Raw genomic sequence first — 72089 nt, 5'->3', positions numbered from 1 at the left:
GCGCCTGTAATCCCAGCTACTTGGGAGGCTGAGGCAGGAGAATCACTTGAACCCTGGGAGGCAGAGGTTGCAGTGAACTGAGATGGCGCCGTTGCACTCCAGCCTGGAAAACGAGCAAAACTCTGTCTCAAAACAAACAACAAAACAGCTTACAGCACAGTTCCCAGCCTGTTAGAAAGAGGAGAGGCATTGAGGTACATGTCAGGCTCCATCGTAAATGCATGTGAATGGGAAATGGACCCAGTGACTCAGAGCTCGCCAAAGACCCCAGCCCATAAGCAGTCTTCCGACAAGACTGGCATTGCTATTCTTGCCCCTTCAGGCAAGGGTGTTCTGCAGCTCATTGCTGAGTTCATTACTGGAACAATACAAAGAAGCCAACAGTTAATTATACACTGAAGAAGCTCCTTCACATCAGCCTCTACTCAGCTCTCTTTTTCATGCCCTCTGAAAAGACATAATCATCCATTATAGTCATCACCAGCTTTGTTACTTTGTGTGCCTCTAATTGGCACTTTTCTTTTAGACAGTGAGGTATAGTGGAAAATATGCTCATCGAAGAGACAGCAGCCTGGGGTTGTGATTCTGGGCCTATTAATACTCCATTGTGTAACCCTGAGTGAGTTCCCTTCACCTTTTCGGGTCTTGGCCGTCCAATCAAAAGGAGGGGGTTGGAGCAGATCTAGCTAAGCTTTGCTTCTGCCAGACATTCTGTTACTGTCTCCCCAGATGTGCCCAGTAGCATGCCAGTTATCATGGGAGACATGGAAAAGTAAACATGTGCTCTAGTCCTGGCCCTCAGAAAGTGCTCAACACTGGGGACCAGGTGGAAACAGAGAAGTGTATCATTGTGCAACTCTTCAAGGGCTACAGGAGTTTCCAGCAGGAAAATTTAATTTGCTAGCTGGAACAAGAGGGAAGAGGCCATCCTGGCTCCACTGGAGAGTCTCATGTTGGGAACAGGGGTGGTAATGCTGAAAGGAAGGGAGAAGTCAGACTAACAATAAAGGCAAACAAGTTTGGACTTCATCAGCAATAAGGCACCAGTGTCAACATTTGACTAGTGGAGTTACAGCATGAGATAGACTCCTTAGAAAATGTGTCAGTTAGGAATGCATTTGGCTGCACCAACTTCTGTGGTCTAAACACACCTGGGTAGATTTTTTTCTTGTCTATAACAAGACATCAGTAGGTGGCAGGTACTGGTGTTGGCTTAGCAGTCGGGGTTACTGTGACATTAGAATGCAGACATACTTGTGCCAGGGTTATTTCTGCAATTTCCTTAGCCTTTTACTCATGGTTGCAAGACAGCTGCTATGGTGCCTGCTCACATCTCTATGTAAGCCAAAAAGAGAAAAGATAGAAAAAAAAAAAAAAAAGAGTGACTGCAAGGGGGGGTTTACAGCAGTTAAGTCATTCCTTTTAAATCACAAAAAACTTTCAAAGAAGCCCCCAATCCCAGACCCCCTAAAGCAAAACTAAATTTCTGACTTTGTCTTAAGGGCCATAGCTTGGCTACATGGCTATCTTTGATGCAAAGAGGATTTCCAGCCTCTTACAGAAGTCATTCCCAAGCCTGCTTTCCCTCACAGCCTCCTATTACACATCGTGCATTGATTGAAAAAAAAATTTTTTTTTTTGTGCTAGTTAACTGTGAGCATCTTAAGAAACTTCCCACCTTTGTGTCTGGAGCATTAGACGCAATGCTGGGTTCACAGTGATCCTTCATGCACGACTGTGGGTGTGAATGCAGTGAAGACAGCTCGGATGGGGAACTCCCTGCCTCTATTACTTCTCTTAAATAACCAAACGTCTGAAGTGTTGGCCAGAATGTGTGTTAATATTCTGGCCCTATTCCAGCATATTTCATAGCAGCCATTAAAGAATATATTCTTAGGTTTGCACTTATAAAACTTTATTGGCTTAATCCATTTATTATCATACATTTGCAGTTGAAGTCTTGAAGTGTAGCTTAGCTACATAGCTGCACCTACCCATTGGTACAAGCCACAGCATGCAAGTTGGTGAGCTTCTGGCAACAGTTTTTGTTTGTTTGTTTGTTTGTTGAGATGGAGTCTCGCTCTATCGCCCAGGCTGATACAATCAAGGCGAAACTGTAACTTTCGCCTCCTGGGTTCAAATGATTCTTATGCCTCAGCCTCCAGAGTAGCTGGGACTATAGGCATGCACCAACAAGCTCAGCTAATTTTTGTATTTTCGTAGAGGTGGAGTTTCACCATGCTGGTGAGACTGGTCTCAAACTCCTGACCTTGGGTGATCTGCCCACCTCAGCCTCCTAAAATGCTGGCATTACAGACATGAGCCACTGTGCCTGGTGACTGGTGACAGATTTAATTAATTTACCAGCTCTGAACAACCTCTATCCATGGTAGATAACTGTAGTGGTTTTTGCTCTTTCCTGAATGACTATTAAAAAAAATTTCTTAGTTTGATCAAATAATTTGCCTTGCTTCATCCATAATTCTACTTCATCTCAATTGAGCTTATTTTATTAAAGGGCAGGAAGTCCTCTGAATTTCTATTTCTGGACAGGTTTCTGTGGGAGTCTTTTTAATGTTTTTCCTGCTGCCTTTTCTCCTTTATCTTTACAAGTTCCTGTTCTATAAAACCGGTCATTTTTACTGACCATTACTGCAGGCTGAATTTTTCCCTATAAACCCTAATTTTGTAATCTGGGAGCAATATACATTGCTAATATGATTTTTATTCCCTTCTCTCCTTCTGAGTCTGGAAGAGTAGCCTTTCTTTTGTAGATTTATGGTGAGGTCTTGTACTCAGCACTCTCACAATGCAGATGAGTTTTCTGACTATAATGGACCATTTTACAGCCTTATGGTTTGCCTATTTCTCAATGAATTTAATATTTTCTTCAATTTGTGAGCTAAATGTTAACTCCTGGGTTTTTTTTTATTGATCCAGTACTATTATAAAATGCATGTTTCTTTATGTCTAGAGCCTATGACTGCAATTACTGCGTGTGAAGATTATGTACAGATTCTAATATGCATATTAATCTCATTATGCTATGGAACTGGCCCTTGCAGAGTTGTGCCTCGTGAAGGGACACTGTAACCTCAAATGCTTTCTAAATGGATGGCCCCAAAACAGCAATGTCTCCCCTACACATACCCTCCCCTACTGGTGGCTGTCTTCATGGTAGAAGGGGAAGACAGCAAACATCCTACAGTTGTAGATTTTGGAAGTGGAGCATGAAAAAAATAAAACTGACCCTTGTGAGATTCATTTGTTTACAGAACAGGATTTTGTGGTCCAAACCATGCCTCTGGATGCCCTGGGGGCGGCAGTAAATGGAAGCCTCTGGCTGGAGGGAGAAGCGTAGCTGCCCAGCTACTCACATATTCATATATTCTCTCTCGCTTGAGGCTGAATATATTTCTACCTAGCAAGGAAGCCGTGCTGACACACAGCCCGAGCACAGAATTCTACATTCCTTTGTGTTCAGGGAACAATGATTTAGGTTAGCTGGGATTAACCCACAGTTGAACCTCGGCGAGATGGGTTCCGAGTCTCTCAATGAATTCAGCCGTCACTGACAGCTTCGTGAATGGGATTCGCTGCCTGATGCGTGAGCTGAGTTGTCACAGGCAGGGCGGGGAAGGGCAGGCTGGAAAATCCCCATGCCTGGCTGCCTCCCGATGTGTTCCCCAAGATTGTGCTCTGGGGGTTTCTGTGAAGGGGAGCCCTCCCATTGCCAGCCTGCTCAGATCACACAGGCACGCACAGCCCTGCCTCACGGAAGCATCTGACAATTTTTAAAAAGTCCTTTCTGCAGAGAGCCCAGAGCCTGCATGTTTTAACCCCCAAGTGGTAGCAGGCTTGTTTTGATAGTTGGAGCCAGACATTCATATCTGTATAAAATAATACTGGACGATGAGGAATATGCATGAGATCACGAAAATAAGCAGTAAAGGCAGATTTTGATAGCCTCTCTCTAGAATTGTTAAGCCTTTCTTTTTTTTTCTTTTGAAAAGGGGATAGAAGGAAGAGCTGCACATCTGATATAATCAGTCCTTTTTGGAGAAATGTGTGAATGGGCTACTGTCAGTCCAAACAGGTGTCATTTAGTGTCCATCCATCTTATTTCTCTCACTAACATGCCAGTCTCCCTTGTCTTCCACTCACATCATTCAAGGTGAAAAACACTGAATAGGTTCTTGTTGTTCTTTGTATTTTTTTCATTGTTCTAGGGCTGTGCTGATGCCGACACATCAAGTCTATGATTTGGAGGAAAAAGGAGGTAAGGAGGAGAGAACCAACATGCATTGAGCACCTGTGATGTGCTAGGCTTCATACCCATCATCTTATTTAATCTGCCCACATTTAAGATGTGGTGATGTCATCCCCACTTCCTGACTGAAGACACCACAGTTGAGACAGCTCCAGAAAGGGTCCCCACGTCTTGCAGAGGTTAGAGACAGAGGTTAGAGTCTGCCTCAACACACCCCTGAAAACCCCATGTGGCCTAAAAAGCAAAGCATTTAAAGTAGTATTCATAGTGATCTGTTTCATTTGTATATGCTGATTTACATATGTCAATTGCTATATCTTAGACAATGACATTTTATTTCAGTAGTTTATAAGCCTCATCCTTCAAATACTGAAAAAGAAAAAAAGAAATGCTCAAACAAGCTTTGAAAGTGTATTCATGGTCTTTAGCTTCCTAGATCTTTCTGTGACTTCTAGCTCACTCCATTTCTTAATGTGGCAGGGAGCTTCCACAGTTGGGTGGAAACAGGGTCACCATGGGCCCTATTGATTTCAGGTCACACAAACGTGTCCCTACTTCCTCAGAGGATAGGCTTAAGAACAAAACACTTCCCTGGGTTTACCTAGATGGTGGCATTCAGGGAAGGGGAGAGGGGATGGCAGTAGAATGCCCAGGCTCTTTTGGGACAAAACTACCATGCTAGAGAGGATGGATAAGGTGGCACATGTGCTCGTCTTCAGGTTCCCTCCCCAAACTCATGACTGTCTCAGATGCTTGGGCTCCATCTGCTTCTCTATCTGGTGCATGTGCCCATTCACTCGGGCTTACCCCTACCCACTCTCCAGCACATAAGTAGATTATCTCTAGATCAAATGACATCCTTGACTCTCAGCTGCCATCAGTTGATGCAATCGGTGATTAATTAGGCATCAACAGTCTGGTGAATGACAACAGTGGGTTAACATTTAGAACAGACCTTTCTTCTGTCCTGTTTTGGTCCTTAATTGCCTGTTTTGGTTCATCTTAGCAAGCACCAAGCCGAGGCTGGGCGTGGTGGCTCAGGCCTGTAATCTTAGCACTTTGGGAGGCTGAGGCAGGTAGATCACCTGAGGTCAGGGGTTCAAGACCAGCCTGGCCAACATGGTGAAACCCCGTCTCTACTAAAATACAAAAATTAGCCGGGCATGGTGGCATGTGCCTGTAATCCCAGCTACTTGGGAGGCTGAGGCAGGAGAATCGCTTGAACCTGGGAGGCGGAGGCTGCAGTGAGCTGATATCATGCCACTGCACTCCAGCCTGGGCAACAGAGTGAGACTGTCTCAAAACAAACAAACAAACAAACACCAGTTAAAAAAAAAAAAAAGCACCAAGCCCAGACAAAGCTGTAACACATCTAGCTTCATCCATAGACACGTGTAAGTATTCTCAATGGAGTACAGTGGATGGGCACACCCATAGGACAGCTCTGGGTGCAGCTGAGTTTGACTGCCAGAGAAGTGTGGGGTAAATACTATTAAGATGAGCTTGATGCTGCTTGATGGAGCTGAGTGAGTGGTGCCATATGGCAAGGCTGTCATCACGAATAGCAGCAGCTGGGCTAGGAATAAAAAGGTGTCTCTGTGTGCAGCAGCACAGGGGAGGGGAATTCGAAAGACATCACAAAATCCTCTGGGGAAAAGAAACAGAAATGGAGTCAAAATGTGGCTGACCCTTTTCTTTCTCACCCTTGGCCCTGCTGGGAGCAGAAACAGAGTCCTTGAGGTCAAAACACAGCTGGCTTTGTCTTTCCCTTACGATTGTGGCCACACTGCTCTTCCAAAAACAGGTGTAGACTCCAACACCTGTGGTTTGCATGTCAGCTTTGGTGGGTGACATAGATTGGAGGGCAGGTTGCCATGAGGAGGTCCTCAGGCTGTAATATGGTCGATGAATCGGGAAGGTCTGAACACGCGGCTATGAAGGAAGGCAGGGGAGCAGAGGGGAGGCTGCAATGCAAGAGTTGAAGTGCTGGGTATCTCTGAGTTTCGAAGAACAGGGGCTTGAGGTGGGCTTGTCTCTAAGGGATAGGTCAAAGCTCAGAGAAAATCACACTGTGGGCTCTTCCATGCTCTCGGAATATTGCAACCTAGCTGGCATCTGGATAAAATAAGCCGCCTTCTGCAGGAGGAGTAGCTGAAGCAAAGCTGTCATAAAAAGCCACATGTAGCCAGGGCAAATGTGTGTAGAGGGAGGAGGTGGGGATTTTCCTGCCTGAGAGCCGGCTCCGGGCCCACCTGCATTGCCTTGGCAACGGTGATGGGGGAGGAATTTATAGGCTCATTCCTACGTGAGTACCTTAGGTCTTTTTAAATTCCTGCTGGCTTCTCTAGCCACCCACCGCTTCTGTGAATCACTGCATGGGGCTCTGGGAGATGCTCTGTCACAGTCTGAGGCTTGACACAGCTCAGGGGATGCGGAGAGGTTCCGAGGGACTCGGGGAGCAGCTTTTCAACATTTTGCTTTGGTCTCTGGAATGTCAGTTCAAGGGCCTAGATGGAAAAAGCAACTTTGAAGTGTGATTGCTCAAATCCGTTCATTCACCCAAAATGTGAAGGGCCTTCTAAACAGCTCAGTGAGGTGTAAAGCAATCAGAAGGTCGGAGGTTCTGCTGTGAACTGTTTATCGGTGCCACCTTGGGTGAGCTGCAGGTCAGATTCCTATCCGTAGTCTGGTCTCCTCTTTAAACATGAGTACTGGACGACCTGGCCACAGTGGGCCTATATACTCCAGCATTTTGTGCACCCTGATTGGACTTCTCTTTGATTAACCACAGCTGGCTTAAGAGCGCAGCACCTTTCCTGATTACCGTCGCCAAGAACTTACGAAACCAAGCCAAGCTAGTTGCCTTGTTAGCACCAGCCAACAGGAGTCGAGAGTCAGGGCTCAAAAACCGAATTTGGTGCCAAAAATCTAAATACACCGAACCAAGTGCTCACCTCCCAAATTGCATTAAAAAAAAAAAAACCCAACACCCCCAGTGCTTGTCCTAAATGCAGGTGATGCTTGTGTCATCCCCACTAGAATGAACCCGGAGACAGGCAAAGCTGGGTCTGAATGTTCACTGCTGCATCTCAGGGCCTAGCATGGAGTGTGGCAGACAGGAGGTGCTCTCTGAGGATCTGGGCTCTAGAAAGCTCCGTCATGAGGTTGTCATATGGAGAGGCATGGAGTCTGTTGTCACTGGCCCATTTTAAAGATGGTAACATTCCATGGTTAATAAGAATAGCTCATGTTTATTGACCTCTAAATTGTGTATAGCATCATCATAGGTGCATAATTTTAAAAAAGATTTTTCTTCTATCAAAGTTACACATGCACATAATTTAAAAAATCAGATTGTAAAAACTCCAGTCCCTACTCTCCTCAAAGTTTCTGTTCCCCAGAGGCAGCCATTTTTAACTCTTTCAGTGCATTTTTTTTGGCATTAACCTTCATATCTTTATATAATGTGCTTGTCTTGCTATTAGGATTTCTTGCTCTGTAAAGTGAGGATCTAGTTCCCTTTTACTTCTTTGCCACCAAGACACAGACATACACACACACAACACACTCCTCACAAACTCCACAAACACACCCCATGAACACACCCCCTAGCACACACCATGAAAACACACACAGCCCCCCCACACACCCCAAACACACTACACACACACCAAACATACATACACACCCACACACTTTCTGGACCTCCCATTATTGCAATATGGTTATATTGTAATTTTGGATACAATAGTCATTGTTTGCATTTTACAGATATGTAGATGTTCTATACACTGACGTGTAGTAAACTATGATTACTTTCTTTTGCTGCATAATTTCTCTGTTTCTCTTGAGTTAATTATTACCTTGGGTGTTTCATCTGTGCTTGTGTGTTTATGCTTCCTACTCTCTGATTTATCACTAAGTTCACTTCAGACTCTCCTCCAGTTGCAAATCTCTCAATATTTTTCAAGCAATTAGGTATTCCGGTAAATTTCACCATTAAAAAGTATTCAATCTCCTTTCTTGGTTTCATTTTGTAAGGTGGGGAATAAGAACAATTTTAGCTTTTATCTAAGCATCCCACGAGGACAAATCAATTTGTAAGGTCCCCAGACCTGTAATTCTGAATGGGAGTTGGTCTACGTTCACATATTATTCTGTTTAATGTTGAAATTTTTTTTGTCCACCTGCCTCTAACACCTCCTAGAACTTTCTACTGTAAGACCTAGCTGCAAAAATACTTATGTCTTACAAGCTGTAAGTATGAAAGCATATGTATCCTGCCCACTTCATCCTCCTATCAGCCCACATATACTGTGTCTTTTCAGTCTAAATAAGTCGGAGCTAAATTGAAAATTCAAATCTGGCTGGGCATAGTGGCTCACGCCTGGAATCCTAGCATTTTGGGAGGCCAAGGTGGGAAGATCACTTGAGCCCAGGAGGTTGAGACCAGACTGGGGAACACAGTAAGGACCCTGTCTCAATAAAAATAAAATAATTTTTTAAAAGAAAAGAAAATCTTTAATATACATATCACATTTGAGGTACTTGCTACCACTGTCAAGGACTGACATTCTGGCATGGGGTTTGATTCTAGAATGTAAAATGGCTTGTGCTCTACCTTAAATGCTATTGGCTATCTAAAATGTATAAGATCACCCTTGGAACCATAGGATTTAGTACCTTTCCCACAATCCTCTCAAAGGTAAGAATTAAACGCACTTTGGATTAGGACATCAGAAGGCAGGGCAGCATTCTGGATGAGACTTAACCCAGTGGCATCCTAAAGGCTAGAACCCTGGCTGGAGAGAATACAAGAAGGAATACAAGACAACTGTATTCCTTCAAATACAAGTTTTGACAGCCTCCAGTCAAAGCCTGTCTGTCTTTGACATTCAGGTCCTTCTCTTTATTCTCAAACCACCCATGCCGATAGGGGGCCAGATATGTACTTCTTACTTTCAAATTAGCCAGATCATTGCCTCACTAAGACAAGCAATTTAGATTTCAAGACGGGATTCTGGCTTTATTTTCACCCTACCCCAATTTTTCCCTCCCTATTTCCTTTCCTTTTCTTCTTCCTTTCTCTTTCCCCATTTCTGCCTCCTCTGCCTCCTCTGCCTCCCCTCCCTCCCTTCATCCCTCCCTCCCTTCCCTCCCTCCCTCCCTCCTTTTTTCTTCTTCTTCTTCTCCTCTACCTCCTCCTCCTCCTCCTCCTCTTCCTTTCTCTCTTTCACCTACGAGGGCATGGATGTGAGAGTAAGATCATACTCTTGGGCTAAAATCTGTGTTTGGTTGGCTGTATGACCTTGAGAAGTCTACACAGGCTTGCTAAGCATTTCTTCATCTATAATATGGGGCTAATAAGACAAACTGTCAACTATGAGAATTCAACAAAGTTATGCATGATAAGTACCGGGTACAGGGCTTGCTATATACTAATTGCAGAACAAATGGCTTCATAATAATATCTTAAAACATTCACCTCCAAATTCAATGTTGCTTGAAAGCAATATCCCCATTCTAGGAAATTTTGGCAGTGTTTACCATATGACTCCATCTTTCAGCTCTTTGGAATATTTGAATAGAACAAAATGTTGGTTTGGTTCAGAGAATATATTTTGGTCCATTTTATTCTGGCTTAATTATTTTAATAAATCTATAGATTTTGCTTGGGTTCATATTATGAAAATGTAAAATTGGGGCTGGGTTTGAGGCTTTTTATTCTGGTGTTTTAGATATTAAAATCTTGGATTCATAGGATGTCATGGGACTCCTACCCTTCTACTGAAGCCCAGAAAAGAACATCTAGGGACTTGTGAAATAACAGACCTCTCGCTGCTGGAACAAGATACTGCCCAGGCTAAGTGGCATAGAAAGGATTTGATGAGTCTGTTACCTAATTGCACAATGTCATAGTTATCTGGAACAAACAATTCATGGGCCCATTGCCAAAGAGCCTCTTAATGTGGCTTCTCTTTGGCAGAATTGCATCTAGTGCTCACCTGTCAGTGGGAATGGCTGTGGTAGCTGACAGGAAAGGTGATGGAAAGGAAGTGTTTCAGGACTTTTATCTACAGCAGCACATCCCAGGTTAGCCTCTCAGCTGCTGTGCGTCATCAGAGGTCCTGAGTCTGGGTGCTCTGCGGGCTTTTATCTCAATGAAGCACTTGAGGCTGTTCAGGGTGCTTGACGAGAGAGAGGTGAATGGTTGTCAAGGCAACCTTCTTTGGATTCATTCACAGAATGGAAGTTGGAGTATGTAAGAAAGCCCCAGGAATAACAGTCACATTGGAACTACCCACATCTAGCCAGTTCAGGAAATCTGGGCATTTAAAAGGAGAAAATAAGATGAGAATATACACAACCAGGCTTACCTGGTATCTGCATTTTTCTTCTGTGGGTTTGATTTGAAGAAATTGTTTGGCTCAGAGAATAATGTCCCACTTCACTCCATGATGTCACAAATGGCTGCTGTTGTTATGACAGTTTGCAGAAAACACTTTGTGTAAGTCTCTTTTCTGAGTAAAATCCTAAAGATGTGATAGCTGACTTTCCCCGGAATATTTTAATGGCCTCTGCTGGGTGCAGTACCCAGTGTGTTCTGTGCCTGCATTTTAGTTACTTATTCATCCAGCCATTTATTCAACAAATACTGGCTGAGTATCTACTATGTGCCAAACTTTGTGCCCACATGAAGCTTATGTTGAACAAATATTTGTTGTTGAATATGGTGCTGGTATCATGTGCTGTGAACACAGGCAGGAAGGATGCCTGGGTACTTGGGGAGCCCTAGAGAATGCATGTCAGGGAGGCAGCTTCCCAGGCACCTTCATTCCGATAGCCCAACAGAAATGAAGCCCTGTTATTCTTCCATGAAACACTCTCACGCCACCCATTCTCTCAATCCAGGGCTTCTGTCCTGGGCAGAGTTGTTATCAGTTTATGGGCAGATTGTTGAAAGAAGTTCCGAATGGTTCTTCCTGACTCCCATCACTAACCCATCTAATTCATCCTCTGCTGTCCTGACCAACACATTTTCCTTAGACACAATTTCCCTGAGAACCATCTTGATGGACCATCAAGGCTCATTATCTGTCTGACTCCAGTGAACATCTCTGGTTTTATTCCTTACTTCAGCTTCCATTTCTGATATGTTCATTTCTTCACTGTGCCTAGGATGGACCTCCCAGTTCTTTATCATGTAGTCCAGCCTGCTTGGGATGCCCTCTGTTCCCCTCCTGACCCCCAAATCACTGGCCCTGTGCCACTACCCCTACTCCCACCCATTGCTCAAGGCTCAGCTGAGCCTCATGTATATGGCCAAGATTGCTGGTTATTCTCCAATATTCATTCTGTCTTCTTCCACGGTGATAGAATTTTAGCTGGGAATATGATTGGCCAGAACAAAGACCACAAGTCCCAGTTTCTCTAGTAACAAAACAAGATCATTCATGAGCAAGTTTGTGCAACTTCTGGATCATATTCTTAAAGGGAGGGGTATCCTCTTTCCTTGCCGCTTTCTGGGATGGGAATGTGGACAGGGTGTGGACTCACTGAACTATGTGGATGCACATCTGTACACTAGGAAGGCAGAGAACCACAGGAAGGGATGGAGTCTCCAACAGCATGGAGCTGCCCTAGAAGGTCCACACTGTATCATCCCTAGATGCTTACTCTTACACACATGGGACTAATCACTTCTGATGTGTTTAAGCTTTTTAGAATTTGGGTTTCTGCTACAGCAGCAGAATTTCACATCTCCTCCAGGAAGTCTTTCTGGCTCTTCCCTTCTTGAAACTCTCTACCATGACCATAAAATCTGGTATGTATTCATTTTCACTTTATTGCTTCCTTATTCATCTTAAAATCTTTTCACTTTATTGCTTCCTAATTCATCTTCTTTTACCAGCTAGGCTTTAGGAGATGGACCGAAAATTATACCATGTAATTTATAAGTGCCGATAAATACACTTTGGTGATGATCTGACAGGAGGGGTAGCTCAGTCTGTAATGTGAGCAATGGGAAGCGTCTGTAAATACAGATGAAGCTTTGCTTGCTTGCCCTCTGCTCAACTCCTGCTGTGTGGCCTGGTTCCTAATAGGTCATGGACCCATAACGCTCTATGGCCTGGGGGCTGGGGATCCCTCTTGTGGAGCACCCTACATAGCTACACAGATATATGCAGGGACGAAGAGTGGGTTTACAGAGAACACACACGTGTGCATGTTTATCTACCATTTATTAAGTATCTTAATCATATCTCCTCCACAGAGAAGCAAACATCCCCCTATTCAAGGTTAAAAGAAGCGTTCGTCTTTGAAGCCCCACTAGAGCAGTTATCTCTAGTGAACTAGGGTTTTTAATGGCCTTTCACAATAATTACAAATTTAATTAACCTCTCTGCTTTGATCAGTCAGGGCTGTTTCTCATTACCTTCCCCAATGCCTGTTTCTGAGTCAAGAGCTATTCCTGGGCCTTCCCTTTCCAGCTATAAAGTACTGTTTAGGTTTAATTTAGTCTGGCACAGCTGTAAAGAAAGCAACTCTCCTGCTCAACAGCCTCCAATGACTCCCCGTTGACCACTGAATTAAGTACAAACTCCTTAGCCCGGCATTTGGGCTTTCCACAGTCTGGCCCCAGACCCCCTTCTAATCTCATCCCAACTCTTCCTGCACTTGCACTTTGTAGCTCGTGTTTCTCAGCAGGCCCTTGTCTTCCTGACTTGGGGTCTTACTTCTGCAGCTCCTTCTGCCCAGTCACTTGGCCACCCATATCCTACACCTGCCCCTTGTTGAACTCTCATCCTCCAGGAAGCCTTCCCTGCCAGCTCCCTCTCCAGTTGAATCCAGACCCCCACCCCCTGCCAATCACCTGGGATCATATTACTCCCTGTTCTGATTTTTCACAGAAATTCACATCTTCTCATAATCCTGTTCTGAATGATAGTTATTGTGCATTCATCTTGTTCTCTCTCATTAGACTGTAGATTTTAACAGAAGGAATATCTTACCCATCTTTGTGCTCATCAGCACTTAAAACATCACCTTAACGGCACTACCATAACCATTTCAGAGGTCCTATTTTGGTCCAAGCACTTTGCTAGACACTTTAAATAAACTGTTTTTCTTATCTTCGCCAGGCCAGATTAGGAAGTGGAACCTCAGACAGGTCAAGTGACTTTCCCAAGTTTGCAGCAAGGAAGCACCTACTGGGTTGTGTTGGGGGAAGGGCTGGGGACAGTGACATTGTGCTTGGCAAGCACAATTGCTTTCTGTTGCTACTACTGACCACACTTTTCAGAATGTGGGCCAACATCTCCAGGGAGAACGATGATAAGTTTGCTTCTGAACCTCTGGCAGGGTGTAAGCACCGATCTTCAGTAATAAACCATAGCCTGTGATGTTAGTATCAGGTCTTCTGCTTTGATGATGGTTTGCCAGGCAGTCCTCTATCGCCCTGGAGTTGGAACTTTCTCAGCTACTAGAGTGTCCCAGAGTATTTGAGCTCTGTCCCTATCATTGGTCATTTCCCAGGTTCTCCAGCAGCTCATGAAGCTTCTTTAGCGGTTAATGCTGGAAGTTTGAGACCTCTCTCTGGAGCTCCCTTCAACCTCTGAGATGAGGTCTTCATCCTCTACTCTGGGTAGGAGAGAAGATGCTTACCATCCTGAGTGAGTCACACCTGGAAATGGCCAGGAACCAAAACTGCCTGGAGGCAAAGGAGATGTGAAAGGGATCCCAGCAGAGCAGAAGGCAGACTTCACACCTCTTCTTCTTCTTCCCTGATGCTTCCTGTGGGAGCAGCTGGGCATTCTCCAGATTCTGTTTCCTGAAGCTTACCATCCTGGTCCAGCATCCCATGGTCATGACCGCCTAAAACTTACCAGAAATGGGGAGGAAGAGGGCTGGGCTCAGCTCAGGGCTACTTGCTCAGGGAGTGTCTATGTGAAAGCTAGTGTGTGGGGGGAGCTAATGAAGGGAACTGTGGCACACACAGTCCAGGTGCGGTGCCCCAGTGGGCAGAGGAAGGTCGGGGATTGTGTTGGGGCATAGAGGTGTGGAAGCAGGGAATGATGCATCAAGCTTGCTTGACTGACAGTCACATTCACTTGCTCCATACCACCTGCCTTTACTAGGTAAAAATGTGCTTTTTTGGCACGGAGGGAAACAGAAAAAATGAGATGGCTATTTGGGGGTGTTCTATGTTTCCCCACTCTTATGCCCCAGCTTTATCATTTACACTCCCCACCCACCCATTTATTTACTCCCCTCACCTCTGTTAACAGGAGTGGATCACAATGGGCTTTGGTGCTGCAAAGTGACCTGTAAGCCTCTGGCATCTCTGCATTTTTGTTCTCGTTTTTGTAAAACTTCTATTTTAAATTCAGTGGTGCACGTGCAATGTATTGTATATTTCAAAATAGAAGAGAGGACTTGAAATGTTCCCACATAGAAGTGATAAATACTGAAGATGATGGACACGCAGATACCCTGACTTGATCATGACACATTCTATGCATAATTGATATATAATACTTTTACATATTGATGGGGTACATGTGATACTTTGTACCTCATAAATATGTAAAAGTATTATGTATCGATCAAAAAAGTAAAAAACATAAGAAATTTCTAAAAATCCACCATGATTCATGTCATGATCCTTCTATTATTGACTGATAAGATTTTTTTCTAAATTTGTGTTATTATGAATAACATTGTAAAAAACTTTTTGATATGTAATTTCTTGCCTCCAACGCTGATTTCTTCTTTGGGAAGGATTTCTAGAAGGGAAATTAGTGGACCAATGATGTAAAGGTATAAAGATGTAAAGGCATTTGATTGCTTTCCCAAGAGGATGAATCTCTACATATCTCCACCCACAGTCTGTGAGATTACCCGTGCCAGACAAAGAGAATTACTGCCATCATGAGTATTATAATTCTTTAAAACATTTGCCAATTTGAAAGGAGATGGAATACCTCTCTGTAACATTAATTCCTGATTCTTTGATTACAAACAAGAGCACCTATATTTCTTTTTCTAACTATTGATTTTTTATGAAATGTCATTTGTGTAGTGTTTTTATTTATTAAAGAAAAATGTAATATTTTATTAAGTAATTTAGGAATTATTTATAAATTTTTATGTTGAGATTTGTAATTTGTTCCTTCATCCCTTTGTTCATTTATGAATAATCAACAGGTGCCTACCATGTGCCAGACACTGCTCTGACTAGACCCTGGGAATACTGCTGTGAATAAAATAAAGTCCCTGTCCTGTAGTGGGGTGGTGGGAAGAGAATGGATAAATGATGATTGGTGCTAAATAGAAAAGTAAATCAAAGAAGGGGCTACTGAGTACTGGGAAATGCAGTTTACAGTCAGATGGTTAGATAACTTCTCACTGAGATGACTTTCTTAAAGAAAGGGAAATCACAGGGAAATTAACAAATACGCCATGCAGGAATTTGGAGGAAGTGTTCTATGCAGGAGAAACAGCAAGTGCAAAGTCCCAAGGCAGAAACACATCTGGCATGTTAGAGGAGGAAGAAGGAGGATGGTGTATTTGGAGCAGAGTAAGAAGGGAAAAAAGTAGTTGAAGATGAAGTCAGAGAGGTAAATGGAGCCAGAATATGAGGATTCTTTTGAATCACTCTGAAAACTTTGACTTTCTACTCAGAATGAGCTGAAAGACATTGGAAGTGTATTTATTAGTCAACTATTATTGCCTAATGCTGCATAACAAGCAATCCCAATTTTCAATGGTTTACAAGAACCAACTTTATTTTTCACTTATGGTTCTGTGGGTCAATTGTGGAGGCTCTGCTTCAAGCTGAAGATTGGGTTCCTGATGGCTGCAACTGCCTCTGCATTCTGAGATGGAAGCTGCCAGAGCATGCTCTGCTAATGGCAGATAGCAGAAAGACAAGAGGGAAAGCCGCCAAACCAGCAGGCACGCTGAAAACCTCTGCTCACATCCGTTGGTCTAAGCAAGTCATTTGACCAAGCCCAATATCCATGGGGCAAAGATGTCATACAATCTTCCACAGAAGGTAGCGGAGTAGAGAGGTGAACTGATTTTTATGTTAAAAAATTACTTCTAGACCCACAAACTATCACTAGTCTAAACCATGTTTAGTCGATAGTCTTTTTCAGATGCAATATCCCACATTCTTAAATATTTTAAAAATTGTTAATGAGGTAGAAATAGCATAAGTCCTATCACAATTAATATCCTCTCCCACTACTCCCTATCTATAAAAGCAGAACCCTGGAAGCAGGAAGAGAGAATCATTGCAAGCACAAGTTTTCACCTAGCAGAAGTGCTGTGCTGTGGAGATAAATAATGCTTTCCCACTAAAAACCACATTAAAAAATTAGGGATCCCAGCATCCCACTTGGATATTTATGCAGTAGGTTTGCTGATTTGCCCCTTCTGCTAATTTGGGGAGTAGAAAAATTTAACAATTGGCATTATGTTTGGCCAAAAGTAACAAAATCTCAACTATAAAGGGCTTAAACAATAAAGTATCTATTCGTCTCAGGCAAAACATATCTAAATAGGCAGTCCAGAGTTCACAATGTCATCCATATCCCAGCCTCTTTCTCTCTTTGCACTCTGCTATCCTTGGCTTGTGGCTTTCATCCTCAGAGTCACAAGACGGACATTACATCCACATTCTAGGCAAGATGAATGGAGAAAGGGCAACAGGCTAAAGGGGGTCTACCAGTTCAGTCTGTGGCCTTTAAAAACATTCCCCAAATCCCTTCCCAATAGCCCTTATTAAAGCAAGTGGGAAGGGGTTATGAGTAGCTCTTGGGTAGTCAATCCAAAGTGTTTTCAACAGAACAGAGGATAAGTGGAGAGAGATGATAGAACAGGGGGCCATGCATGAAACAACCAGCACTCCTACTATTGGGCATGGCAAAGATTATCAAATCTCTAGGGATCGATTGGCACCAGAGCTAGTGATCTGGCTTGAAACTTCCTGCCTAGGGAAGGGCATAGGGCTGGTCTTGCTACCTGTGCCATAGTCAGGAATGATCCAATTTCATTTCCTTTTTTAAAACCAATTTAATTTAAAAATATTTTAATGGACTTTAATTTTTAGAGAAGTTTTAGATCCATAGCAGAATTGAGCAGAAAATACAGAGTTCTGTTCTGTTATCCTGACCGCACACCTGCAGAGTCTCCTTCACTATTGACATTCTGCACCAGAGTGGGACACTTGTTACAATTGATGACCCTACATTGACACGTCATTCTCACCCAAAATCCATAGTTTACATTACAGCTCACTCTGGGTGTTACACTGACAAAGACTCCTGATCCTTGACCAAGCTGTTGTTATGCTTCTCTGAGTCCTCTTCTTGACTAGGCCTCGACCTGGGCCTCCGGCCTGTCCTTGCTGGGCTTGCATCACTCAGTAAGTATCTTGTGGCTGGGCGCGGTGGCTCACGCCTGTAATCCCAGCATTTTGGGAGGCCAAGGCAGGAGGATTGCCTGAGCTCAGGAGTTTGCAACCACCCTGGGCCACATGGTGAAACCCCGTCTCTACTAAAATACAAAAAAATTAGCCAGGCATGGTGGTGCATACCTGTAATCCCAGCTATCTGAAGGCTGAGGAAGGACAGTCGCTTGAACCCGGGAGGCAGAAGTTGCAGTGAGCTGAGATCACACCACTGCACTTCCACCTGGGTGACAGAGGGAGACTCTGTCTAAAAAATATCTTGCTCAGTCAGTTTAGTGAGAAACGCTACACCTTTGAAATCTGATCACTCTGGATGTATGATCAATTTCTGCTTCCCCCACTCTTGATATCTGGTCACCCTGGCTTGCCTTTAGCAAGAACCCTAAGTTGGTTTAACAAGAATCTCTCTGCTCTTGATTTCTCCTCTTAGGAATTTTCCACCCACTGATTCCCTCATTCTATTCATGGGCTATGAGTCCTCAGCTGTCTTTGTTATATTGGAATTGAGCCTGAATTCTCTAGCCTGTTGTAGTAAGTTTCGACACCCATCGTAATAGTCCTGAATAAAATCTTCATTATTGTTTTAACAAGTGGCAGAATAATTTCTTCTTTAACAATATAATCTATGGGTTTGGACTATATAAAATGTCATATAGTCACCGTTATAGTATCATACAGGGTAGTTTCACTGCCCTAAAATTCCTCTATGCTCTGCTTATTCATCCCTCCCTCCCCACTAACCTCTGGCGACCACTGACTATAATAAAGACGTCCCAGATACTTGCAGATTTCCTGATCTCGGGTGTTCTATGGGAGTTATGGAGGCCTGTGACCACACTTTGACGTAAGAAGCTCATGGGAGGGTGGAGTTTTCCTTGCCCAAGAGTGATGCTGGCAGTAGAGGGTAATGGTGCCCATGGGAGCTGTGATCTCAGGAAGATTGGGGGCTGCAGAGACAATGGTGGGAGACCAGGATGGAGAGGACCAGAGCTTCCTGAGCTCTGATGTCATATAGCTGGGAAGCTCAGAGAGCTGGGGGACACTTGGGGTGGGTGAGTGTCTCAGAGCAATATCTAGTAAGAGCTGACCCAGTTTATGAAAAGTTAATCAATTGCACCAAAACCATTTTTTAAGCAATCCTATCTTTCCTTACCATCTTTCAAATTTATTAAATTCTTACATACATCAAGACTTACTTCTAACTTGTCTATTCTCTTCAGTTGAACTGTCAGTTTCAGTGCCAGTCCCATGCTGTTTTACATATTATAACTTTATAATATATTTTAATGCCTGATGAGGCTAATGCTAGTATCTCCTCATTACTTTTATTTTGCCAAAATATTTGTCAATATACTTACCCATTTATTTTTTTCAGATGAACTTTAGATCTCCTTTGTTACGTTTCAAAAGAATATCTCTTGATATCTTAGTTATGATTGGGGAAGAACTGGCATCTTCCTTTGTACAAACCCCTGGACTATATGAATGAAATGAAGATGAGTAATCTGCCAGGAAGATTTGGAGATCAAATCCTAGACTTCTAACGCTTGGAGGTCTACGTGACAAGGAAGGTAAACAAATGGAAAACTTTAGTAGGAATATTTTTCTCCTCACTCTTTTTCTTACATGTCACTGATCTCTAAGACTTCATGACTTGCCTTTTCTTGATGCTTCCCGCACAGCTGTTTTCTTTTTCCTCACCACCAGCCCCCGAGCACGCACAGTGGAGGAATGAGAGAAGCTTACATAAAAATAACTCTTGTTAATTAAAAAATATCACTGAGTTCCATTAGGCAAGTGAGGGATGCCACACTTAATTTGTCATGGTTTGCAGCACTAGGTCCCCCAGACTGATACCTTTCTTTGAAAGAAGAAGCTTGTCATCAAGCTGGTGGGTCTCTTAGGTCTGTTGTGGTTGTGATTCCAGATGTCAAGTCTCACCCCATTGTTGGTGGAAGTCTGGGATGCAGCCCTGCCTTCCAGCTGCTCTGGCTGTTGTTCTGTTATGGAAAATGGAAGCTGTGCTCCTGTGTTGGAAGATGGGAATTATCGCTGGCGCATCTGTCAGCATCCAGCTCTTTGATGGGGATTTTGCTCCTTTCGCTTTTGCATTGTTTCACATTATGCATTTTGTAGGTCACTCCCCTGCAAGGCAGAGGGAAAAGGCCATTATTGGAGTACTTCTTTTTTTTTGAAGATTTACACTTTTTGCTTTTATTACAAAGTATTGTGAAATCTTCTGCTGCATCAGTCGTGAGAGTAGGAAATTTAAGTCAATCACTTCAGTAATATTTTGGCTCTTAGTTTAGGGTTCATCCTTTCCCTAGGGACTGCATTGAGATAAGTTAGATTGCGTGAAAGGTAAAGACTAACACTTTGAACTGATGTCATTTCCATGGTGAAGAACTAACTGCTAAGAGCAAGTTAACAGGCAGCAGTTTTGAGAGACAGAAAAGTCATCCAGACAGGAAGATTGGGAACTTCCTCAATGAGTTTGTCTTCCTCATTTATGACACTCAGTTTGTCAACAATCTTGTTAAATATACGTTTTAAAGGCAATTTTTTCACAAGCTCTAGGACACATTCAAAATATTACATGCAAGTGTATGTTATAAATAATCCTAAAGTAAACATACATGTAACTACCACCATCTGGACATTTCACATCAAGTTATAAAACGCTTTCATCATCTGGATGACTTCTTGCTTCCCCCCTCGCCCCTCTCTCTCGGCTGTTTCCCCTCCTCCAGCCCCTAAGGACTGGTGTCTTTTATTTCCCCAGACTTACTCAAAGCCTTGACTTGGTTTTATGCTTTGCTCTTTATTGCACAGATCTGAACAAGGACGGCAGCTGGGGTGACATTTCATTTATCCAGAGATGCAAGGGTACTGAAGCTTGACATCCTTATTTGCCATCATGAAAAGCATTTGAAAGGGGGAAAGAAGAAAATTGATTGCAGAAAACCTTAGATTGATGAGCATGAGTAAGGGCTGCAGGGGGCACTGGAAAATTCAGGTGCTGTCTCTTTTCTATGAATTCTGCCTTTCCTCCCTGATCTTGAAGACTCTTCAGTAAATAGAACACATCCACTTTACATATTAAGTGACAGAAAAACAATTTTCCATGACATGAGGACCTCCAGTCTATATTTTATTTATTGTGGTAAAATATACATAACTTTATCATTTTAAACACTTTTAAGTGTACAGTTCAATGACATTGAGTACATTTACATTTTTGTGCAAACATCATAGTCATCTATCTCCAGAACTTTTAATCATCCCAAACAGAAACTCTGCACCTATTGAACATTAACCCCCATTCCTTCCTCCCTCCAGCCCCTGGTAACCTCTATTCTACCCTCTGTCTATATGGATTCGCCCGTTCTAGGTACCTCATGTAAGTAGATTCATATAATATTTGTCCTTTTATATCTGGCTTATTTCACTTAGCATAATGTTTGTGGTTCATTCATGTAGTAGCGTGTCAGAACTTTATTCCTTTTTAGGCTTGAATAATATTCCATTCTATGTATATACCATATTCTGTTTATTCAGTCATCTGTTGGTGGACATCTGAGTTGTTTCCACATTTTGGCTATGGTGAATAATACTGCTATGAATATTGGCGTCTGTTTGATTCTCTCTCTTCAGTTCTTTTGGATATATACCTACGAGTGAGAGTGCTGGATCATATAGTAATTCTGTTTAATTTTTTGAGGAACTACCAAAGTGTTTTCACAGTGACTGCACCATTTTACCTTCCCATCAGAAATGTACAAAGCTTCCAATGTCTTTACATCCTTACCAATATGTTTTTTTTTAATTTTTTGTTTTTTGATAATGGCAATCCTATAAGTGTGAAATCGTATCTTGTTGTGGTTTTGATTTGCATGTCCCTAGTGGCTAGTGACATTGCACATCTTTTGGTACTTATTAGCCATTTGTATATCTTCTTTGGAGAAATGTCTATTCAGAGCCTTTGACCAGGTTTGAATTGGGCTGCTCATTTGTTTTAATTATAGGACCTCTTTATATATCCTAGATATTAATTCCTTACCAGATAAATTTATTTGCAAATACTTTCTCCCATTCTTTGGGTTGCCTTTTCACTCTCTTGCAAGGGTCCTTTAGGGCACAAAGTCTTCAATTCCAGTGAAGTTCAGTTTATCTATTTTTTCTTTTGTTGCTTGTGCTTTTGGTGTCATATCCAAGAAATCATTGACAAATGCAATGTTATAAAGCTCTTGCCCTATGTTTTCTTCTAGGAGCTTTATAGTTTTATGTCTTTATTCCATTTGAATTGATTTGTACATATAGTATAAGGTAAGGTAAGATAGGGTAAGGACCCAGTTGGTTCTTTAGCAGGTAGATATCCAGTTTTCTCAGCACCATTCATTGAAGATGCTGTCCGTTCCCCATTGATGGTCTTGGCACTGTTACTGAAAATCAATCGACATTATACGTAAGGATTTTCATTCTACTGACCACAAGCTGGTTTGGAGAAATTGGTCTCGGATAGTGCTAAAAAAAAGTTATTACTGAACCACAGCAACAAGTACATTTTCTTGGGTAAATACTATTGTTTTTCAGTCTACATAATACATTGAATTAGAATATCTTGAACATGCTTTTATCCATTTGTTATTGATGTTTACTTGTTGATGATGCTATCATTTTTCTAAATATGACAGTCTCAATCCTTTCTCATCCTGCAAGGTGAACAGTGATTTCTTCACTAAATAGTCCTGAAATTCTCAGAGGATCACTTAGAGGGGGATAGGGTTTTTGGAATGCTGTGACCTTGGTCTGTGGAGAAGGAGGCGCCTAGGAGTTGGCACCAAATGACTGCTGGAAGTGTAATTTACATGATATTGGCATTATTGTGACTCTATGTGCCTTTTTTCCTTGAGACATCTTTCGGGCATTTGAAAGCCCATGTTTACGGCATCCTAATGTTTTCAGATTGTTTTCTTAAATGCTGTCCTATATGGTTCTCATGACCTCTCTGTGAAGTAACCCAGTTAGATATATATTTTATTAGTTAAAGACCTGAGACTCACAGAAGTTGAGTGGCCATGTCCAAAGCTCATAGCCAGGAAGTGGAGGACCTGGGACACGCGTCCTGGCTCCTGACCCTGAGGCTCTCCTTTTACAGTGCACACCAGAATACAGCACCTGCTATTCTGACTTACATCATTTCTAGAAATGGGTTATTGGCAGATGAGACACCGTCTTCTCCCTCCTCATCATGGAAGGCTGAGTATTAGGCAGAATGATAAAGGTGAAGTCTACAGAGACTAAGTGCAGTTTTTCTTGGTACATTCCCATTGTAAGTAGCAGATTAAGAACTACCAGAAAAAAATATAGCCATGGAGAAGGAAAAGCTTTGCTCTGAAAGACCTTCTCCCCACAGTGAGAATTCTGGTTTCACATGGAAATGGCAGGCAGTAGGATGGCCATTCTCATAAATCATGTCACGTGGTGAAGGCAGAGGCCTCCTCATTTAGAACAAGGCTTTAATTTCCCAGATGAACAAACCAAGGACCAGGGAAGGAAGTGATTTCCTCATGGTCAAGCTGCTGAATAAAGACAGATCAGGCACTGGCACCCTACCCTCCTACTTTCAGCTAACAAACCTTGCTAGGGAGCATTCCTATTTCACAGCTACCTCCTCTAGCATCCTCATTTTTGCACATGTGCTGTCATTTTTTTTAGATATCAGGATGAAGCCTCAATCATCTTGAATAAAAAATACAAACATAGACTTGTTCACCAAATTGTCCTGAAATTCTTTTCATAAAAGGAAACAATTTGAATCTTGGATGGAGTAAACTGAGTGCAAAAAGAAGGAAAAACTGCTTCAGACAACAGGTCACTGTATTAGGCCATTCCTGCATCGCTGTAAAGAAACACCTGAGACTGGGTCATTTATTAAAAAAGAAGAGGTTTAATTGGCTCACGGTTCTGCAGGCTTTATTGGAAGTATGATGCCAGCATCTGTTCAGCTTCTAGTGAAGCCTCAGGGAGTTTTTAATCATGGTGGAAGGCAAAACAGGAATAGGCACATCACATAACAAAAGCAAGAACAAGCGAGAGAGAGTTGGGAGGGAGGTGTCACACACCTTTAAACAACCAGATCTCACAATAACCCACTAACAGAAAGACAGCACCAAGCCGTGAGGGATCTGTGCCTATGATACGAACACCTCCCACCAAGCCCCACCTCCAGCACTGGGGATTATGATTCAACATGAGATTTGGCAGGGACAAATATCTAAACTATATCAGTCATTTAATATGCTCTCTCTATATATGAATATTAAAACAGGAAGAAATCTAAGAAAACATAATTTATTGATTGCCTAATTGATACAATTACAATGAATGATAATTCATTGGACACATTTTTATTGCATATTAGTATGTGCTAGGCACAGTGATTAGTGCTATGAATATAATGGTGAGCAAAAATGAGCATGGTCCCATCTTCATGAAGCATATAGTCTGGTGGCAAAGATAGGCATCAAACAGATAAACATATAAATACATGTAACATTAATGCTTTAATATGTTTTATGATGAAGAAGTATGTGGTGCTGTGAGGGAATTTAACAGAAGAGAGATCCCTGGATTTGTAATTCAGTCTTTCCTGTAGTTGGATGGAACTTGGAATAGCCAAGGAGTTGAAAGAAGACCAGTGCAGTTGGAATTCAGAGAACAGTAGGAGCATGACGTGAATAGAGGATGTAGGATGGGTAGGAGCTGCAGGGTGCAGGATATTTTATGGAGGATAAGGATTTGATCTTTCTCCAAAGAGCACTGAGAAACCATTAAATGACTTGGATGGGGCACAGACAAGATGTGGTGGGAGCCGTTATCATATTAATCCTTTGAAAATATATATTTTTTTGACTGCAGGATAATAGGCTGGAAGATGGCAAGAACAGGTGCAGGGAGATCTGTTAAGTGCTTGTTGAAGTAGCCTACGCAGGACACAATGGTGGTTTGACTTTGTGATATGGGAATAGGGAAGAAGAGAAATGGATATATTTGAGAGGTATTTAGAGGTTAAGTGGACTGGATTCGGTAATGCATAAAATCTGGAGGGGGAGGGAGAGGAAAGCACCAAGAATGACTCCAGGTCTCTTAAATTGCACTACTGAATTGACGGCAGTGCCATTCATTGGGATAGACGTTGGAAGGGGAGTGGCTCTAATGCAGGGAGAGAATGCTTGGGCTTAGACTGCAAGGTAAATTTGAGGCATCTGTAAGTAGAAATGGACATACAGTACAGGACCGGAACTCAGAAGATGGTGTTAGCTGGAGATATAAATTTGGAATTTGTGAATGACTGGCTATTGAAGCCATAAACATGGACAAGACAGACAGAAAGTACAGAGAGAGAAGATAAGAGGGTCCAGTGTGGAGTCTTTGGTATTATGAGTCTTGATGGCCTAAACTGAGAGGATGAGTAGGTGAAGGACACAGAGAAGGCGCAGCCAGAGAGTAGAAACCATGAGGTGCGCTGTGATGGTGACCAAGGGAAAAAGATTGTGTTGAAGAAGAAAGCAGTGGTCTTCTAAGTCAAATCCTGCTTGGAGATTCTGTAAGGTGAGGACTAGAAAAGGTACATTGGACTTAATGGTGTGAAGATCATTGAAGAGGCTTAGCTACATCAGTGGATAGCTGTGAGGGGAAGTCTATTGGGAGTGAGATGAGGAATGAACAGGAGGAAAGCAAATGGCACTAAAGTGGTACTTATGGTCTTCCTTTGTGCATCTGCTCATGAAATGTGCCCCAGGCTGGGTGCAAGAACAGGTCCCAGAAAAACCTGTGATTTGCAGTATGACCATTGCTAAATCACCTAACCCTTCCCTGCCTCAGTTTCCTTAATCAATTCTATGGACTATAACCAGGGCTCATGAGGGATAGAAGAGCTTTGGAAATCCAAGCTTAAATTAGTCCTTAAATTCACTAAGCGCCAAATGGCAATTATTTTAAAAACTATTTTCCTGTTAAAGATGTGTCCTCCCTCACACCTCAAGAAGATTTTTGGTTTATTTTTGTTTGTATTAGAAGGGATATTCCCCTTTTCCAAATCTGGTCAACAATAGAAAGTCCCTATCTATGTTCTCTTGTGATCTTGGTTTAGGAGATAATATCAAATCTCCCATGTATGTATTGGCTAGTAACGTATTTATTTACCCTTAAGACCTATATTGTTTTTATAATCCTAAGGCTGATGTGAAAGAAGAGAAAAACCTGTTTTTTATTTGTTTTCTAAATGATCACTAGGTACACCAGAGAGGATTATCCTTCAACAAATATGCCACAGAGTTGAAGGAGTTGATCATGAATCCCTTAGAGTCTTAGAAGCTCTCACAATGTGACTGATTCCATATGTTTAATGGTAAATATGATAAGCCCTTTAGATTTCTCTGTTAACTTAGTTTCCCAGACTGCCACAATGGTGAGTAATTGAATATTAACCTAGATGAAAATGGAAGCTGTGGACACATGCCAGTTGTCTCATACCAATGGCTCCCTAACGTGAAAAGCTCTGCTGATACCCAAAACCTTACTATGGCCTTTCTTGAAGGAGCAGGTCTGTTGGAAAATACAGTTATTGTTGGCTAGATAATTGATATTTGTTTTTTGTTCTCTTGAAGATATTTATAGGGCCCAAATCAGTGGTATGGTAGACTGAGAGGCCTGTGAGAAGTACAGTCAGGGGATATGAGTGAAGATTTGTTGTCTTAGAGCAATGGCTGGAGATTGGGCCAGGCCTAGACTCTTAAAATCTCCTGCTCTATCCTCCGTATTCTTTTTTTGCTGTTTATGTGTTTGGGAGTAAAGGACTCCAGGGTCTTAAGATATAACAGAGTGATAAGATGGAATCACCCTGGATCCCTGAGTCACCACTTGGTGGTGAGCCTCCAGGAGGAACTTTCCCATTAGACTGCTGCCTGAGCAAGAAATAGACCTTTGTGGTGTCAAGCCATGAAAATTTTTGAGTTGTTTGACATAGCAGTTGGTTTACCCTGAGTAACACATCACAGATCTATAATGCAATGTGAGCTGTGCTATAAGCGAAGCTTATATAAAGTGTTATAAGAAGAGACAAAGGCCTGAGAAGGATAGAAAGATGAGATGATATTTAAGCTTGATAAACAGAGAAGAGTTTGCCAAATGAAACAGGTGTGGAGACAATTTAAACAAGTGGTCTAGTGTGGGCAAAGCCCATGGTGCATGGAAATATATTCTGAGTAAGAGTGAGTGACAAAGTTCCTTTATGGGACCTTTGTAGGGGGCAATTGGAGAAGATGCTGAGGCCAGAGCAAGCACTGAGGGCTATACCTCTTTAGTTTTATCCAGAAGACAGTAAGGAACTGCCAATATTTCCAAGAGAAAAGCACATGTTAGAAGGATCCTCTGGCATCTGTGTGCGGTATGGATGAAGAAGGTTGCACGTGGAGGCTGGAAGTACATTTAGAAAGTTGTTTCAGACCTGTGATCCCAGCACTTTGGGAGGCCAAGGTCAGATCACTTGAGGTGAAGAGTTTGAGGCCAGCCTGGCCAATATGGTGAAACCCTGCCTCTACTAAAAATACAACAGTTAATTGGCTGTGGTGGCAGGTGCCTGTAATCCCAGCTACTTGGGAGGCTGAGGCAGGAGAGTCGCTTGAATCCAGGGGGTGGAGGTTGCAGTGAGCTGAGATCACACCACTGCACTCTAGCCTGGGCGACAGAGTGAGAGAGAAAAACAAAAGAAAGTTGCTTCAGAAATCTAGCAGGAACTTACAAGAAAATATACATGCAGCACACAAAACACAGGACCGAACACTAAGAAATATTAGGGCCATTTTGTTTCTTTTCCCTGAATGAGGGAAATGACTGTGGGAATAAAGAGAAAGTGAGTGGATAAAAGAGGCTTTTGGAAGCTATAAATCCTTGATGAACAAGTATTGAATAAATGATGCAGTATCTTTTGGGGATGCTGAGTGGTCTGACTGTTAAACACCCTATGGTGGGGATGAGGGTTACTAAATAACTGTGTCCCATGTCCTCTCCTCTCACTAGAAGCTCTTAAAAATCCAGACATCCAACAAGAGACCAATAGGATACACTGATGTTTTATGAATGGGGCCAGGACCAGCCTGAGTGTGGAGCCTCGTGGGCTGAGTTTCCCCAGGATTCAGAGCCCTGAGGTTGAGTTTTCTACTGGTCAGCTGGATCAGATAATCAGTACCTGTGGGTTGGTGGCGGCAGGGAATTGGGGTCAGGCGAGAGGGATTGCGTCTCTGGAAGCCTTTTGTGCTGTTGTGCTGTCCCATGAAGGGCCCCTTTAGGGAGGGTGGGTGATATGGACAACATGAATGAGGGACAGAGGGCCATATATTCTCAGTTATGCACAAGGCAGCCAGCTCAGCTGCAGGAGGAGATTGCCCACTTGTTCATCATATCCAGATTCTTGCTGTTAGGTCTCCCCTCCTACATGAGGCATGGATTGGTGGTGAAGTAGGTTGGTGGTGAGCACTAAACGGGAAAGAGTAAAGGTATAGTTGCCTAAAGTATGGACCTTTTCAGGCAATTATAGGAGAGTGGACAGTAATGATGAAATTGATGGAAATTTGGTGCAAGGGGGGAAGAGGGATCCTCTGACAGAGACCCTGCCATCATCAGTCTAGGCAGGGAAGGGACACTGAGATGTCAAGATGTCATCACATCTATTTCTGGAAATGCAGGGCTGCACTTCCAGCCATACCCGGGGGAAGCTGTCTGCTCTTTCTGAAAATACCTTGAGATTTCGTTAACACATTGTCCCTTTTAATATACACCACTGTCTTACCACCCTAGGGAACTTTTTTTCTCTCTCTCTCTCTTTTTTTTTCTTTCTTTCTTTTTCTTTTTCTGTGTGTGTGTGTGTGTGTGTGTCTAATCTAATTCCTTACAGCTGCAATATATTCTGTTTTTCCTTGCAGTTCAGCTGCTATAAAGAGACAGTGCCCGGCCACCCATACAGCATTCCATTGTGGCAGACAATGGACTGGTGAAATGCAATGTAGACAGTCTGAGGACCCTGTGCAATGGAAACTCCAATTGAAATTGTACATAGTCACTAACATTCTACCTATTCAAGGGGGCTGAAGACAGAGTCTAAGAAAAAGCTCTGAAGCCAGAGCACTGTTGCAGCCTCGGCCTCATTTTCCAACAGGCACTCTAGAGTTATAAATACACGCATGGGCCACAGGGATGGCAGAGGTAGACAGGAGCTGCGTGGGTGTGGGCCAGCTCCCGGGCTCATCTTTGGCAGTATGGAGTGCTGGCATGTTGTACTTGTTCCGTGAGAATCTGGGTCCACACTTCTATTCTGCATGCCTGGTTTCTCGAAGGGACAGTGACCTCTACCAAGAAAACAGCTAGTGGGGCTGTTTACATGGAACAATGAGGCTTGGTGTTGGTCTGGATCTGGTTAACTGGGGGAAAGGAAGGGAGTCGCTATGACTTTATCCCACTTTGCTTTGCAGAAGTCTTTCACATAATCAGAGGGCTAGAAAAGAAACAGAAATACATATGCCGGCTGCTACATTTTACAGAAGAGGAAACGGAGGCACCCAGAGATAAAGCCACTTATACAAAATCATGGTGAGATAAGGGTTCTCAGAGATTGGTTGTGTGTAAGAGAAACCCAGTTGAACAAGGTGAGGGTCAAGGTAAGCCCAAGACCTCAGGGCAAGAAGTGCCAAAAGGAATGGAACCAGGAGCTTAAAACCTTTGGAAACTAAGGTTTCTTATTCTCCTCTCTCTTTTCCGTGTGGTCTCTCGTATTTGTTTCTCTGCTCATCTCTTTCCATCTCGTTTTTCTCAATAGCCCAACCTCTTCATGAGCCAAATCTGTTCCCCGTGTTCTCTCCCCGATGGTGCCCCAGCAGAGATGAATGGTGGCCCTAGGCTGGAGCACCCCTGACCACGTTCCAGTGACAGCTTTGGGGAAGTGTAGATCTGACTGGCCCATCCTGGTTCAGGGCTTCCACTCCACCTCTGCTTCCCAAACCCCTCACCCTCTCACAGGGACTACAGAGCAGGGGTTCTGAGAAGGACAGGGAAATTGGCTACCCTGTCTACTAAGTGATAGAACTAGAACGAGCTCTTGGACTCCTTTTCCTGTGCTTTTCCATTACACTGGGCTGTGTCCACATGAACACTCAGAAGTCAAGTACAAATTGAAATGGGAATATGGAACGGGGTTTAGGACGAGAGAGAATTATCTGTTTCTTAGATCTAAAACCTCAGGCTTTGTTCTGGGCCTTCCATCTGCCTCTGTTTTGTTTCGTTTCTCAGACTCTTTAGATGGATGAGGGTGGCCTGTTTATTGACTTCACCTGAGCTTCCAATGGCTAGCTTGGCATTATTCTAGAAACCTGGCTTCACTAAAATAAATAATAATGAAAAGAGTTTTTCGGCAATTCAGCAATCTTCTCAAATCGACTGTAGAATTTAGAGCTGGAATTGAAAAGACACATTTGGTCGGACCTTCCCCACCTTCATTTTACAGATGGGGAAACTGAGACTCTGCGAGATCAAAAGGACTAACGCAAGTGATCCTAAAATCTAGTGGCAGACATGAGGCTAATGAAGGCTCTGTTCCTGATCTGCTGCTGCCTGAAACAGCTGCTTACAACAGCTCCTTCCTCGGGCCTGGAAACCAGATGTGAGGACATTTGGGAAATGATAATCCACTTGAAAAGCTGACCAGTGGCCAGGCCTTCTTTGCATGTTTCTGAAGAGCCCAGAGAGTCATTGCCTTCCTCAAGGACAGACAACATAGTCTGCCTAGCCCACAGAGCTGCCAGGAGAAGCCAGGTGTCAGAGGCTTTAGTCCCTGGCGTGGCTCCTGCACTCCAGAGAGGAGCTGAAGGCAATTCTCTCGGTGCCCCGTAGCAGCAGAGAAATCTTTCTCCAGCCCTCGTGTACATCCTTGGGACAGAAACACACAGCCATTCTCCCTGCTCACAGCCAGGACCCGTCAGCATAGAGAAGCACTTAGGGTTCCTTTGTGGGGTGCAAATCCAAACATGCAGTGATTTAATTTTTCTAACAACAGCATTTCTAGTCTTCCCACAGCACTAATCAGTTGCCACTAGAGCATCTCTTGCTTCCAAACATTTCCCTTTTTTTTTGCTTCTGGGAAAGCCCACAGTTCAGGAGCCTTATCCACATGGATGGCAATCCCATTCTTTGGCTTCTCTGGGGTAGATCAGATTAAAAAAAAAAAACGAAAGCAAAAAAATCAAGCTTCCTTACCTATACCTATCTCTTCACAAATTCCTGTATCATGTTTGATTTATTTATCAGCCATGAATGGATCCCACACTGCAGGACCCTAGGCAGTAATGGATCACCAGAGGGAAGAGATACCCTTTGCAGGCCACTCATGACTTTTCTCTGCAGCTAGTGGCCTTGGGGCAGAGTCATTTTCCTCTCAGCAGGGCAGGTATCTCACTTGTAAAAGCTGAAGAATAGAAATGTTGGGGCCATAGTGATAGTCATCAGTTGGTCTACTGTGCAGTTTCAGGGTGAGGGTGGCAGCCACATTAATTACGAAGTCAATGGCCTCTGGAACTGTGTAATACACACCTGCACACCCATGCAAAATGGCCCACTTGGTACCAGAACTCTAAATGCGAAGTTTTCCCAAGAGTTTGCACTGTGGCCAAGGAAACCCAGGATCCTGACTGGCCTGGCTTTTGGAATAATCGTCAAGAACCAGGGCTATGGGTCAGAGACTTTGAGTTTGAATTGCAGCTCTGCCACTTCCCAGCAGTGAGGCCATGAACAAGTTAAATTTAGTAAGTGTTCAAAAATCTTTGCTAATTCATCATTATTATTCCTACTGCTATAGTGATCCTGTCCTAACCAGAGGCTGGCCTACCTGTGTGACTCTGTTTCTCCCTCTGGCTGAATTGCACACTTCTGCACTTGGTCTTAGCCAAGAGGCCAAGAAGCAACTACCATTGCACACTTCTGGCCCTGAGGTGCATCTCTAGGTTTTAGGGCCCTTTCCAACTCACCTTGTCCTTGGTTATCTGACACAGGAAATCTGAATTCCTCCTCCTAAGCCTCATCACCCACCTTTTCCATAGCTGCCTAATGTCTTTTCATGGAAAAGTGTTTTGGCAGCAATTTGAATAATGAACTAGCCATTGAGTATTCACGAATAAATGAAGCAAATCCAAAATATCTTGCAATGAACACATTCATTGCAGCAATTGACCAAGATGTCTGAGTCTTAAAATGAATCCAAGGTCTCCTGGAGATATTTTTTGCTTGTCTTTTGGTGAGATTTGCAGACAGAGCCTACTCCAAATATTTCTGAGTCTGTTGTTTAGTGCTATTTTGAGTTCTTTCACATGTGGAATTTATTCCTATACTTAGCTCTTACCCAGCACCCTGGGGTACTTGAAAATGTTTTCAATTGACCAACTGTAGTGTATTAACAAATCCTTGCATGTGCTTTGCAAAGCACTTAAATCCAGCTGACTTCCTATCTCAGCCTCCTTTTCCAGCATAATCTCCAGCTCAAGCTGTGCTGACCACACCTTTTGCAAAACTTTGACCAAAGAATGTGCCCAGCTGAGGATTGCCAGATCCCACAGACAGCATCAGGTCCCTATTATTGAGTGAGCCACAGAAATAAAATGCCATTGATGCCAGAAATTGGGCTCTCAGAAAAATTTCAATTGGAGAAATACAACAGAAACATACACAATTAGGAGCATTGCCCAGTGTCTGGGCAATGTAGAATTTTTTACCCAAAGCTCTGTCCTTCTGTGTAGATAAGGGATATCTCTTGTCAAACAACACAGTGGCAATGTTCTGACTTTCTTATGCTTAAGCATGAACAAAAAACCTGGAGCTCATACCTCCACTCACCTTTCTTTTCTAATTGATCAAACTAAGCATTCTGACTCAGCGTTGTCCTGTGTCTAGGAAAAGAGAAACAGTTACCCACCCGGGAAACAGCGAAAGAGTGGTGCCTCGTAGTAAGGCTCTTTATATAACAAGAATGCAATCTGAAACTCCTAAGCCCTAGAAGATTTAGCCCAAGTTAAGGACCTTGTTAGCAGCTGATTCCCAAGCCCTTCCTCTCCTTTCATTTCTTTTGTCGACTTGCAGCAAGCCACACAAAAGGAACCTCTTTCTTCTTCTGCCCACAGATTCCTTTCTCAAAAGCCATTCTAAGAAATAATCCAATTCTGTCTCAAATATAAGGGCTTTCATTCTCAGTCCATTATACTGTTTATCTTGGGAATTTCTTTCCAGTTTTAGGTTTTTGTTTTTTTTTTTTCTACCCAAAGTTAAGCACATGGCTTGCACTGTGAGGAAGATTGTACTAGTGGTAGGAAATAGACCACCATCTTGGTATTGTGATCAAGCCACATGGGTTCTGGGCCCCGCGCTTTGTAAGCATACTTGGCAGAGGAAAATATATTTGTACTAAGAGGCAAATTATCCACAGTCAAAATGACTAATCATTGTTTAACTTAAATGTGAAAGATAATGGAGAGAGGAATGCAGCATTTGTAAGGAACTGAAAGACTGAATAATGTATTAGCAGGTGAGGTGTGGGCCTGTGAGTATGGACATATACCCATGGTGTGTTTGTGTGTGGGGTTTATGTAAAACATAGAAAGACATATCTACTTCTGCAAAAATAAATCAAGAAAATATGCTATCTACTGCTACACTAGCATCACTACAGCACCGCTATTAGCTGCTTTAACAAACAACCCAGGCAAGCTCAGTTTTTCTTAATTCCTTTAAAAATGTTTTATATATTTGAAATACTATATAATGGTATTTTGCTGACAAATCATAGAATCAAATGGCAAAATTTTTAAACACAGATAAAAAATTAAAACCATGATGCAACACATAACACTATAAAATCTCTACTTCTGACTACTTCACAATTTAAAGTGGTGGTTTGTTATGCGAATAAAACCTATTTTGAATTTGCCCTATGAAAAATGACACAGAGGTCAATAGTAAACTTTTTGGTGCTTCAAATGGGCTCAAATACATCTTTTTAGAATGGAGAATATCTTAGCATGGCTGATAACACAAAGGCAAATGATCCAGTAGTGTAGAGAAGGAAAATTGAAAGAGATTTTAAATTTGCTCATTCTGGTCTAGGGGAGGAATATTTGCCGGCTAATTTGCTCAAGGGCTGACATTCATGGAGCAAATTTTTCATCTTCGTGTTTCTGTCTTAGGGAATCATTCTGGAGACTTCATATGCCTCCACCTCCACATCGAATTGGCCATCATATCCTGCAGAATTCACCTCTGAGGAGCTCTGGGACTCTCTCCTTTCCCCTTTGACTGCCATTGCCTTAAAACCAGCCTGTGGCATCTGCTTCTTAGGTTGCTATATTCTGTGCCTCTAACATCGTTCTCAACCCATTCTCCCTGCTCCAGCCAAAGAGAGCCTTCTGGAATAGAGAGCTACATGCCTTTTAACTGTTTAAAAACGCTCGGAGGGTTCTGGTTCTGGTCAAAATGCATGAAGCACATACCACTTTGTCTCTCCCACTGAATGCAGTGAAAATCCCTGGAGAAAATGCAGGGAGCAGCTACCGGCAGACACAGAAAAGTAAAACAATAACAGACAGATTGGGGAAGAACTCCAAGTACTGCAGAATGGGTAGCAGATGTAGTTGCAGGAAGAGCACAACGGAACAGAGAAATTAAAGCCCTGTATTTCTAGCCTGTGTACCCGGAAGGGGACCACCTACAAGCTGGAAAGTGTTAGGGAGATGCCAGAGAAGAGGGAGCTCAAGGAAGGGATCCTAGAAAGATGTAGATGAACTCCTGGGCTGCACATACCCCTGACTACTTAGTAAAAATCTCTGCTAAGGTGCCGGAACACCTGTGCACGTGGCTCCCACCTCAGGGGCGGCCTGCAAATGATTAGGCAGTTTCCAGAGCCCTTGGCATTGGTACCAGATGAACCAGGTTTCAAATCTCTGTTTTGTGGGTCATCCTCCTCACCAGCTGTGTAACCCAGAGAGCCAACACCCTCATCACCCTCTCTAGGCACAAAAAGAATTAACAAGAATTTGGGGGCTGAGTGAGTAGTGACAGAAGAGATTAGAAAAGTGTTCTATGAAGGGTGCCTGCTTTGGTTGGGATATGGTTTGTTTCCCCCACCAAATCTTATGTTGGATTTGATCCCTAGTGTGGCTGTGTTGGAAGGTGGGACCTAATGGGAGATGTTTGGATCATGGGGGTGGATCCCTCATGGGTAAGTTGATGTCCTCCATTGGGAGTGAGTGGGTTCCAGGGGTTTGTAGAGGAAGTGGCTGGCACATTCCCTGGGGCTGGAGGACAAAGGAAGGGAGCAGAGGGAGGCTGAGACCCTGGCTTGCCCACAGGCCACCTACATGTTCAGGACACAACTGGGCTGGCTGGGAATGGGGATGAATGACCCGCGATGGCAGCAGCAGTACTCTACGGGTTCTTCCTGCACATGCACTCTGATCAGGGACACATGATGGCAGAACATACAGAGGGCCATATGGAGTTTTGTGTTCTCTTTCCAATTTCTGCATGTATCCTCAGTCTTAACAGTAGAGTCTCTGTTTCCTTAGCTGACATTCTAACTGCCCCCTAGACAGCCCCACCTGAGTCATCCTTCACATCTGTGCACCCAACAACCCATCTTCCCCTTTTTCCAAAGAGGCCCATTAAAGGTTACTGAAAGTCCAAGAGCAGCATTTCTTCCCATGTAGTGTGGCAGGAAATTCTTCTTTACATTCATGCACTCTTTTTCTCTCTCTCCTGTGAAACTTCATAAAAGCCTTACCCCTCTGGCCCCCTCATTTTCCTTCCCCTTTGACTTTCCCATCTTGAGTGTCTCTGCCAGTGCCATCTGGCTGCCTCAGGTTCTGTTGTCCTTTTTGTTCACTCTGGACCCTGCTCTCCTGTTCACCTCATTCCAACATGTGCTTCTAATTTTTTAATCATTCTTAGGTTGATGATCATGCCATGTATCCCCTGAACGAAGATGACAGCATTGATGAGCACGGCTTATTGTTGAAGTCAACACATGTCTATTTTTAATGATAGAAACTAATGAATTTGCAGAATTGTGTTTTTTGTGCACAGGATGGTTCATTGTAAGTGGCTCAGAAATAGTGAATAAGTTTCAGTTTCGTAGTCAGCTGTATACTTGCGGCGTCAGTAGGTCCTGGTGGTTGGAAGGACATAGAATGTGGAAGATGAAGCCATGTTTCTTCTCCCACTGGAAGGGACTCACCTCTGCTCTCATTTTCGCTGGCTTCCTGCCCACAGCTCTGGCCCCAGCCCTCTGATCTGCTCTTAGGAATGGTTTCTTCAAGTTCCCTTTATGCCAAGCTAATCCCAGGGCCCTCGGGCACTGATCCCACACAGTCCCAATGCCAGGAGAGCAAAAATCTCTGCTAAGATACTAGAACACCTGTGCACATGGCTCCCACCTCAGGGGCATCCTGTGAACGACTAAGCAGCTTCCAGAGCCCCTGGCATTGGTGTCAGATGAACCAGAGTTCAAATCTCTGTTCTGTGGCTCAACCTCCTCAGCAACTGTGTAACCCGGAGAGCCATCATCCTCATCACACTCTCTGGGCTCAGTTTCTTCATCTGTTAAATGGGGATAATCTGGGCTCAGTTTCTTCATCTGTTGAATGGGGCTAATCTGCCCAAACCATCCACCACAGAGCTTTGTGCATTACCGATGGATAAGAAAGGTTTTTAAATTTTTTGTCTGTGCTTCCAGCTGTAACCATGGCCCCTCCTCCTGCCCAGCTAACCCAATCCTGACAGTGCAGCCTGAGCCACTCACATTCCTTTCCCTCTCCTCTCGGGCGGGAGTGGGTTGGCAGTTAAGACTGTACAGTTCATTAACAGGCAATTGGACAGGTGACTCTGCCTGCTGGCAAAATAAACAGCTCAAGAGAAAGCAAATGTCTGGGCTTAGCACCAGGGTGAGGCAGCTGAGTGGGACCTGTGGGCATTGGGGAAGGGAGGGGATCTTCAGTTTCAATATAACAAAAAACCAAGGGGTGCAGTTAACATCACCACCATCTGGCAGCTTCCTGAACACTGAGACCAAGGGAAGTTTCATGGGGATGAGGCCAGACCAGAAGGTATTTCTCAACCTTCTAGATAGTGCACAGTTTGGTTGGGGAGGGAACTTTAGAGATCAAGTGTAGATAGGTAGATGGTGGCATAAAAAGTGAGCATAGATCACAGAAAATGAATTTAAGAGACGGATGTTGCAGGACCTTCTTTGTTTGTGGCTTTTTGACTGCCCACTCACTCTCCTTCCTCTCAAGCAACAGTCACTGAACTCCACCCCCTGAAACCCCTGAAGGCCCAGGGGTGATGTGAGGAGTGAGCCAGGGTGCAGCTCTACCCACTGTGATATGGGTGGGCTGGGTTCAGCTGGGAGCCCCTCTCCTCTAGTGCTGAGACCCTGGCTCCCACTCCCTCTCTCTGCCCCGGATCCCATCTTCCCGGGGCCACATGGCTGGCCCTATGTATCTGACCACCTGCTCTGCGGCTGCCCGCCGTGGAGAGGCCCACAGAAGCCTCTCTTCCATTTCCCAAGACAAACAGAGGAACAGATGGACGGGGCTGGCTGAGAGCCCAGAGCACAGCTGTCCCAGCTGCCTGCTCTCGTGCACTTTGCACCACCTGACATTGGCCTCTGTGAGCATTCGGCGGGGTGGGTGGTGGGGGGGGGTGGCCGGAGGACCCTGCAGTAACAGTAATCAGACTTCAAGTCTCGTCAACTGTCTCTCCTCCTTTCAGTTGAAGAAATGGACTTCCCTGTCTGCTGAAGCAGGAAATAGGGGTGCAACAAACAGGACAAGGAATGGGATAAGGAAAAATCTCAAACAGGAAGCCTAGTGCCCAGCCCGGCAATGGCGTGGGTGTTTATTTTTCTCACCACAATCCTATCAGGAATTTCCCAGGTTTTGTGGATATGTTGATCCTGCACACAATACTCAAGGCCCCCAGAGTTCAGCGTCTTCAACTTTTCCTTAAAGGGGCAGTCACCTGGAACAGGGGAGTGTTCAGATGAAACATTTGCTCTGCCCAACACTCTGTCCCCTGAAATCCTCCCAAAGTCTGGGCTTCTTGCTGATCATGGTCTCCTTGGTCTACGAGTGCTTTCTTAAGCTCCATTGCCCTGGGGTAGCAGGCAAGGAATCTGAGTCAAAGGAGGGGAAACTCAGCATCAGTGTCGCGCTTTGCTCCCAACAGCAAAATCTTGGCATTCCAGCCTCAGGCACACACATCCCTCCTTTCTCCTTGGAGATGTCTCCGTGGTGTTCTCTGTCTCTCATGGGCCCCAGCGGCAGTTCTCCTAGAGGTTTCTGTGGGTCACCAGCTCTTCATCACTTCCTGCAACCCCTTTTTCTGCCATGGGGCTGTAGGTGGGTTGGTCCCACTCCCCTGGCTCTCCTGGCTGGGAGTGGCCTTCCTGTTGCTTTCTGTTGGCAAGGTTGTAGCTGCCTTTGTGGCTTCTTCAATAGACGCAGTGCTGAGTGGAGGAGGGAGAAATGCCCTCTCCTTCCCTGATTACGCTCCAGCTCTAAGCCATAGAACTTAATGCCCATGGAGGAAGTGCTCTTTCCTCAGGGCTGTTTCTGTCCACTTTCCCCAGTCTTCCTCTCCTCCTCCCTTCCCTCTGCTGAGGTTTGTGGCAGAACGTCTGGGTGGATGGCCCAACGAGGACGTGGCAGACACCAGATTCTGCTCCCTCTTCATTGCTCCTTCCTCAGACCCACAGCCAGTGCCCTAGGACTGAGCTTACACTCACTGACTCGGTGCCTGCAAGTGAAGTGTCCTCCTATTTCGTCCCTTGCCCCAGGGCTTAAGGGACAGTGGTAGCTGACCAGCCTCGGTGGCTCTTTAGACTGTGGAAATAAAACCACGGCTGATCTATCCCTGTGGACCAAGTTCTCAGTCAAACTACAGAAAAACTCTTGAGAATATATGAAATAAAAAACTACAGAGAAGACGATGAGTAGATTCTTCTTGTTTGGGGAGGTTTCCTGACTCCTTTAGAACTTGGAAAATGCTTCCTTTATGAGTAAAAGAAAAATAATCACCAAATTTAGGGTTATGCTGTTGTACAGCTTTATCTTTATTATCTCTGCTTCTATTATGTGATGAAGAGGGATACAGACCCAGAAGGTTAAACAGAATAAGACTCTCTTTTAATTAGCTCTATCAACTGATAGGACATAGAGCCATCAAAGCGTACATGAGCCACATTTTCAAGAGGTGGGGACAGCTGGCCTAAAATCCCAGAGTCATCCTTGGAAGCCTTGGATGCCAGAAGTATTCAGGTGAGATAGAAAGGGCATTCTAATTAGGTCAGGGGAAAAATTAAGGTTAAAGAGGTTTAACTAAGTGCAAGCGTTGTTAAGTGTCTTCACCATTTTCTGTTTGTATAACAGACTACCATAGACTAGGTAATTTCTAAAGAAAAGAAATTTATTTTTTACAGTTCTGGAGGCTGAAGTCCAAGGTCAAGGTCAAAGAGCCACATCCGGTGAGGGCCTTCTTGCTGGTGGGGACTCTGCAGAACCCTGAAGCATTGCAGGGCATCACATGGTGGGGGAGCTTCAGCACACCAAACTGGCTTTTACTAGAGACCCACTCTCATGATAACTAACCCGCTCCTGTGATAACCCATTAATTAATTAACCCACTAATCCATTAGTCAATTAATAGATTAATCCATTGATGAGGGAAGAGCCTTCACGACCAAATCACCTCTTAAAGGCCCTACTTCTTAATACTATTATAATTGGGATTAAATTTCAACATGAGTTTCAGAGGGGACAAACATTCAAGCCATAGCAATAAGAAAGCTATACAATTGTTCCCGTGTGCATATTTCTTTTCTCTTTTCTTTTCTTTCCTCTTTCTTTCTTTCTTTCTTTCTTTCTTTCTTTCTTTCTTTCTTTCTTCTTTTCTCTCTTTCTCTCTTTCTTTCTGAGATGGAGTTTTGCTCTGTCACCAGGCTGGAGTGCTGTCGCATGATCTCGGCTTACTGCAACCTCCACCTCCCGGGTTCAAGTGATTCTCCTGCCTCAGCCTCCTGAGTAGCTGGGATTATAGGCGTGTGCCACCATGCCCGGCAATTTTTTTGTATTTTTAGTAGAGACGAGGTTTCACCATGTTGGTCAGGCTGGTCTCAAACTCCTGACCTCGTGATCCGCCCCCGTCCACCTCCCGAAGTGCTGGGATTACAGGCGTGAGCCACTGCGCCCAGCCTGTGCATGTTTCTTTAAACTTTATTCTACTTGTATTGTTTCAATGTATTATTTGGTGAAACTATTAATCCCACCATTTTTAAGATCTCATGTTTAAATATCTCAATTTTGTTTGTAAAAGGATAATAGGATAGAAAAGCATGTGATTATTTTCTACTCTTAACCATACCAAAATGATTAGGAAAGCCACACAGACATCAGCAAGGCACTGTTGCTTGCATAATGCTGGCATGTCCCAACATGTCCCAAATGCAGGCAAAGTTCCAGAGAAGGCATTACCAGTTGCTAACAGATTCTGGCTATATGACTCATCTCCAGTGAACAGGATCAGTGTTATTTGATTTTGCACTATCAGAGTGGTGGGTAAATGAACATGATTTTCCTCTCCTGCTTGTCAATATGTCCAAATAATTAATATCTCATGAGAACAAAATGAATCCAATGATAGCTAGCATTTATCAAATACTCATTACGTACCTGGAACTGTTAGTTATTTTCATAAAGTAGATTATTTAATTCTTCACAAACCCTGTGAAGTAGACATTATGGTCTCCATTTTGCTGAAGAGGAAAATGAGATGAAGAAAATGCGAAATCACTGCTCAAGGTCACAGAGCAGGTGAGTAGCGGGGAGGGGATTCTGCATCACATCTGGCCAGATTCCAGAACCTGGGTAGAATAACTCCTGGAAGTAAGGGAGAAATTTTAGGTTGTGCCTAAATTAAAAGTTGTCCTTTGCCTGCCAGAGTTACTAATAGCCTCTTCTTTAATCAATGTACCATTTTTTACCCTTTGATAAAGTAATAATTTTCACCCCCTGCAAATTTAAAAGTATATTGAATCAGGTTAGAACCATTTCTGTCCCAGGAATATCCAATAAAAGGTTTGGTTGTTTCCCCAAGGATTTAGTGTTCCTGTAAGAAGTGTTTTTCCTGATATTATCAAAGTGTATGTCTTATTTTTGCATTGCCTTGACTTCTTTAAGTCAAGATTTTGTAGTGTGGGAGATCGATGGATTGACTGTTATAAACAAACTTGTGTATGTGAAAATGTATGTACATCCACTTTCGTAGGGAACACAACATTTTTTATGGTTGTCAGATTATTTCAACCAAAAACTGAATGCTTTTTATTTAAAAAAATTTCAGCCACAAAATATGTACATTGTATAGGAAATGTATTGGTTACAATATATCTTATATTTTACACCAATTTTGCAGCTTTTGTCAATTTTACTATTTAAAAAATTTATTTGCTTCTGTGATGGTGAATTTTATGTGCCAACTTGGCTAGACCATGGCTTCAAGCTTTTGGTTAAACACTAGTCTACATATTGCTGTAAAGGTACTTTTTAGACATGATGAACTTTTGAATCAGTAGACTTTGAGAAAGCAGATTATTTTTCATTACATGAGTGGGCCTCATCCAGTCAATTGAAGATTTTAAGAAGTAAAAGACTGAGGTACCCCTAGGATGAAGAGATTCTGATCCAGTCTGCCTTCAGACTTGAGCTGCAACATCAACTCTTTCCTGGGTCTTCAGCCTGGCTGTTTGCTCTGTAGTCTTTGGACTTGCCAGCCCGTATAACTATGTGAGCCAATTCCTTAAATCCCTCTCTCTTTCTCTCTCTCTCTATGTGTGTGTGTGTATATATATATATATATATATATATATATATATACACATAGACACATACACACACACATTCTGTTGGTTCTATGAGTATTATTCCTTGCAATATGCATACCATGTTGTGTCCAATAGTCCATATATTATTGATGACACTGAAAGTTATTTTCACACTGGTAGTTGCCAAAGGAAATGAATAAAATTCAAATCATTTCAGCAAATTTGGAGTAGCACATTCTTTGTGAAAAATATATTTTCACTTTTCAAGAAATGTGTTCCTTCAAAAATCGGGCATAATATTTAAGGGAAAATTTGCAAGGAGCCCTGTTCTCCATGGTGACAACATGCAGAGTAGAACTACTTCATGGAAACAAGATTTCTAGTGATTAGCTAAAACCCAAAGTTCCAAATCACAGTGAAGTGGATTTTTAAAAGGAAACCCTGTCTCCCAGTGTTTGAGGACTATGTATGTATACAGGGTCTCAGAGTCAATGTGTTGAGTATATGAACTCTTAAATAGTCCTTCCACAATAGAAAGAGAAAGAAGTAGTGATGGAGCATCTGCAGGTGAGAGGATTCTAGGATGGGGATTCCAGGAGGGGAAGGGGAAGAGCCCAGAGTTGGTGATGTGGTATGGGTGTGTGGTCTATCAGGGCTTCCATAAATGCTCAGGCTGTCTATCCCTTTGGAGCAAGATTACTGTTAAGCCCTATACCACCAACTTGGAGCATAAACAATGTCATTCCAAAGTAGCATCTCAAAGCAAAACAATGAGAGGTCTAGACCTCACAGATTAGCAGGAGACACATCTTACTCCACCCCATCCTTCGAACTTCCTCCAATGGCATATTCTACAATTTTTGGGATGTGTGCCATGTCAAAAGATTAGTTCTAATTATTCTCATTTCTTGGTTGGTGCCAGAACTCTGTTTCACCTTTGAAGGTGCTGCTGTCCTGCTCCTGGAGGCGATATGGCTTGTTTTGCTCTCTCCCTCTGGCAGCCATCCTGACTGGTCTCAGTGCTGCCTGCAGATATATAATGTCCTGTGTAATGCTCGGTCAAGGGGAGCCTCATGAGGGTGTGGATTTGCAGCGTTACAACTCTTTAGGGTTGTGGTTCTTCTTTCCTTTCACTCACTCAGCCATTTCCTTAGGGTGCAAGTCTGTTTCCATGATGGATCACCACTGGGGACAGAATCAGGTGCTGAGGGGGCCTTAAATCCTGGAACCACCATTCCCTCTTAATGCTTGGCCCTTATTGTACTGTCTGTTTCTCCATATGGTGAATTATTTATTTTTCAGAAACACATTGATGCGTAGTCAACAACCAGAAAATCTTGGTGACATATAATCCTGATGTTTATTTATTGCTCATAAGTCTACAAGCCAACTGTGGTTTGATTGATCTAGGTGTGGCTCAGCGGGGCCTGGGTGCAGGTTGCTTTTAGGTCTGCTCCACATGTCTCTCATCCCTTTGGAGTTGGCAAACCACCTGGAGCACAGTCTTCTCATGCAGAAGTGCAGGTGGGAGAACACGTTCCAGCTTTTGCTAACATTGCATCAACACTGCAAATCACATGGCCAAGCCCAAGAGCAATGGCAAGGGGAAGCATCTTACGAAATTTCACCCGAGAGGCAGTGAGGAGTGAATCTCCAAAATTCAAACCAGCACACCATCTAAGCAACTTTACACAGCCTTTCCCTAATTTCTACCTTGCCGACAGTTACCCCACTATGTCTAACAGCCTTAGTAATTTTGAATCCTAAAAGAAAGCATTTGGGTTCTCAGGCTTCTTCTCCCAAGTGTCCACTCTGCTCCCCCAAACAACTGTCTAATCACTTCTCAGCATATTCTAAGCTGCTTATACCAACGCCCCTGTGAGTTACAAGCTATGAATCACCAACTCCCTACCAAGCTGAAGCTCAGGCCCGGTTCAGGCAAAATGTTGTAATAAAGGAATATAGCTCAAAAGAGGTATTATATTGAGTCTCAGCTCTTCATTCCTTTTTATTTGTGCACAGACAAAATATCCACGTCATTCTGCTACTTTGCTGTTCACTTACTCAAATATCTTTGCTTGTTTGCCATTAATTAATATGGAGTTTATTAATGATAGAGAAATAAAAATTATGACAACCTAAGCATGTTCATTATCTGAATATTTGCCAGCCATTATGTATAGAGAGCTGACCAATGTAAAAGATTGTTTTTGAATTGCATAATGTTATTTTCTTTAATTGTCTGTGATCAAGTTAGAAATTAATAAACGCATATTTATTCCCTGTGGTCAACCAAGAATCTCTCATTGGTTTAATTTAAATTTGGAAAGGTTGAGTAGAGTAGGACACTACCTAGATGTATGACTGCAACAATTCATTTGGTTTAGTTAGTTTTGAAGGCTGATAGTTGCTAGCAAATAATTACACCATTTATACAAGTCTTTTTCCCCCTCACGGCAAGTTTGATAAGTGATCAGCCAGTAGGTTAATCATGTGTGATATATTTTCAATTTTAATCCTTTATCATTTGGAGTGAGTCTCCCCCATCACTGTGGATGGTTCTACTGAGAAAGGCTGAGGAGGATTGGATGGTAGGAAGTGGGGATTTGGGGGCAGTTCCACCTTAGTTCTCTCCTAACTGACAAAATAAACTTCAACGAGAGCTCAGGCTTTTACTCCCAGACAGGGGAGCGTGTGATGCAGTGTTCAAATCATAGCTCTGGTGTCAGAGACTGGGATGTTTATTTTCACAACACCAATTTTTATTTCTGTGCTTTAAGTGAGTTACACAACCTGGCCAGTCCTTGATTTTGCCTCGTAATATATTTGAAATAAAGTCATATATTTGAAAGAATTTTAGAAAAGTAAGTTACTACACAAATATTTATTTTGTCATTCTCCATATTGTTAACATCCACAGGAAGTTTTCCTTCAATTACAGTTTTCAAAGCAATAAATGCATTTACCTCTCTTTTGTTTCTTTTGTATTTAATGGTAATGTTACAATGGAAAACTTAGGAAACTTGTAGTAGTTTGTTAATATCAAAGCTTTTTTATTTTTCAACACTCCCTGCCTGTTTGTGTTAAAGATACTTTGGTCATGATTGACTTTTACTTTAGTCTTGGATTATATAGTTTCATTTCTTTGATAATAGGAACATAAACAATTTCGTGTATTAATGGAAGAGTACTGTGGGTTAGCCCTAAGTTTACTTTTTCCATCTTGGCTTCTCCAGCTCCCACAATGGGTGGCCCATTGTCAGGCTCAAGTTCTCAGCCCTCTCTTGCCTTCAACTCCTGGAGCAGGGGCTGTCTCGAGTGCCAAATTCCCCTAGGTTTATCTGACCTGAACAAAGCTCTGATGCTGAAGGCTGGCTTGACAGTTGCACCTTCCACTCCCCCGCAGCAATACTTTCCTCAAACTGGCCCTTTCTTGTGCCTTGGTTTTCAAACCAAAGCCTGTGATTTGGTTTCTGCTTTGGTCTGAGAACTAAGTGAAGAGCTCCTCTCAGCGCTCCTCCCTGGGGCCTGAAGCCCTGCCCCTGGGCCGGTCTAGGTCACCTGTGAGTCAACCTGCTAAGAAGTATTGTCTCTATGTTTCTACACTACTAAGGGTGTTATTATTTTAAGAGGTGGTACTGGGTTTTCTCTTAGGGAGAGAAATGTCTTTGTTGAGGAAAATTCCTTGATAAATCACTTGAAGCAGAAGGCAGAAGGTGACAGAGGGAGACGAAAATGTCACCAGGATCTCAAGACACTTGAAATAAAGTAGGCAAACCGGTCTGTACAGGGAACAGGTGCAGGGGGAGGGAGAAGAAAGGAGCCCCTGCCAAGAAGAGGTATATGTGGATCAGGAGCCCCACAGGCAGGTGGTTTTGTGTTCTTTCTGTGCAATGTGTGAGGTCCCTTCTCAAGTCCACAACATTTATTACATGGGTAACTGCCTTGTGTGAGTGCATTTTTTTAAAACAAAAATCAAGAAAGGACTGAGTTACACAAAGGAGACAACACTGCTTGTATTCTTTAGGAGAAAACAGAGAGGTTTCCTCTCAGATGACCCACTGGAACTAGGAAATGGAAGAAAGTGTAACAAAGGGAATATTTTCATGGAGGTGGACAGAGTTAGGGGGAACAAATGCAGGAAGGCAAAGTACTTGGAGCCAGCAAAAGGGAGTTGTTTCCCCAGTGGATGTGAAGGGGAAAGGGGAGGGAACAGTTCCTAAAACCAGAAGGTGGTTGCTGGAGCTGTCAGCTGGCAGCCATTGAGAGAGGGCTCCTAGGGGTGGAAGGAGGATGGCTGCCTTGACCTCATCCTCTCTCCCTCTCTGATCTCCTGCTAGTCCCTCTCATTGGTCAAACCCAAAGGGATGCCAAAAGGCAAGCGGGCTTGTGCCTGTTAACCACCTAGGACACGCACCAGGGTGGGGAAGGATGGGACACAAATCTGGAGGGCCAATAAAAAAATAGTATGCCCTGGAGGCAAGGACCCTAGGCAGTGGTTATCTGAGAGCATAACCCTTCCAGGAATGCTCTAAAATACTTGAGATGGCTTTGATGGTCCACAGAATAGTGTTCAAACTAAACATGTCTAGTTTTTGTGGGGTTGGAGCACCCCATGTGCGATGGAGTTATGAAAATGTTACTACCTCAATTGCCCATCTATTGGCTTTGCTTAATAAAACTCACGATTTCCTCTGGAAACACTTGGTTCTGGGAGTTCTTTTGAGCTGTGGCTAAGTTTGTTTGTTTTTTTTTTTATTATACTTTAAGTTTCAGGGTACATGTGCACAATGTGCAGGTTAGTTACATATGTATACATGTGCCATGCTGGTGTGCTGCACCCATTAACTTGTCATTTAGCATTAGGTATACCTCCTAGTGCTAACCCTCCCCCCTCCCCCCCACCCCACAACAGTCCCCAGAGTGTGATGTTCCCCTTCCTGTGTCCATGTGTTCTCATTGTTCAGCTCCCATCTATGAGTGAGAACATGTGGTGTTTGGTTTTTTGTCCTTGTGATAGTTTACGGAGAATGATGATTTCCAATTTCATCCATGTCCCTACAAAGGACATGAACTCATAATTTTTTATGGCTGCATAGTATTCCATGGTGTATATGTGCCACATTTTCTTAATCCAGTCTATCATTGTTGGACATTTGAGTTGGTTCTAAGTCTTTGCTATTGTGAATAATGCCGCAATAAACATAGGTGTGCATGTGTCTTTATAGCAGCATGATTTATAGTCCTTTGGGTATATACCCAGTAATGGGATGGCTGGGTCAAATGGTATTTCTAGTTCTAGATCCCTGAGGAATCGCCACACTGACTTCCACAATGGTTGAACTAGTTTACAGTCCTGCCAACAGTGTAAAAGTGTTCCTATTTCTCCGCATCCTCTCTAGCACCTGCTGTTTCCTGACTTTAATGATTGCTATTCTAACTGGTGTGAGATGGTATCTCATTGTGGTTTTGATTTGCATTTGTCTGATGGCCAGTGATGATGAGCATTTTTTCATGTGTCTTTCGGCTGCATAAATGTCTTCTTTTGAGAAGTGTCTGTTCATATCCTTTGCCCACTTTTTGATGGGGTTGTTTGTTTTTTTCTTGTAAATTTGTTTGAGTTCATTGTAGATTCTGGATATTAGCCCTTTGTCAGATGAGTAGGTTGCAAAAATTTTCTCCTATTTTGTAGGTTGCCTGTTCACTCTGATGGTAGTTTCTTTTGCTGTGCAGAAGCTCTTTAGTCTAATTAGATCCCATTTGTCAATTTTGTCTTTTGTTGCCATTGCTTTTGGTGTTTTAGACATGAAGTCCTTGCCCGTGTCTATGTCCTGAATGCTAATGCCTAGGTTTTCTTCTAGGGTTTTTATGGTTTTAGGTCTAACGTTTAAGTCTTTAATCCATCTTGAATTAATTTTTATATAAGGTGTAAGGAAGGGATCCAGTTTCAGCTTTCTACATATAGCTAGCCAGTTTTCCCAGCACCATTTATTAAATAGGGAATCCTTTCCCCGTTGCTTATTTTTCTCAGGTTTGTCAAAGATTAGATAGTTGTAGATATGTGGCATTATTTCTGAGGGCTCTGTTCTGTTCCATTGATCTACATCTCTGTTTTGGTACCAGTACCATGCTGTTTTGGTTACTGTAGCCTTGTAGTATAGTTTGAAGCCAGGTAGTGTGATGCCTCCAGCTTTGTTCTTTTGGCTTAGGATTGACTTGGTGATGTGGGCTCTTTTTTGGTTCCATATGAACTTTAAAGTAGTTTTTTCCAATTCTGTGAAGAAAGTCATTGGTAGCTTGATGGGGATGGCATTGAATCTATAAATTACCTTGGGCAGTATGGCCATTTTCACAATATTGATTCTTCCTACCCATGAGCATGGAATGTTCTTCCATTTGTTTGTATCCTCTTTTATTTCATTGAGCAGTGGTTTGTAGTTCTCCTTGAAGAGGTCCTTCACGTCCCTTGTAAGTTGGATTCGTAGGTATTTTATTCTCTTTGAAGCAATTGTGAATGGGAGTTCACTCATGATTTGGCTCTCTGTTTGTCTGTTGTTGGTGTATAAGAATGCTTGTGATTTTTGTACATTGATTTTGTATCCTGAGACTTTGCTGAAGTTGCTTATCAGCTTAAGGAGATTTTGGGCTGAGACAATGGGGTTTTCTAGATATACAATCATGTCGTCTGCAAACAGGGACAATTTGACTTCCTCCTTTCCTAATTGAATACCCTTTATTTCCTTCTCCTGCCTAATTGCCCTGGCCAGAACTTCCAACACTATGTTGAATAGGATTGGTGAGAGAGGGCATCCCTGTCTTGTGAGCTGTGGCTAAGTTTTATCTGCCCCTTGGTAGCCATGCCTTGTTGGATCTTCATGGTCAGTTGGGCCCATTTCCCAGTACTGGGCCTTGCATGGTGGTGTACCCAGTGCCCTGTCTTGGCTATTAGCCTCTGCACCTTGTTATGACTGAAGAGTCAAATGTTCCAGACAAGTCCTGAGGTACTACCTTCTGGGTCTCAAATTTTCAACATTCTTGGCCATCCATGGAGCAGACAGGCACTCATCATCCATTTAGAGGCCTCAGGATTTCTTTTTAGTTCTATAGCCTGTATTTGTTTCCTGAATAAATATGCCTGCACCTGTTCCATCCATGTTGATGAGAGGTACAGGTAAAATGTCTATATTGCTGGGCACAACGGTGCATTCATATAATCCCAGCTACTCAAGTGGCTGAGGCTGAAGGATTGCTTGAGCCCAGGAGCTTGAATCCATCCTAGGCAACATAATTAAATTTCCATATCTAAATAAATAAATAATAAAATACCTATCTGACATCAACCTTTTCAGGCAAGTGAATATTTTGAAGTTGACTTTGTTAATTTCAGAGTTGCCATTGATATTTCCAAGGAACTCGAATATTCTCATCGCATAGCTGGTTTGCTCTGCAGGAAACCAAAGAGGAGATGCTTTTCTATTATCATGGGAAATATGTTATTTTGAATGGGAATTTAATCGTCGGCCAAAATTTGCTCATTGGGGTTCATTATTGAAGTTGCACATTTTCCCCTCTGCATACAAAAATCCTGTTCTAATCTTTTTTGCTTCTGTCTGAGCAAACTGAATGCTGTTTAATTCACCTTGGCCTTGTTGAGAAGAACCACAATGGTATTTTGCTTGAAGCTGTGTGTTCTGGCATCAGCTTACATAAGCAGAAAAACCTACATTTCAAAGACAGTACAAACACAAATGCATGCACCTGCTTCCATAGGAGAGGCTATGAAAGAACTATCTGGGTGACAGGGGGAAAGTCAGCTGTAAAATGTGTGTATTGGTGGAGGCAGAGTAAGAGCTAGTTTGCAGGTTTGTGGTGGGACCTAACTGGTCCCGTATATGTGCATGTGCATGGCACATTGTAAGTGGATATTACGTGGTGGCTGCACAACCTTTATTTGTATATTATTCTATAAATATATGGTGCACCTTAGCCATTGTTGATTAATGAGCATCTTTAGAGCAAGTAAGTGAATAAATGCATCAACAATTCTTCCCCCAAGATTAACATAGAATGAAATCTGATTTCAACGAGGAAAGAAAAATGCATAGTTGAGGAAAATCCATATGGATTTCTGGGACCCATGAGTCTAAATAAAATAATGCATATGAAAATGCATAAAATAATACCAGCAACCAAACATGTACAAGGCAATCAGTTCATTTGCTTCCTATTATTACACCCCAGGAGACAAAAGATGTTTCAGTTAAATTTGGGAGCAGTTCAGACAGCCAGAAAACTAAATTTTCCCAGGTTCAAAGCCTATGTTTCCTAAAGAGAAATTATTTTTAAAAAATAGGAATATACTGTGCGTCTCTAGGATCTTAGACATCTGTCCCCACTCTGGAGGGAAAATGGAGTGCTTACTATGTGGTAGGCAGTGTAAATGTTATCTCATGTATACAGCAGCCCTCTGAGATAGATGTTACAGTGCCTACTTTACTTCAGTCACAGAGCTGGGTCTGTTAAACTACTAAGCCCAAGGTCTCTGCAGGCCACGATGCTGCCTCCAGGACATGTGTGGGCCCCCAGGTATGTGCTGGGAGAGATGGGGTTGGCTCTCATCAGATGGATCCTTTTATAGTATTGACATCGCTACAAATCAGTGTAGACACAGTCTTCCTCTTTTAGTGACTTAGAACGGCATGCTGCCTCTTATCTCTGTAATTAGTCCCTGCCACTCAATGAAAAGATGGTTCTGGGTAGTGAGAAAGCCCAAGGTTGGGAGGTTACCTGGTTCTAGCAGCTGCTAGGAGAGCAGCACAGATTACAGTAAATGGCTTGGCATATTATTTTAGAAACTCCTAAACCCTCTTGATCTCTGCCGAAGGCCTTTTCGTATACACATGCACCCATGCGTGCACACGCACACAGGCACACACACACACACACACACACACAGAGCTCCTGTGTCTGGCTGCTATCTGTCTGTGAATGCTCCTGCCTCCTATTTAAAATGAATCTGGGTTTATCTCTGCTGTTCATCTGGGCCTGAAGCAGATCATTCACATAGTACTTTTTCCCCTTGATATGGAGGAGAGGGTTAGCAGTCTGTGAGCTGGTTGAGAAGCATTTGGATCATTCAGGAATTGGTTGATGGAATTTTTTGATAGGTCTGTGCAGAGAGAATAGGTGTCTTTAGAAGTTAACTGATAGCATTACAGTGTGAGAACTGAGCAATTAATTTTCTTCCCACCTGGATTCCCAGCCTATATGCTCTCCTCCAGCTAATCTAGAAATTTTTCCTTCAGCCAGCACTAATCCACTACTATGTTCATAAGACTTCAGTCCCCCTTGTGAATCCCAAAGCCTGCCTGGCACAGAATACAGGAGCTAATCTTAAAGTCCCTTAGCAAAAATTGGTTTAATTTCTATATCCTATCAATGAACTATCTGAAGAAGAAATCAGGAAAACAATTCCTTTTACAATAGCACCAAAAAAATATTTAGGAGTAAATTTAACCAAGGAGTTGAAAGATCTGTATATTGAAAATGGTAAAACATTGATGAAAGAAATTGAAGACACAAATAAGTGGAAAGATATCCTGGGTTCACAGACTGCAATAATTAATATTGTCAAAATGTCCACACTACCCAAAGCAATTTACAGATTTAATGCAATCCCTTTTAAAATTCCAATGACATTTCTCACAGAACAACAACAAAACATCTTAAAATTAGTATGGAACCACAAAAGACTGAATAGCCAAAGACATTCTGAGCTAGAAGAACAAAGCTGGAGGAATCACATTACCTGATCTTAAAATATATTACAAAGTTACAGTAATCAAAATGGCATGATACTGATTTAAGCACAGACACATAGGCCTATGTAACAAAATAGAGAGCCCAGAAATAAACTCATGCATTTATGGCCAATTGATTTGTGACAAAGATGCCAGGAACACACAATAGGGAAGGGATAGTCTCTTCAGTAAGTGCTGTTGGGTCAACTGAATATCCACATGCAGAAGAACAAAATTGGACTTTCACATCATAGCATATACAACAATCAACTCAAAATTGATGGAAAATGTAAACGTAAGACCTGAAACTGTAAAACTACAAGAAGAAAACATAGGGGAAACGGTCCATGACATTGATCTGTGCATTGACTCCTTGGCTATGACTCAAAAAACACAGGCAACATAAGTAAAAATAGACACATGGGATTGCATCAAACTAAAAAGCTTCTACACAGCAAAGAAAATAGAATGAAGAGACAACCCGTAAATTGGGAGAAGTATTTGCAAACCATCCATAGATGAGGAGCATCTACCCAAAACATGTGAGAAATTCAATAGCAAGAAAATAAATAACCTGATTAAAAAATGAGCCAAGGACCTGAGCAGACATTTCTCAAATGAAGACATACAAATAGCCAACAGACATATAAAAAATGTTTAGTATCACAAATCATCAGGCAAAGGCAAGTTAATACCACAACGAGATGTAACTTTACACCTGTTAGAGTGGCCATTTTCAAAAATATGAAAGATAACAAATGTTGGTGAGGGTGTGGAGAAAAGAGAACCTTTGTATACTGCTGGTGAGAATGTAGATTAGTACAGCTAGTATGGAAAAGAGTATGGAGGTTCCTCAAAAAACTAAAAATAGAACCGTTATATAATCCAACAATCCCAATTCTAGGTGTATATCCAAAGGAACTGAAATCAGTGTGTTGAAGAGATATTTGCCCTCTCAGGCTCATTGTGGCACTATTCACAAGAACTAAGATATGAAATCAACCTAAGTGTCCATCTACAGATGAATGGATAAAGAAAGTATGGTACATATTCAAAATGGAACAACTATTCAGCCTTAACAAAGAAGGAACTTCTATCATTTGTGAGAACCTGGATGAACATGGAAGGCATTATGCTAAGACAGTAGACAATCTCTTCATTCTAAATTCTGTAAGTCTGTAAATAGAGCTTAGGACTGAATTTTTGGTTGGTACCCATGGTGGTACCTGAACTGCCTCAGAACTTTTCACAAGAACCACCATTTAGCCAGGTCCACCTCCTGCTGTGTTTGCACAATTGCTCTTTGGGCCCAAGGGCAAGGTCTAACATGTATTCCTATTAAATATCGTCTTGTTACATTCATCTTTTCACTTCAACCTGTCAAGAGGAGTTTAAAACATGATTCTGTCATTAAAATAGTAGCTATAATTTGCTCATAGATTGGATGAGCTTGCCTTTTCTGTTTTTGTCAATGTCAGCAATCCTTAACCTTTTTCTTCCGTAGCAACTGAGAGATATGATACACTTCCTTCAATAACACTGGCTGATTACTCAAGGCATTGGGGTGAGGGGATTGACAAGCAAGACTACCTAAATATTAGGTTGCAAGGCATGCATAAAGTGAAGCTCATCCCCTTCCTCCCCGGATTCGTGCTCATAGTTTTCTGATTAGCTTCTTAGAATGGCTGATTCATGCTATACTAATAATTATATTGAAAATACAATGGTACATTATGAATCACTTCACTCCAGGTTGGCCTCCACCTGATCATTTGAAAAATGATCTACTCACCATTTGAAAAATATGTGCGTGTGTGTGCGTGTATAGTGTATATATATATATATATGTGTATATATATATGTATGTATGTGTGTATATGTATATATATATGTCTCTTTGTGTATGTATAATCATTCATAATTAATCTTCTTGGCTAGTAGGTTATCATGAGACAACTTGTTAAATGCCTTGTTAAGATCTACATACACACCCGGCTCCTGATCCAAAGTTCTTTCATGTACAAGTCGGAATTCAGAGCATTTGAAATTCGGTGCTTTTGAAATTTAGAATTCAAATACAGAGGATATTCAGACTTGGAAAGAGGCTAGACCTTAACATAGCACTCTGTCACAGCACTGTTCCGAGCTCTCTCACAACCAAAGCAGCATGTGTAGGCAATTTTGTAACTTCAACATCATGGCACAGATTTTCATATTGGAGGTATTTTACCTTAGATACACATTTCCTCAAGTGTTTTTCTGGCTTGGTTTATTACCTCTATTTCTTTTAGCCAATTATATGTTAGCGTTTTTCATTTCCTCTGAAAAGTCAATAAAAATGTAATTAGAGAAAAGTTCGGGTAGAAAAGGCTATCATCCATTTCATTGTGTGGGTTGCTTAAGAAATGTTTATTTGTGGACCAGGAATTTCTTATTTGCATTGGCCCTGCCTTTGTGTATATATCCACTGCTTAGCAAAATCCTCTTCCTGAGCTGGTGAGCCTGGAGGCCTGGAAATGAAGGCCCATGTCAGACTTGGAACAGGTGTCCTTAACTGCCCCAGATTAACCCTTTCAGGCAGTGGGTTTCTTCTCTGCTCTCACCAGGGCAGGCAGCAGTATTTATCAGATGTCCACATGAAAAACAGGTGTTAGATGATGATTCAATATCTTAAAATATTTCACATATGCTCTTGGAAAAACAACAACAATAATTTTAAAAACCCAAGAAGGAAGTTTGTTAATCAGATAAATATTTCTGTATTATCTACTGCATTTTTAAAAAACTACATTTAAAACAGGCTGGGCCCAAACCCTGGAAGGGAGTTGCAAAGCTGTGGATGATGTGTTCAGTTGTATAAAATGCCCCTGAGGAACTTAAAATCTAGTCAAGAAAATCATATTTTTTAAAAAACGTGTTTTCTGTTTATAAAGATGACTTATGTTTGTTGTGAGAAATTTGGAAAATATATAAAAATGTAAGAAAGAAAATTCAAATCTCCCATATCCCACCACCAATAATCACCATTAACATTTGGTGTAACTTTTAAAAGAAATGTGTATATGTTTAAATTTCTTTTTGCAAAGCTGAGATTATATTATACACATTTAAATGTGCCTTTTCACCTACTATAGTTGTAACATTTCCCAAAGTCACTAAATATTATTTAAATCTATCTTATGGGTAGGAAGTATTCCATCATTTGGATGCACAATAATTAATTTAACAAATCTTTTTTTAGGAATTATGTTGATTGAAACCATTGGCTATTACAAATAATACTGAAGTATGTATCTTTGTAAATACATTTTTATGTACATCAATAAGTATTTCTCTAGGAGAATTTCCTAGATGTTGATTTAATGGTCTGAAAAATATAAATGTAATATAGGGTTTTAAAAAACAGTTGGATGCAGTGGCTCATGCCTATAATCCCAGCACTTTGGGAGGTGGAGGTGGGAAAATTGCTTGAGCCTAGGAGTTCCAGGCTTCAGAGGGCTGTGATGGTGCCACTGCACTCCAGCCTGTGCAACAGAGTGAGACATCATCTCAAAAAATAATAATAGTAATAATAATAATGATAATAATACACATGGCCAAATTCTGTTCAAACTGCTGTAGTAATTTACACACACACCAACGATGAATGAGGACACCCACTTGCTTTAACCTTGGACATTTTCATTTGTCAATTTGGTAGCTAAAAATAATATCTCATTTTAATTTTTGTCTCTTTGCTTCCTAGAGAAGTTGAACATGTTTTCTTGTTTATGGATCATCTCTGTTTCTTCTTTTGTAAATTGTGTTTTCATGTGTTTAGCCCCTTGTTCTTCTGGAGTTTCATAGTTTTCTTAATGATTTTAAAAGGTCTGTATATACTAATACTATTGTCCTTTGTGTGTCATGTATATTGCAAATATTTTACCTGATTTGTCTATATCTTTAAAATTTTTTAAGCTTACAGAATTTTGAATTTTTTGTAATTTGAATTTTTATGTAATCAGTACTATCAAGTTTTTTTCTATGGGATTCCTCTTCCCTTTTATGTTAGCAAAAACTTTGTCACAGCAAGATTAGCTGTTTGAATTTACATTTATATCTTGTTCTGTTATTGTTTCTCATTCTCTCTCAAACATGTAACTCTTTAGTCTATTTGCAATTTAGAGTATGATACATAGAGTAAAATTTGGCTTTGTCTTCATTCCAAGTGATTCACCCAGTTTGCCGTCATCATTCTCAATTTTCCCTCCAGCCAGTTTGAAATAGCATCTTAATCACATGTTAAATTATTGCATAGACTTAGGCATGTGTTTTTGTTTTCCTTTTCTGTTCCACTCATCTGCCAGTTTGCTAAAGTCATTCTGTTTTATTTTTTGCAGCCAAATAACATATTCTAATATCTGACCTTAGGAGCCCATTCTCTCACAATTCTTGCCTTTCAGAATTTCTTGTTTGGTCTTCCGTATGGTCTTCTAAATACACTTTTAAATCATTTTGTTAAAATATCCACCCCTCTTTTTTGAGACAACATTTTGCTCTCCTGCCCAGGCCGGAGTGCAGTAGTATAATCATGGGCCACTTGCAGCCTCAACCTCCCAGGTTCAAGCAATTTTCCTGCCTCAGCCTCCCGAGTAGCTTGGACCACAGGTGCATGCCACCACGGCTGGCTAAATTTTTTGGATTTTTTGTAGAGACAGGGTTTTGCCATGTTGCCCAGGCTAATCTCAAACTCCTGGGCTCAAGTGATCTACCATCCTTTGCTTCCCAAAGTGCCGGGATGACAGGTATGAGCTACCGCACCCAGCCAAAATACCTCATTTGTAATGGCATTGAAACATCATTAATTACATCTTAAATTAACTTGGAAAAAATTGATCTCTTTAAAACTTTGAGAGCCTTCCAGAAGAAACTGACAGACAGAAGACACACATCTATTTTCATTTGTGATGCTCCCTTCACTGGGGCATTGCTGATGGTAAAGCACTAGAAAAGTTAGAGGCCACAGCAATTCAGATAACAGAAAGGGAATTCAAAGAATATGAAATTGCAACAAATCCCTGGAGGATGGACAAGAGGAGGAAGCTGCAGCCTGCACTTTGTGTCAGGGACGGCCCAGAGAACCCCTAGACTAGGAGAAGGCAGATGTCTCAGAGGGTGGAGTAACAGTGGGGCTGAAAACAGGGCATTCATTGAAATTCTGCATATGGAACAGATAACTCCTCTGTCCAAAAGCCCACAGGGAGAAAAGCCCAAGGCCAGACATCCATGCCCAAGAAAAATGGGAGATTCCTTCTTATATAATTGCATCAATTGTCTGGGAACACCAGTGTGGTCATATGGGTTCTAGAAACGTCTTTTTAAAATTTAAGTTCTGTTTTCCCGCAGTGAATCTTTTCCACAGGTTATCATCTTGATGTCTCTTTTGAGGGTTATATTCTACTTCTTAGTTGCAGAATCCTTTCCTTGGCTAAATATGTTTGGTTTTCCCCATGAACAGGGTGGGTGAATTCCCTCCATCGGCTTACTCTCAGAATTCCCCTCTCATATCTTCCTTATAAGAGATGGTTGATATAAATTTATATGATTATCAACTCTTACTTTTTCTAGTAACAGTTTCTGTTAATGTCTCCTCCAAGGCTGCTCTCTGACTAATGTGGGGGAAGGTGGGAAGCAGTTTTTCTTCAGATTGGCTCTGTTGTCTACCAAATGTCTGGTACAGATGCCAATAACACAGTCCCTGTGGTTCTGTCATGTAGATAACATCTATGCCCAGATTAGAGTCCTGATTTTGTCATGTTGTGGGGGGGCATAGAAAGCAGACTGTGAGACATGTGGGTTTATCTCTTCTTACCTGGCAGTGTGAGTGAGATCGTCACTTTTTTATTTTTGGATATATGCAAATTATGTGAGAATTTCCGCCTGAGTGGGAAAGGTCACCATGAGTTGGAATGGTCACAGGAAATCACAGAATAAATTATATCTGAGTGAGGACTTGAAGGATCAATGGGATTCAAATTTTGGAGGAGGTTCCAGTCAGGCATAAGCACAGAGATACAATGCATAAGGTGTATTTGTCATGAAGAGAAGTGCCTTGCTCATATGGAGTATTCATGGTAGATTTGTTTTGAAAGATAGGTAGGGACCAGAGAGTCATGGGTCTTGGGCACCAAAAAAAGTGAGTTTGTGTTCTGTAAATCATAACAGGCAGGCCAGGCATGGTGGCTTATGCCTATAATCCCAGCACTTTGGGAGGCCGAGGTGGGCGGATCACCTGAGGTCAGGAGTTCAAGACCAGCCTGGCCAACGTGGTGAAACCCCGTCTCTACTAAAAATACAAAAATTAGCTGAGCGTGGTGGCACACACCTGTAGTCCCAGCTACTTAGGAGGCTGAGGCAGGAGAATTGCTTGAATCTGGAAGGCGGAGGTTGCAGTGAGCAGATATCGTGCCACTGCATTCGAGCCCAGGCAACAGAGTGAGACTCCGTCTTAAAAAAAAAAAAATTATAACAAGCAGAAATTTCATATGCTGAAGGATGTGTTCCACAAGGATTGAGGCAACCCCCAAAAAGAAGAATCTGTCTTCCCAGTGCTAAGGACAGTCAGCTTAGGGCACCAGGGAGGCACCCACCTGTCAAAGAGCTGGTCCCTGCACATTATGGTCTCCACGGTCAACTCCATCAGTAATCATCTAAGCCAGTGCCGCAAACACAGAGAGCAAGGCAAAGAAAAGCAAAGACCTTTTAGACAAAAGACAACACTAAAGAGTATACAATGGATGAAGGAGACTGCTGTGCCCTGGCACACAAGAACTCAATCACTGGTTTGCAGAAGCGGATATGGCTTAAAGAGCATCCTGTGGCATGTTAGAAGAAGGAGCAGGAAGAAGGGCAGATGCAAACATAGATATCTGCTCCAGAGGAGGAAGGAGAGGAAGCCATGGAAGAAAACGTGGCTGTGCCCAGGCACGTGATCCAATGTCACGAGATTTCTAAGATTCCACAGCTAGTTTTGAAGCCAGGAACAATTTCTCAAGGAAGTGATGCAGCAACCTGGTATCATGAGTCAATCAGGCCCACTTTAGCCCTCAGGCCTTGGCTTATGTTCAGTGTAAGTGGAAACATGAGAGCCTCATACTACGATTTCAGTTTGCCTTTTTTTAGTTTATTGAGTCCAACGTAAAAGCTGAAATCACAAAGTAAAAATAATAGTCACATTCAAAAGGATCATTTTCTTGTTTCCCTATACTAGAAAGCTGACCTTTAGTATGTGCCCAATTAAAACAAGGGCTTTTTCTTTTTTCTTTTTATTTATTTATTTATTGAGACAGAGTTTCGCTGTTGTTGCCCAGGCTGGAGTGCAATGGCGCAATCTCAGCTCACGACAATCTCTGCCTCCCGGGTTCAAGCGATTCTCCTGCCTCAACCTCCCGAGTAGCTGGGATTAGGCACATGCGCCACCACACCCGGCTAATTTTGCATTTTTAGTACAGATGGGGTTTCTCCATGTTGATCAGGCTGGTCTCGAACTCCTGACCTCAGGTGATCCACCCGCCTTGGCCTCCCAAAGTGCTGGGATTACAGGTGTGAGCCACCGCGCCCAGCCTTTCTTTTTTTTTAAAAAAAGAAGAATGATTGGTGTTCTTCATATCATATACATAATATACACTTACTATGGAAAAAACAGTTGAATAAAAATTATATTATTTTCGTCATACCCAAATATTAGCCTATTGTTATATTCTTTAATCTTTATACATATGTACACATGTACATTTATACATATAAACACTGTAAACATAGGATTCTACTGCCCATTCTGTTTGGTAACCTTAAGCAGTGTAAATTCAAAGATGCCAAGATTTTATCTCTTTTTGCAACAATAATAAAAACAAACAGAATGTAATTTTCTAAAAACCCTTTTCTGCAGAGGTAATCATAGCTATTTGTTAAACTATATCAGTAACTGGGGGTGAGAGAGGTGAGTGAATACTAGTTTGTAGGGAGTGGGCTTTACATTTCACCTTCACTGACTTGCCCAGCCTTACAGAAAGCCATGCAAGTGTTTCGTAGGTCCACAGCTATGAGTTGGAAACCACTTGCCATCAGAACCGAGGAAGAAGAAAGAGGTGAACAGGGTGGGCCTGATACAGGTACTGTAGGAATTATCCATTCCCGGAAGGGGGAGGGCAACAAACTCATTTTCAGCTTCGGATACAGTCATGCATTGCCTCAGAGAAAATGCATCATCAGGTGATGTTGTGCAAACGTCATGGAGTGCACTTACACAAACCTAGATGGTATGACCTACGACACACGTAGGCTCTATGGTATAGCTTACTGCTCCTAGACTACAAACCCATACAGCCTGTGACTACTGAATACTGTAGGCAATTGTAACACAATGGTAAGCATTTGTGAATCTAAACATAGAAAAAATACAGTAAAAATATCACATTATACTCTTATGGAACCACCATCATATCTGCAGTCTGTTATTGACCAAAATGTCATTATGCAGCACATGACTGTTTTTAAGAACAAATGAGTCACTTAGGAAAGAACACATGAATCTTTTTTCGTAATTACTCCCCATCACGGGTTCATTTTCCAATTCACTAGCTGTACTTTGAGCATATTCATTCAACAAATGGCAGACATGATGCTATGGGTGCTGTTCTGGGTGCTGGTGACAGTGCAACAAAGCAGAAAAACTCCCACCTTCTTGGAGCTTACCTTCTAGTAAGCTAGAAGGGGGAGGCAAAGAAGAAATAAATACGTGGTATGTCAGATGGTAAGGAGAATAATGGGGAAAATAAAGTAGGGAAGGGGATTGGGGTTGTCTGTGATAAGGGGTGAGATTTTAAACACTAGAGGTCAGAAAAGGCCTCACTGAGAATGTGAGCTTGAGCAAAGACCCAAAGGAAGTGAGGGACTGGGTCATGTGGCTGACTGGCCAACGACATTGCAGGCAGCCAATAGCAAGTGCAGAAGGCCCAAGGCAGGGCGTGCTTGGAGTATCCAAGGGATGTAAGGGAGCATCCAGCTCAGAAAGGCTGCCAGTGTGTTAGTACCCGAGATAGAAGAGAGAGAATCAGAGAAGATGAGACTAGCAGAGAACAGGGGAGCCAGTCTTGGTAGGGTCTTGTAAGCTCCTGAGTGATTTGGGAAAACACTGAAAAGATTTTGGACAAGAGGGCACCATGATCTGATTAGGGTCACTCTGGGAGCTGTTTTCAGACTGCAGCGCCTGTAAACATAAATGTAAGGACCCCAGAAATAGGGGCGTCAAGGCTAGAGATGGCAATCATAATCAGGGAGAGGAGCCATTGGGGAAGCTGAATCTCCAGGGGCAAGAGCAGGACCCACGGAGTCCAGTCTCCTTTACCCACGCAGTAATTCTCCTACACCACCAACCTTGGAGGATGGGGTTTGGACTCTTGGCAGCTGCGCATAAGGTGGGCTCTCAGTAAGGCTTATGGATAAATGGAAGAAGAAAGAGAAAACAAAAAGGATCCTACTGATGGAGGCTGCTGGTCAGGACAGCGATGGGCAGGCCCAGGAGGGAGACAGGTTGCAAACACAGGTTCCCTGTGCAGAGGGGAGAGCAGCCTGCAGAGCTTCCATGTAGGGGAGAGCAGAGCCCTTGACCCCACAGGGGTCCAGGTGCCTGTTCTGATCATCTCCCCAACATGCATGCTTCATTCTGTCATCTGGACGCCTGGGGACTTCCTCTTGGCTGCTCATTATGGTTTTACTTCTCTTTAATTCAGCTTTAGAGCTGTAAGGAGAGACATGGCATAATTAATGAGTTGAGCTTTTAGTTTTTGTCCCAGCTGCCAAGGCTACCGAGGTAGAGATGCTTTTGCAGTTTTTTTCTATTGTTAAATATTGGTTTACCCTTCAAATTTTCCCCCACTTTCCAATATCTATAGAATGTACGTATGTATGTCCTTTAGGGTTTGCCATCTGTCGAAAAGCAAGTACAGATGAGGAAGGAGAGGAAGCAAGGATCAGCTAGGGCACATTGTGGTTGGAAAATATGCCAGCTGTGATTCAATTCTAAATTTACTACAGATTCATTGCAGAATCCAAATCACCTTTTCATAAAATGGAGAAATATTATCTTCTAATCTAACACAGAGAGATCCCGTAAACACCCAGAGAGCAGTCGCTGCCTTCCTGTTATGAAGGCTTATGTTTTCTACACTATTGGTCATCTATCTCCAAGGGCTTCTGGCTGTCCAAGAAACTGTGATGGAGCCAAAAACACTTTCCACCAGAGTCCCCGCTATGATGGTCACAACATTTACTTACTGGTTAAGACTGCGACTTCCAGATTGCAACTGACTGCTGGTCTGTGGAATGATTTATATATATATATAATATATATATATATATATATACTTTTTTTTTTTTTTTTTGAGATGGAGTCTCACCCTGTCACCCACGCTGGAGTGCGGTGGTGCGATCCTGGCTCACTGCAACCTCCACCTCCCAGATTCAAGTGATTCTCCTGCCTCAGCCTCCCAAGTAGCTGGAATTACAGGCATCTGCCACCAGACCCAGGTAACTTTTTGTATTTTTAGTAGAGATGGGGCTCCACCATGTTGTCCAGGCTGGTCTCCAACTCCTGACCTCAGGTGATCCACCCACCTCAGCCTCCCAAAGTCCTGGGATTACAAGCATGAGCCACTGTGCCCAGCTGATGATTAGTATTTTTATGTGTTCTTAAACAGATCTGTATTAATTTTCTATGGCTGGCACAACAAAATTCCAGACTGGGTGGCTTCAACAACAGAAAATGTATTTACTCACAGTTGCAGTGGCTGGAAGTCCAAGATCAAGGAGTCTGCAGGACTGGTTTCTGCTGAGGACTCTTTCCTTGTTTTGCAGATGGCTGCCTTCTCAGTGTGTCCTCGAAAGGTCTTTATTCTGCATGCAACCATGTCTGTGACCAAATCTCCTCTTCTTATAAGAACACCAGTCATATTGGATTAGGGCCCACTTTAAAGAGCTTATTTTAACTTAACTCTTTAAAGACTGATATGGTTTAGTTTTGTGTCATCTCCCAAATCTCATGTCGAATTATAATTCCCAGTGATGGAGGTGGGGCCTGGTGGGAGGTGATTGGATCATGGGGGTGGTTTCTAATGGTTTAGCACCATCCCCCTAGTGCTGTCTTGTGATAGAATTCTCATGAGATATGATTGTTTGAAAGTGTATAGCACCTCCCCTCTTCTCTCTCTGTCTCTGTCTCTCTCTCTTTCTCTTTCTCCTGCTCTGCCATGGGAAGATGTGCCTACTTCCCCTTTGCCTTCCACCGTGACTGTACATTTCCTGAGGACTCCCTACCCATGCTTTCTGTACAGCCTGCTGAACTGCGAGTCAATTAAATCTCTTTGTTTCATAAGTACCCAGTCTCAGGTAGTTCTTTATAGCAATGTGAGAACGGACTAATACCAAGACCTTATCTCCAAACACAACTATATTCTGAGGTACTGGAGGTTAGGACTTCAACACATGAATTTTGGGAGGACACAACTCAGCCCATGATGAGATCTAATTGTTTATTTGACAAGCACCTGCTGAGTACTTGATATGAGCTAGGCAGTTAGCCTAGCTGGTCAGGGCACAGTCAAAACTATACTGATTATGTTAATGAGCCAGTTGGCATAACCCTCCCCAAGGACAGACAAGAGAGTATAGCAGAAGTGGGGTAATGCTTCCATCATTCTTGCTGAAGCAGCCCCAAGCACTTGTGGTAGGTGCACCAGAAGATCATCTTCAGGAATAAGAAAGACATGCTCAGGTTGGGAGACTGCTGTTAGACACAGTGGGCAAACCCAGGACTATGGTGTCCAGAGATGAAGGCTTCCTCTTTGAGCCACTGTTGGGGGCACACTCCACTGGTGTTGGACTCAGAATAGACTTGGGGAATATGGGCTTAAAGGTCTTAAAGTGAAAGGGCCATATGAATACTTTGAAGATGCTAAGTGATGACATGATTCAGTGCTTGGAATGACTCAGCCATGGCCATATGTGTAGCAGCTTTTGATCAAGTGTTATGGGAAGGTGAATGCGGGCAGGGGGACCAATGTCTGACAGTTGAGGGTAAAAGACAGGACAGCCCAGACATTCAGTGGTGGATAAGAGCAATACCTAACTCCAAAGCAGAAGCCCATGAACACATTGAAAGAACACTGGACACAGTCATGGGCTTTATTTTTATATGCCTTAAACCTTTCATATTTATTATGTGATCTTATCCTCCCAACAAACTTGTTGAGTAAGTAGGGCAGGTATTATTAATCCTATAAGTTAAACGAGGCAATAAGGCCCAAGTCAGTCAAATGAGTGGCTAAGACCACACACTACATTAAATCAAAAGCTGTTTCCTGACTCCCATTCCTGAGTTCATTCACCTTTCAGCACTGAGACTGGTTGTGGGATTTGTCAGTAGTGATTTTTAAAAAAGCTCATGCAGTTCTTTTTGGCTTTGTGACAGAAGATGTTTTGGCTGGGTCTGAGCCTTGCCCAGCTGCTTGTCATATGTCAAGAGTCATAATGCAGGAGTGAACCAAAGGCACCCCTTGTCCTTGAATATGCTGAGTGGTCATGAACTAGAATGGTTTTTGAAGGGAGACTTATGGTTGAGTCACGGCAAGGCAAAAGGAAGCCTTCTTCCCTTCCTCCCTTCCTTTCTTATCTAGAGCTTAAAGGCAATGTCAAGAAACCTACTGTCCCCCCGGGCCACCCCCTTGGCCTTCCTTGGCTCCTAGACTCAAAATCTCTCCCAAGCAAAAGATGCACCAGCATTTCCAATCTAACTCCAAAGTCCTGAGGCTACTTCCTCTGGGAAGCCCTTCTTGAGCCCCCAGACCTGAGGCAGGGGTCTATCCCTTCTACTCCGCAAACCCTAGCACTGTCATAGCACCAGAAGCTTTGATTGGCAATTGCCCATTGGCCTTTCTGGGTTCCCGATGAGATTGTGCTTCTCATGGACAGAGGCTAGTCCTTTTGGACTACAAATTTATTCCCAGGGTGACTACAGTGACCCAGGATACTCCCTTGAAGGAATGGAAAGAGGAAACAAAAGAGTGAGGTTTTACAAGATCTTCACTCCTGCCTCCCCCAAATTCCACTTCAGCTGTAGGTTGTCAGAAGAAAGAAGTAAGGAAGTGTTGATCATTCTTTGCTGAAGCTGGTCTATGGTGGTTCCATTATGGCCACAATTCCCAAGAAACTTGGACAGAAATGGTGGGTGGAGAGAGGAAAATAAGGGCCACCACAAAGGTCACTTTCTTGGAAGGAAACGCAGGTTGAAACCAGAGGGATCCTTTCTCTGACCTTGGAGGATAAATGGGGAAATGGAATTCCAGTGGAATGGTGGTAACAGCTATTGATCATGACAGAGGCTAAAAGGGTTGGGTCGTGTCTGCCATGGCTCATCTTGGCAGTTGCACTCAGATATGGCCTGCACTATTCAGAATCTGAGTTTGGACTCTGAACCATTATAAAAAGACTGGATAAACTAAATATAAACATGCAGAATGCAAATTCTAAGAAATAAAAAAAAATGTGATGATCTTTATTAAAACCCCAAGGCAAATAGTATTTAAAGAGGACACTGATATACATAGGACTGCTGTCACTTCCTCACTCTAAAATAGAGCCTGTTCCAGCCCATCTCACACATGACTATTATGTAGAACAAGCTGTAAAATATGACCGTAAAGCACTTTGCAGACATAAAATGCTACATGACAAATCCTTACTACTACTTCCCATCATTTAATGTCTGAAAATAAATGTCTACCAATTATAATAATTTTATGTGACTTCGATGGCTGCTGGCTCTTACCAAACATGGAAGTAGAAACTGGGCTATCTGTGGAAGGCACAGAGTGCCTTGTACGTAAAACTGCCTTGCTATAATACATTTGTTTGAGTCCTTCATATTGAAAAAAAATTGTTTGCCTGTCTGGAAGACTCTGAAGGTAGATAAAATGCTTTACTTGCCATTTCCCTCCCAGACCATATCACACGTAGGTAATTATTATATGTTCATTGAATGAATTAAAGATTGCATGAATTAATGATCCAAGATAAACTAAGGGTACAAGCTTCTAGGTAGAATGGGAGCCATCAAACACTTTCCCTAACCCGGACACACACATTGCTTTATGACTGGAGTAGGATCATTGGCATTGTCAGGGAACTGGTCCAAGTTATTTCTATATCATGCATTTCCTCAGAGGTTAGGACTGTCAGGTTTAAATCTTTTCCCCTCATGCACTATAAAAACTGTTTTTATTTTGCATTCATGATTCAGTTAGCCATTTTCTTGGAAAGTGTTAGCACTATTTCATTGTCCAGATTAGGATCCTCTTCACTTCGTTCCCCACCCCCAAACAAAAACAAAAACCACTGCAGTTCATACTCTGGACATCAAACTCCTCATCTCTTAAGCGTAGGGGCTGGTCCAAATGCTTCCTTTCAACTTAAGACTCCATGATTTTGTGAGGACACCTCAGTCTAGTGCCTGCCAATGGAATAGATTCATTTTAAGAAGAAAACAGGTTAGGGAAGGAGCTGCTGGGCAGCTTCAGCCATTTAATACCATGCTTGACAATACAATTCACCTTGTACTCCTTCCTGAATCACAGCCTCCAATATGCTGCGTGCCCCTGACAGCTGGGGCACCATTTGCTGAGTTGAGGCAAGATACGCATTTTGCAACCACTCTATTTCACCCACGCAGGAAACCATTCACCTTCTGGCTGACCTAGCAACCAAATCATAAGCTCAACAGAGAAGCTGGGGGTGATGTGGAAGCTTAAAGGGGGAAAGAATAAGATTGCTTTATGCAGGGTTATTGTCCAGATTTATTTATGGCCCCTAAGTTAGACCCCCTCCACATGCTGTTGGCTGAGAAAAAGAGGGCTGCTATTTAGCTGTAGGATGATTTTTTAAAAAAAAATAAAATCCTTGAAATGATTACATATTCCCAAAATTCAACTTGTAACTGTTTTACAAAACCAGAAGACTGTTCCACAATGCCTGTATGTGTGGTCATTAACTACAGTGGTCTGGGGCATGGAGCAGGATGTGGACACACCACACACTCCTACTGAGATTACAGCCAGGAGCTAGGCATTGCTCTTCATTTTGAGTTTAAAATAAAAAAGAAGACAAGACTGACAAATGAAATATTAATATGGAGCACCCGCCAACAGGTTCATAAAAATTAAGTACTCCTTTTGCCTCTTGCCTCCTCTGCATGGTTTCTCTTTTTGGAATCGAACCAGCTCTCCTTGTCATTATCCAATCGATATGGCCAATGGCAATCCTGGGCACTTGGAAATGACATTTATGTGCTCTCCAGCAGCTGCCATCCATCTCTCGCTTTTCCTGGGGAGCACAGTCCCTGAGATGACCGAGACTCAGGGCATTTATCTCCACTTTGATACTATTTCTACTTCATCCTGTGCCTCTAATGACAAAACAGTCAAGTAGACAGAATCCTACTTGATCCAACCGCATGAGAAAAAGACTTCATTCTGCTTCAGATGTCTTCAGGACACATGTGTCAACTATCTGAGGTCCTTGGAAGAGGGTCTAAATTCAGGCATGGGATATATCATGGTGATCAAGTTAATCTGCCTCGTTTCTCTTCTCCACATGTCAGCAGATAGTAACAGGATATAAGTAAGGAAGACACTTGAAGGTTTTTAAGAGGACAGCATGTGTTTCAGACATGATTTCTCAGCTGTGGCAGGGGAGAGGTGTTAGATGGAGGATAAAGGACAAGGCTTGGGAAGGTACAGATGGAGATAGAGGGTCCTGAAACACACAATGTGAAGCCGGGCTGTTCCATTGCCCTTTTTACCCCTTCTCTGCTGGGGCACAGCTTCACAGGACAGGGCTTCCCATTTCCTGCTACAGTGCAATTCTGACACCAACTACCAGAGTTGGTGCAGACTTTCCTGGTTGAAAGAACAGGCCCCCCAAAAACTCCCCACCCTTCAGACCCCAGCCACAAGCCCTGGGGTTTCCAGGCCACCCACACATGATTGAAATACAGGCCACATGATTGATCTCATCTGCAGCCTTCCCCACTCCCCCAACCCCTCTAAGCATATGATTGGCATTTCTGGCCTGGATAGTCCCTATCCTGAAACTGTCAAGGGCATAGTCACCTCACCTCACCAGCATGAACTCAGGCCTGGCCTTAGGGGCCCAGCATGAGTACTAAAGACACTCCTATCGCTCAGAAGACTCCAAGGGTTTAGAAATTCCCACCCAGGAGCCTAGTCAAAGACCAGCCACATTCTTTATTGTAGAACGTCTGCCTTTCTCCTCTGGAATTGAGACTTAAAAACAGAGACCAAGTCACATTTTGTTTTACAAACTTGCTTTACCATGGGATTTCTTTTAGCTCAAACTCCCCAAGGCATTTAAAATCTAATAATAATTTCACTGCATTCGTGTGCTTGCCGAGAGACCGTTCTGCACATGGAGAGCACGGTTCCAGTCCCGGCTTATGGTTTCTTGGCAGGGGGACATTGTGTGGGCTGCCTTAGGGTGTGTGGCCCTGGGAAAATATTTTTACAGGGTCTCATCTCTATACAGAAATTTGAGTTACCTTAAAATCTTGGTGTCAGCACCATTCTAGTACCTCACACAATCTCATGAAAGGATACTCTGCCAGCCAGCAGGCATAATCTCTTGATGGGACACCCTCTTGGGTCTGGGCCCAACTGAGGACCCTGGGACAACCCCATAGGTGCAGGTCTTTAAGCTCCTTGGGTAGCTGGTCACCCCAGGGAAGTGGGGTAAATTGAGTATTGGAGACACATGAAGGCCAAGGCCCATAGGGGTCCCACTGCCCCTCAGGGATGGGAGGGCCTAAGGCATGGAGCAGAGCAGCCCCACCCCCACAAGTCCCTTGAGTTTGCCAGGTTCTCAGGATGTTTCTGGACGTTGGACGAATGCCTTAATCTCTGTGTGTCTCTTTCCTCATCTGTAGAATGGAGGTTATAATAGCAATGACTCCTTAGGGTTAATGGAAGGATAGAACCGAAGTAGAGCCTGGCATAAAATAAGTGCTTTTTTAAGGTATTAATTCCGTTTCATGGTTTTGTTTTTTTTTTTTTTTTAGTCTTGCTCTGCCACCAGGCTAGAGTGCAGTGGCACGATCTCAGCTCACTGCAACCTCCGCCTCCCGGGTTCAGTGATTCCTCTGCCTCAGCCTCCCGAGTAGCTAGGACTACAGGTGCACGCCACCATGTTTTATGGGGTTTTATAAAAAATTAAATGTTAACCTTTAATCCACCCAACTCTTTAAATAACTTCCTATTTGAATTCACATTTCACTGATGAGGAAATTGGGATTTTTAGAAAATTAAAGTAATTTGTCCAAGGTCACATATATATCTGGTAAGTGTCTGAGTCAGAGTTTGAGCCCAGTTAAGTCTGACTCTACTGCCTGATTATTTTACTATATGCTCCACTATCCCTCAATTGCTTGAAACTCAAATTTATGTTATCTTTAAAAAAATCATGGCTAATGCATACAAAGGCACGTTTGTGTGGCCTGATATCAGCATGGGGGCATTCTTTCTGGGGTGCAAGCTGCAGATAACTTTGGCTGCTAGAGGACCTTCTAGAAGCAGGAGCTGCATGACAGAGTGGAGCCTATAATGCAAGCTTGCCAGCTTATTAGCAAGCATGTAAACACCAAGAAAGTGACACTACAATTATTTCTCAACCCAGCACCCAGTGCCACAATCTGCCTTCCTTTAGGGACTAACAGAACTTCATTCAACCTTCCCTGTAGGCTCCACCAAGCACTGGAGGTTCCTCTGTTCCTGCAATCCCTTGGGGGATTTTTGAACATCCTATTCTTCACCCTTGGCTTTGGGAGGGTGGCATTTACAAAGGAGCTCCCAGCCAAGCTTAGGTATGGGGAGGAATCACTTAGCAGCCTGCCTATGAACAGAGTTGAAAAGGGTATAGATAATTCCAGGAGCAGCCTGAAGGCAGTTTCAGCAGAAGAAGGGCACATTAAGATATAGAAGAGAACAACAATTAGAAGTTAGAGGAATCCACAAAAGTGAAAGAAGTCATTGAAGTTGGGAAGAACCCATTAGGCTTGGGCCCTTGGGCACAGCTAAGAATATCTGTGCCAGGTACAAATTCCAAGCCTCATACTTAGAGATTTGGAGCAGAAAAACTAAGAGGAAAGGCAGGGAAAAGAAGTCACTCCTACAGCAAGCAGAAGCGAGTTACCCAACCAGGGAACCTCCCTGTTAGAACTATTCCAGTTATACCAATGTCAAGGACATCACCAGTGAGTTCAGATATTTAGTAGCCAAGGAAATATGCCTCTAGAAAACTGAGGTTCTAGATCAGTGAAGCTGGAAGCACCTCAGTTATGATTCTGACATAGGTAGGAAGGGATGACAAAGACATATTTTTGTGACTTTGTGGGTCTGTGCAGAGCAAAACAGTTTCAAATGATTCCACGAAGCAAAATGATTCGTCTTCTGAAAACTGAATGTGAGAAAAACCACCAAAATCCACCTATTCAAACTTTCAGGTGATTGAGCCACGTCAGGATAAGTATAATTTGGCATTTTTATATTTGATTCAGAGGTGGTCATAAAGACCTTTTCAAAGAGGTAGGAAATGAGGCCAGTGAGAGCAACTGTGAATGGGAAATGTCAGGACACCAGAGATAGTGCAAATGAAACAGAATTGAGCCAAGAGCTGCAGCAGGTAATTTCAAAAGGCTAAGGTCATCCAATCTCCCTCCGTGGGGGTGTGAGCTTTTCAGCAACCAGAGACTTTGCAGCTAACACTTCCTGGGGAATTAGTCAAGGTCATATGGGCTGACTGGAGGTAAAAAGGAGGCTGATCACTAAATCTCCTTGCTGATGAGGAGCTGGATCTGAGAATGCAATCCAGCCATGAGTTCTGGAAGGTTTCCATGACTCTCTCCACTCAAAATCGGGTGCTGGCTATGGTGTCACTGACATTTGTCTTCATGGTTCTTTGCCCTTTCTCTTTCAGCTCCTAACAGGACCCACTTCTACCCCCAAACACTGGCCTCTCTCGCCATGCAAGGCCTCCATTCATGGAGTTGACTGAGAAGGCAAATAATTTATGCTCAAGATTTGGTCATTTAAAGCATTTCTTTCCTATCCCCAGAACTATCTTTGTTGCTACTGTTGTTTTTGTTAATAATAGTAATTAGATACAAAAGACAATGAATGTATCAGGAAGGGATGTGAAGGAGCCTTCCCTCTTCCTTCAACCCCCACTGCGTTCTAGTGCTAATCACTCTGGGTTTAAAGCCAGGAAGCTCAACTTCTAGCCTCTGCCACTTAGGACACTGTGTGATCTTCAACAAGTCATGACACCTCTTGGGAGGCTTATTTTTCTCATCTAGAATGAGGAGGAAAGGATGATTTCTAAAAATCTGCTTCAAAAATCTTCTAAATTCTATGAGCTCCGTGTGAGTGAAAGCCAGGCCTGTTAGCATGTCTTGGATCTAACTCCACAGAACACCCCAGGGGGTGTGCAGTGCCTTTGCCAATGTCTATTATGTCTACAACCCATTCTCCCTGAGAGTGAGACAGGAAAGCCAATGGGAAACGTTACAGAGCCCACCACGCTGGCCTGGATTGCATGAGACTGTGGCCAGAAGCGAGGATTTCAGACATCATGGTCATTGATGTGAGCAAACTTTTGCCTTCTCTACTAATTGAGATGAAGGCAACAGGAAAAGAATGGCCATGCACCCTGGGAGGCAGCCCAGCTCCACATGGGCCCAGTGGAATATTTGCTGGCCTATTTGGAAGTTAGAGAGAAAAGATTATGAAAGTAAATACTATTTAAAATTTTTTTTTTTTTTTTTTTTTTTTTGAGACTGAATCTTGTTCTGTCACCCAGGCTGGAATACAGTGGCACAATCTCTGCCCACTGCAAGCTCCGCCTCCTGGGTTCATGCCATTCTCCTACCTCAGCCTTCTGAGTAGCTGGGACTACAGGTGCCCACCACCACGCCCAGCTAATTTTTTGAATTTTTAATAGAGATGGGGTTTCACCGTGTTAGCCAAGATGGTCTCGATCTCCTGACCTTGTGATCTGCCCACCTCGGCCTCCCAAAGTGCTGGGATTACAGGCATGAACTACCCTGCCCAGCCTAAAAATTTTTCTTTCATACAAAGCCTAGTCCTCTCCTCAGCACTTATTTTTTTATTATTATTATTTTTAACAGCTCTAGTGACCACAGATTCCATACCAGGAGTCATTTTGCTCAAGAAGTACTTTTCCTGGTCTATGTTAGGCTTTTCATAACAGTCGATGATGAAAAGTCTTGACAGCTGCTGTTTGCATTGTAGGTGGGGACAGGTGAGTTGACATGGAATTGTTTGTGCTTCTTTTGTGCAAACATTGAATAACAGTTACCTTCAGTTGAACTTTACCAGGTCAAGAAATTCCACTTTAATAAAACCTAACTCAGGCTTCCTATTAAAACAGGGGTGAAGAACCAGAGGCACCTTGAGC

General features: G+C 42.7%; 1 long non-coding RNA gene across 2 annotated transcripts; it reads right to left on the bottom strand.

Moving 5' to 3' along the window:
- Positions 1 to 12494: 12494 nt before the first annotated feature.
- Positions 12495 to 62601, bottom strand: LOC130541741 (uncharacterized). 2 transcript variants are annotated; one of them, XR_008955838.2, is made up of 4 exons: positions 62331 to 62601; positions 20536 to 20651; positions 19106 to 19892; positions 12495 to 14152 (listed from the first exon to the last, which is right to left on the bottom strand). It is a non-coding gene; the product is annotated as an uncharacterized LOC130541741 (long non-coding RNA). The 2 variants fall into 2 exon arrangements; XR_008955837.2 differs by having other exon boundaries at positions 19605 to 19892.
- Positions 62602 to 72089: the final 9488 nt, after the last annotated feature.

Source organism: Pan paniscus, chromosome 7, assembly GCF_029289425.2.
Source record: "Pan paniscus chromosome 7, NHGRI_mPanPan1-v2.0_pri, whole genome shotgun sequence".
In the NCBI taxonomy this organism is placed as follows: domain Eukaryota; kingdom Metazoa; phylum Chordata; class Mammalia; order Primates; family Hominidae; genus Pan; species Pan paniscus.
Note: the sequence above shows the minus strand (reverse complement) of the source record. Positions and strands in the feature narration are given on the sequence as shown.